This window comes from Nansenia antarctica (genome assembly GCF_963989245.1).
Source record: "Nansenia antarctica genome assembly, chromosome: 6".
Taxonomy (NCBI): Eukaryota; Metazoa; Chordata; class Actinopteri; order Argentiniformes; family Microstomatidae; genus Nansenia; species Nansenia antarctica.
The window spans coordinates 36,197,960-36,263,438 of NC_137676.1; the positions used below are offsets into that span (position 1 = coordinate 36,197,960).

General features: G+C 44.7%; 5 protein-coding genes across 5 annotated transcripts; 1 reads left to right on the forward strand and 4 right to left on the reverse strand.

The window, feature by feature from the left end:
* Nucleotides 1-1,531: 1,531 nt before the first annotated feature.
* On the forward strand, nt 1,532-3,552 carry LOC308160469 (L-rhamnose-binding lectin CSL3-like; the record flags this gene model as incomplete). Its single annotated transcript, XM_080534382.1, has 5 exons — nt 1,532-1,553; nt 2,457-2,592; nt 2,758-2,867; nt 3,212-3,347; nt 3,444-3,552. 5 exons carry the CDS (start codon nt 1,532-1,534, stop codon nt 3,550-3,552), a joined length of 513 nt encoding a protein of 170 aa, XP_080390508.1.
* Nucleotides 3,553-30,174: 26,622 nt separating this feature from the next.
* On the reverse strand, nt 30,175-32,356 carry LOC308160470 (L-rhamnose-binding lectin CSL3-like; the record flags this gene model as incomplete). Its single annotated transcript, XM_080534383.1, has 6 exons — nt 30,175-30,215; nt 30,387-30,496; nt 30,622-30,757; nt 31,080-31,189; nt 31,662-31,797; nt 32,350-32,356. 6 exons carry the CDS (start codon nt 32,354-32,356, stop codon nt 30,175-30,177), a joined length of 540 nt encoding a protein of 179 aa, XP_080390509.1.
* A 2,310-nt stretch (nt 32,357-34,666) lies between these two features.
* On the reverse strand, nt 34,667-40,601 carry atp6ap1a (ATPase H+ transporting accessory protein 1a; the record flags this gene model as incomplete). Its single annotated transcript, XM_080534385.1, has 11 exons — nt 34,667-36,246; nt 36,766-37,003; nt 37,154-37,204; nt 37,488-37,645; nt 37,947-38,102; nt 38,221-38,306; nt 38,479-38,519; nt 39,314-39,507; nt 39,652-39,726; nt 39,824-39,950; nt 40,447-40,601. The coding sequence occupies 11 exons, from the start codon at nt 40,599-40,601 to the stop codon at nt 36,037-36,039; spliced, it is 1,491 nt and encodes a 496-aa protein (XP_080390511.1). The 3' UTR covers nt 34,667-36,036.
* Nucleotides 40,602-40,995: 394 nt separating this feature from the next.
* Nucleotides 40,996-45,476, reverse strand: tafazzin (tafazzin, phospholipid-lysophospholipid transacylase). Its single transcript, XM_080533325.1, has 10 exons — nt 45,199-45,476; nt 44,952-45,080; nt 44,485-44,530; nt 44,301-44,386; nt 44,007-44,087; nt 43,779-43,820; nt 43,456-43,518; nt 43,282-43,334; nt 43,069-43,146; nt 40,996-42,886 (listed from the first exon to the last, which is right to left on the reverse strand). The coding sequence occupies exons 1-10, from the start codon at nt 45,305-45,307 to the stop codon at nt 42,785-42,787; spliced, it is 789 nt and encodes a 262-aa protein (XP_080389451.1). The 5' UTR covers nt 45,308-45,476; the 3' UTR covers nt 40,996-42,784.
* Nucleotides 45,477-46,381: 905 nt separating this feature from the next.
* Nucleotides 46,382-56,120, reverse strand: LOC308160029 (mitochondrial carnitine/acylcarnitine carrier protein-like). The gene is made up of 9 exons (XM_080533880.1): nt 55,764-56,120; nt 54,258-54,347; nt 52,295-52,422; nt 49,903-49,993; nt 49,583-49,700; nt 48,848-48,920; nt 48,371-48,480; nt 47,195-47,316; nt 46,382-47,085 (listed from the first exon to the last, which is right to left on the reverse strand). The coding sequence occupies exons 1-9, from the start codon at nt 55,881-55,883 to the stop codon at nt 47,023-47,025; spliced, it is 915 nt and encodes a 304-aa protein (XP_080390006.1). The 5' UTR covers nt 55,884-56,120; the 3' UTR covers nt 46,382-47,022.
* Nucleotides 56,121-65,479: the final 9,359 nt, after the last annotated feature.

Below are 65,479 nucleotides of genomic sequence, written 5' to 3' on the forward strand. Positions count from 1 at the left end.
TCTAGTGAGTGTGTGAGTGTGAGTGAGTGTGTGTGTGTGTGTGTGTGTGTGTGTGTGTGCGTGTGTGCGTGTGTGCGTGTGTGCGTGTGTGTGTGTGTGTGTGTGTGTGCGTGTGCTGAATACATAAACAAACAAGCTAAAAGACGACAATAGAAAACGTACCATGCTGACGATATTACTAAATGTTTGAAGTAGCTTTTATCTTAGCTGACTCTCTTACCTTCAGGTCGAGTTTGTGTATTCTGGCTTCGCAAAACACCAACAGTAGCAGCCTAACAGCCGCGGAGATTGCGACCACAAACGAAGTTTGACTTCGGTAATAGGTCCAGTTGTAATATCCTCAAGTTGGGAACAAAAGATGCCTCCTTCTAATCCATTTGTTCAATTTGTTTACAGAAAGAAATCCTCCTAAATCCTCGGTTATACGATTTTCCAATTTTCCCTGCCTTTGTATAAACTTGCTTTATAATTAAATTTGGTCTGGGTGGTCCTAATTCCTTTACTGTTAATTTCTCCTGGTTGCTACGACGGCTGAACGGTGTTTCTTTTAAAGATTCAACCGAGTTGTTCAGAACATTACTAGCCGCCATAGCGATGGTAAAGCAGGTGAACGAACGTCCGTATGACATGACGTAAGCACGTACGATTCTTTGTGCATGTCCCAAAACCCCATAGACAAATGACCGAATGGCCTGAAGTTACCAAAATAGATTTTACATGCAAGTCTACGAGAACAGCCTAGTGCAATTTCGCGTAGTGTGAAAGTTGCCCCGAAAGGGGCGGGACTTGAAGCTGATTGGAACATACTCCACAGAACACTAGCTGATTGGACTATGATATACGCCACAGAACACTAGCTGATTGGACTATGATATTCAGAAGCAACACTGTCTAGAAGTCATAGAAAAAAAATCTCTCTCTTCTCCCTTTGGTGGGGCATTGTCCAATTGCCCCTAATGAACCAGCCTCCCCTGCTTGTGGACATTTTAAGTCCGTAGTGAAAGAAACCGACACGTTACTCAAGCCAGCAGCACGATGTTCCTTCAAGCACCTAAAACTGGCCAGGAAAAAATAATTAAAATAATAATAATAAGTAAGCAAACCAAATCTTTGGGGATTTTTGGTGAACTGAACAGATTTTCTGGTTACTTATTAGGTTTGAATAGCGGGGACCAGGTTCATTCCCAATAATTAAGGGAAACCGTTCAATTGTAATTAAATATTTTGAAGGACAGCATGATGTGAACTAGAACTGTTAAAATGTGTCTTCTCTCTTTACTCTTCTCTGCACTGCTATATGCATGATCAATCAACACACAGTCCATGCGCTCTGTATTAGAATTGTTTTTGGAATAAAACATTTATAAAATGGCAGGAAAATATTCAACCCTAGTAGTTTGAATTTGAATGCCTATTACAACATACTGTATATTAAAACATTATAATAAAGACCTCAGAGGAGACCAGCCTGGGTTGTGTTTAGACAGAATCCCGTCCGAGATGGAAAACCCAGAGAGGACCATTTGTAAAAATGGAGAAGAGCAGTGGTCCAAGTGAAGGTTATGATTATGACCAATGACATCAAAGGCAGCACTGAAGTCTAGTAGAACTGCTCTCACAATATTCTGTTGATCAATACCTTTTAGCCAATCATCTGTCATTTGAGTGAGCGCTGTGCAGGTTGAGTGCCCTTTCCTATAAGCGTGCTGGTAGTCACTTGTTAAATTGAGAAATAGCATATCTGGCTAAAATACATTTTTTTCTAACAGTTTTCTAATTACCGGTAACAAGCTGATTGGTCTGCTGTTAGAGCCAGAAAAGGCAGCACACCAGGTTTGTGGGCACATATTATAATCAAGACTAAGATGAAAATGTGGCATATGGGAGTGGCAAGATGGTCCGCTACCATCCTCAATAGCTTTTCATCCAGGTTAACAATACCAGATGGTTTCTCATTTTTTATAGATAATAATAATTTCTTAAGTCACTTTACAGAATTCAAAAGAGCAGTTCATCTTTCATTATTTTGTATAGTATACATGTGTACATATGGCTCACAGTATGGTGTTGGCATTTCCTGCCTCAGTTTACATACTTTGTCAAAGTGATCGTTATAATAACTGGCAATATCTATTGTTGTATGTCTTCTTTTGCTCAGGAAAGGGAAGAGAGATTGACTTTGACTTGTGTGTTTCAGTGCTGGTTGCAGCTTGCTGTTTGCTGGCAAGTGCAGGTAAATATTCAACTCGCGTCTGTGTCTACAATCGTACAAACTGTATGAGTAGTAGATATTAACTTTACATACTATTTTGTTTTTCAGAAGAGACTACCTGTGAACATCAAATCAGTAAACTGGACTGCGGTACACTACTTTTAACTCTCACCGTTCACCCCTCAACTGTAACCCCTCTAATAATGTTATGGAACTGAATTCCTCCACTTTGGTGTTTCTCCAGGGCAGGATGTGATCAAAGTCACCAGTGCTAACTACGGCCGCAGAACCACAACCACCTGCTCTAGAGGACGTCCAACCAGCCAGGTCACCAACACTGACTGTATCCTGCCTAGTACCCTGGCAGAGATGGCCAGCAGGTTAGTAAAACACAATCCCCTGACTACCATTTAACCCCAACACTTCTCCCTGCCCTTTCAATCGAAGCTACAGTACTAATCTCTCTCTCTCTCTCTCTCTCTCTCTCTCTCTCTCTCTCTCTCTCTCTCTCTCTCTCTCTCTCTCTCTCTCTCTCTCTCTCTCAGGTGTGATGGGAAGAATAATTGTTCTGTGCGTGCCTCCAACTCTGTGTTCTCTGATCCATGCATTGGTACTTGTAAATACCTGAAGGTGTACTACACCTGCATCCCCACTAGTAAGTGTGTGTGTGTGTGTGTGTGTGTGTGTGTGTTATATTTTGATCAACTGTCCAACTGTATGAATAGGAAGAGATATTTACTTACATTTTCCATTTCTTTCAGAGACGAGTGTGACATGTGAACATCAGACTAGTGAAATGGACTGCGGTACACACCTCTAGACTCACCATTCACCCCTCAACTCTCACCTCTCTATCCCCTCATTTAGAAGGGGGTCGGTTAATAAAGAGATTCACAATAGAACATGGCTTAACTAGAACTTGCAAACACATCTTTCAATAATGACTCTGTGTACATTATGGAATTGGCATTGAATTCCTCCACTTTGGTGTTTCTCCAGGGCAGGATGTGATCAAAGTCACCAGTGCTAACTACGGCCGCAGAAACAAAAGGACCTGCTCTAGTGGACGTCCAACCAGCCAGCTCATCAACATTCTCTGTATCCTGCCTAGTACCCTGGCAGAGATGGCCAGCAGGTTAGTAAAACACAATCCCCTGACTACCATTTAACCGCAACACTCTTCCCACCTCCACACTCCCCACTACAGTACTGACATGTCTCTCTCTCTCAGGTGTAATGGGAGGAGCCTGTGCAACGTGCATGCCTCCAACTCTGTGTTTTCTGATCCATGCTTTGGTACTTTCAAATACCTGGATGTGTCCTACATCAATGCCCGCTAGTAAGTAGTTTGCTTACATTCAAGCTGCTTACATTCAAGCAGGAGATACTGGTGACCTTCTACCGCGGCGCAGTGGAGAGCATCCTCACCTACGGCATCTGCAACTGGTTCTCCAGCTGCACAACCGCGGAGAGAAATGCGCTACAGAGAGTCGTGAGAACAGCACAGAAGATCACCGGCGCCCCCTCCCCTCTCTGGAAGAGCTGTACAACACACGCTGTCTCAGGAAGGCCTCCAAGATCTCCAGGGACCCAACCCACCCTGGGTACGAACACTTTACCCGGCTGCCCTCGAAAAGGCGGTTCAGGACCTTGGCCGCAAGGACAAACAGACTGAAGAACAGCTTCTACCACAGGGCCGTCCAGGCCCTGAACACAGCAAAGACCTAGGTTCTGGGCCCTGGACAGTCTGGACGGATTGATGGCAGCTGCTGGACTGAAAAAAAAAATCAGGTGTAGTGCTGAGGCACAAATATGTACATTTCAAGCCTGCAAACTGCGACACTTTAAATAAATGTGCAATAACACTATTGTGCAATATGACAACCCTAGTCGTCTATCTGTACAGTATAGTATAGTGGATAGTGTACATAGCCTTTATTTATGTAAACCAGCTCCTTCCCTTCTTGTGATTTTTTTTTTTAAAGTGTTTTTTTTTCTTTCCTAACACCAGGGGAGCCACCCCTCCTAAATTTCGTTGTTTGGTACCTGTACTGTAGCAATGACAATAAAGACCATTCATTCATTCATTCATTCAAGCTATAAATCTATTGGGCCAAATGTGACCTACTCTGACAGGGGGATGGTCGTGGGATGATCGCTCCTTAAAGCAGACTGGGATGTGAAAGATCATTATAATTGGTTCAGAACCATACTGTACTCACCAGAAGTGCTGAAGGGTTGTGTGTTGTCTTGCAGGAGACCCTCTCTCAGGAGTCTAGAGACCAGGGAGAAGTGCCTCTTCATTTCCTGCCTCTTCTCCCTCTTACAGAAATCTCCTGTTCTCCATATGAACAGAGCAGGGGGGCTTAACACAAAGCAGGATCAATGAGTTAGCCAGCTAACATCAAAAATAATATCTAAGATATTCAATATTCATCAAATTGAAATTGGCAAAATAGTGATTCCATACTTCCAACAACCCATATTGAAGCTTAACTTTTGTAAAACACACACATACATATGAATTGAGTGTTGCAGTAGCTCATTGACGGTTTGAACAGTGGTGGCTGGGTTTATAACTTTGTTTAGAATAGAGCATGTAAATAAAGACCAATGCATGTAAAGACAAACAAGTAAAGACATTGAACAAACAAATAAAGCTGAGACGTTCATCTTTTGGGTTCACAGCAGCACCACAACACAGGACCATACAGTCAGGGCCACTCCTAACTGACGTACAACCATAGTATACTTTTTCTATATTTATCTAGACACTGATCATTACTGACCTTTGATGGGGATTCTGTCATCATATTAGTTGGTTTGAAGTGACTACAAGGTGTTTTGGACATATTTTCAGAATGCATGGCTACTCGGTTTCTTGGGAAGCTAAATATGTAACTAAAAACTGTCTGGGCTAATCAACTAGAGCCAAGGTCAGGGCCAGAGCAGGAAAAATGGTAATAAACGATTCAAGAGTGTGAGAGGACATCCTAAGTGCCAGTCTGGGAACAATGCGTGTTGTTCAGTTGGTGCCAAGACCTGCCTTCACTGCAGACCTGCCTTCACTGCAGGTTCTATCTGTACGCAGGGGTGTAGCCAGTTCATTTTCAGGAGGTAGAAACGGGGGGACAACAGTTCAATTGGGGGGGCCAGCCAAAAGCAATCCAAAAAAATGTGGGGGTCAAAAATGAAGGCCGCCACCGACCTCTCTCCAGACTACTAAGTGGAAACATTTGCTTTTCTTAAATAGTACAGTTAGGCTACACAGTGTATTTGTCTTCATAGTGTTTTTGTTGGCTACATTAACTCTTTCACCTTGTAAGCAAGGTGCATAAAAAGACTAATTACAAGATACGTATCTGATAATTAGGAGATCCTATCTCCTAATTACGAGATAGCAGTGGTGTGCCGTCAGGGCCAGCAAGGCCTTCTCTGCTGGCCTAAACATCATCAGAATATACATTTTATTTTAATATATTTTTTCCACAAATATGTATTAATGATTCCCCATAGTCTATTCTCTTCATTTCATAGCTTTCCTCTTGGTTGCGCTGCTTCCAGTCTCCGATTGAGATTTGGAGGGCTGGCCTTTATGTTAGAGCTTTTATTCAATCAAAATGTGTTGCTAGGGGGCTCCAAAATCTGCCCGCCTGCACGATAAACGGTGCCGCGAATACGACCTGTAACTTAACGTTGGAACGAGAAAACCTGTGGCGTACCTAGTAAACCTACGTAGATGCGAGCAAAAGCATGAACGGCGCCTGTCACCAGGGGAGTCTCCGACTCTCCGACACCACCTACTGGTGGCTGGACTTTATTGGAACTAATTGCTAATACCTGTCACCTGTTGTATCTTTGTTTGTGGCTATTTAGGTGTGTCCCTTTTCCCTGTTCCCTTGTCTGTCGATCACTTGTGTTACCCCGTTTGGAATGCTTCAGTATCCTGTGTACGTATTACCACTTCACGTATCCGTTACTCGGAACGTGATTGAGCCTTGACTTTGTTTGAAACCTTGTACCTCCTTTGGAGCCCTTTGCTCAAACTTTAGTTTCCGTGTACTTTATTATTGACCTCAGTTCCTTAGTTATTATTGCATACGTGCTGAGCCCTACTGCTCCCCTTTTTGTTGTTCCGTCTGAAAGTTTATGTTTGTACCTGCGAACTATACGTCTCAGTAAAGAGAGTCTTTATTTTATTATATCTCCGTCTCATTGTTTACTTACACCGCACCTGGACCCGACACTATTGTATACATACAGAACCTTTAGAGAAACGTAACAGATCGACTGACCACTATGGATCCAGCGGATGTAGTACAACTTCGCACCGTACTGGCCACCCAAGGTGCCATGCTGACCCAGCATGAACGTCTCCTCAGGGAGATGACTGAAAATCTCCGCCAGCTGTCCCTCACCGTCCAGAGCCTGGTGGACCGCCAGGACAACGCTGAACTGGTCGCCGCCGCCGCAGCCAACGCCGCAGCAGCCCTACCTCCACTACTGGTCCCTACACCTCCGCCTACACCTCGTGAGCCTCGCCTTCCACCTCCAGAGAGGTACGACGGACGTCCAGAGGGCTGCCGAGAGTTCATCACTCAGTGCACCTTAGTGTTCAACCTACAGCCGACCTCCTTTCCCACCGAGCAGTCCCGGGTGGCCTATATCACCACTCTGCTAACGGGACGTGCCCTGTCCTGGGCGACGGCAGAGTGGGAGAGGGGGACTGCGATATGTGCCAGTTCCCAGCTCTTCATAGCAGAGCTGCGTAAAGTCTTCGATCACACCCGGGTACTCTCTACCTACGAGGCAGGCAGGAGACTCACCGCCTGTCGACAGGGTCATCGCACGGTGGCGGACTATTCCGTGGAGTTCCGCACCCTGGCCAGAGAGACCGGGTGGGAGGAGCGCGCTGTAGTCGTCCTGTATGCTCAGGGGCTCTCGGAGGTCATGAAGGACGAGTTGTCCTTCCGAGAGCTGCCTGAGCAGCTGGACGACTTAGTCGACCTCTCTCGGCGGGTGGATAATAGACGCCGGGAGCGGGACCGCGAGAGAGGCTCGGCTAGGGGCGCGCCCTCCCACCTAACGCCGGGTGTGAAACCACCCAGTGGCTTCATGGAGGAGCCAACCTATGATGAGCCAATGCAGTTAGGAGCGGCACGCCTTTCCCAGACCGAGCGACAGCGGCGTCAGAGAGAGGGGCGCTGTCTGTATTGCGGGCGGGCTGGACACCTAGTCGCTACGTGCCCGGAGAAGCCGGGAAACGGGAGGGCTCGCTAATGTCGGGAGGGGCATTGGTGAGCCATGAATCACCTTCTGCAATGGGCGATCACCGGACTTTTTGGGGGGTAACGTTAGAGGGGGGACGCCGCATACGACAGGTGTGGGCGTTGGTGGACTCGGGGGCGGCGGGGAACCTTATGGACACGGGCTTAGCCCACGAGTGGGGACTAGCTCTCAAGGACCTTCCCGTTCCATTACCGGTCCGCGCCCTGGACGGCCGGCCTCTGGGGACCGGCTTCATTACCCAGTGCACACCACCTATTCGTCTCCAGGTGGAGCGAGAACAGTGGGAGCTGATCCAGTTTTTTATTATTGAGTCTCCTGACTGTCCTCTGGTCCTGGGGCACCCCTGGCTGGCGGTGCACAACCACAACATTAACTGGTCCACGGGGCGAATCACCAACCCTCCCAGAACCCCACTCCATTTCCCAGTCTCGTTGCCAGCCCCATTCCCAGTCCCATCCCACTCCCTAGCTACAGCCCCTAGACCCTTTTCCACGCTAGCGGCGGGGTCTACAGACATTCCAGTGGCTCCGGCCGTAGTGGGCGTTCCCCAGGTCTATTGGGATCTGGGGGAGGTTTTTAGTAAGCAGCGGGCTAGGGAACTACCCCCCCACAGGGCTTACGACTGTGCCATCGACCTCCTGCCCGGCACCACGCCCCCTCGGGGGAGATTGTTCTCCCTCTCCGGACCTGAGACCCTGGCCATGAAGGAGTACATCGACGACGCACTCGCCGCGGGCCACATTCGCCCTTCCACCTCCCCGGCGGGTGCAGGGTTTTTCTTTGTGGCCAAGAAGGACGGGGGGCAGAGGCCGTGCATTGACTATAGGGGGTTAAACAACGTCACGGTGAAAAACAGATACCCCCTTCCGTTGATGACGACGGCCTTTGAGTCCTTGCAGGGGGCCCGGGTCTTCACTAAGCTGGATTTACGAAACGCGTATAACTTAGTGAGGATCCGGGAGGGGGACGAGTGGAAAACAGCTTTTAACACCCCCAGAGGACATTATGAGTACTTAGTAATGCCGTTCGGCCTTGCCAACGCGCCAGCGGTATTTCAAGCGCTTGTTAATGATGTCCTACGAGACCTCCTCGACCACTCGGTGTTCGTCTACCTCGACGACATTTTAATTTTTTCCAAGGACCTAGCCCAACACCGAATACATGTGCGGCAGGTGCTCGAACGCCTTCTCCATCACAAACTTTTTGTTAAAGTAGAAAAGTGCGAGTTCCATGTGGACACTGTCTCCTTTCTGGGCTTCGTGGTGGACAAGGGGAATTTACTGATGGATCCCGGAAAGGTCAGTGCGGTGTTGGACTGGCCACGACCCTCCTCTCTCAAGCACTTACAACGCTTTTTGGGTTTCGCAAACTTTTATAGGAGGTTCATTCGCGGGTTTAGCGCCTTAGCGGCCCCGTTGACAGCCCTCACCCAGACTAGCCTACGCCCCTTTTCTTGGTCCCCGGAGGCGGACACCGCTTTCACGGCATTAAAACAGCGCTTCACCTCAGCGCCCATCCTGGTGCACCCGGACCCGTCCCAACCGTTCGTAGTGGAGGTGGACGCTTCGGACATTGCAGTGGGGGCGGTTCTCTCACAAAGGGTTACTAAAGACAGTAAGACTCACCCCTGTGCCTTTTTTTCTCGCAGGCTGTCCGCGCCGGAGCGCAACTACGACGTGGGGAACCGCGAGTTGCTTGCCATCAAACTCGCGCTGGAGGAATGGAGGCACTGGTTGGAGGGGGCCGTGCACCCTTTTATGGTTTGGACAGACCACAAGAACCTGGCCTATATCCAGGGGGCCAAGCGCCTCAACTCCCGACAGGCCAGGTGGGCGTTATTCTTCACCAGGTTCCAGTTCACGATCTCCTATCGACCGGGCTCTAAGAACACCAAGCCCGATGCACTGTCGAGGCAGTTCGATCCTGTGGACCTGGTGGAGAGTACGGATTCGATCGTCCCCACTGGCCTGGTCGTCGCCCCCGTGTCCTGGGGAATCGACAGGGTAGTGAGAACAGCGCTGAGGCGGGAGCCTGAGCCGGGCGGGGGTCCGCAGGGGAGGCTTTACGTTCCGAGGACTGCGCGCGCACGACTGCTGCAGTGGGCGCACGCCTCCTCCCTCACCAGTCACCCAGGGGCCACCAGGACATTGGACTTCATACGAAGGAGGTTCTGGTGGCCCACAGCGGAGGGGGACACGCGTGCGTTTGTGGCAGCCTGTGCCCTATGCGCGCACAGTAAAGCCTCCCGGCAACGGCCGCCGGGACTCCTACACCCCCTGTCCATCCCCAAACGTCCCTGGTCGCACATAGCCCTCGATTTTATATCGGGTCTACCCCCATCTGATGGGTTCACCGCCATACTCGTGGTGGTAGACCGGTTCTCTAAGGCGGCGCACTTCATCCCCCTCCCCAAACTCCCCACGGCCCAAGAGACGGCGGAGCTAGTGGTCCAGCATGTCTTCCGCGTGCACGGACTACCCCTGGACATGGTATCCGACCGGGGTCCTCAATTCGCCTCCAGGTTCTGGAAGGCATTCGCCACCAGCCTTGGCGCCTCCGTCAGCCTGTCCTCCGGGTTCCACCCCCAATCCAATGGGCAGACAGAGCGCGTCAACCAGGACCTGGAGGGGGTCTTGAGGTGCTACGTCTCCAGCAATCCGGCGACATGGAACCGGCGGCTGGCGTGGGCTGAATACGCCCACAACACCCTCCTCTGCTCCTCCACTGGCCTCTCCCCTTTCCAATGCCAGTACGGGTATCAGCCCCCCCTTTTCCCTGAGCAGGAGGAGGAGGCAGCTGTACCATCGGTCCAAGCCCATGTCAGCCGCTGTCGCCGTACCTGGAGGCGGGTGAGGGCGGCGCTTGTGCGGGCTTCGGACAGGTCCCAACGCCAGGCCAACCGCAGGCGCCGTCCTGCCCCGGTCTTCCGTCCTGGTCAGAGGGTCTGGCTGTCTACCCGGGATCTCCCCCTCCGGGTGGAGTCACGCAAGTTGGCTCCTCGCTTCGTGGGGCCGTTTAAGGTGGTGCGGCGGGTCAATGCCGTGGCCTACAGACTGCTACTCCCACCCTCCATGCGAGTTCACCCCACCTTCCATGTATCACTCCTCAAGCCCGTTGTTTTCTCCCCCATGGCCCCTCCACCCCGCCCCGCCCCCCTGCCCCGTCTCATTGATGGACAACCTGCCTACACGGTCAACAGGATCATCAACTCCCGGAAGGTGGGTAGGGGTGTCCAGTTTCTTGTGGACTGGGAGGGATATGGGCCGGAGGAGCGTACCTGGGTGCCTCGGCGAGACATATTGGACCCTAGTCTTATTTCTGACTTTCGCCTGCTCCATCCCGAGGCACCCGGGTGATCGGCTGGTGCCGCTCGTCGGGGGGGGGCACTGTCACCAGGGGAGTCTCCGACTCTCCGACACCACCTACTGGTGGCTGGACTTTATTGGAACTAATTGCTAATACCTGTCACCTGTTGTATCTTTGTTTGTGGCTATTTAGGTGTGTCCCTTTTCCCTGTTCCCTTGTCAGTCGATCACTTGTGTTACCCCGTTTGGAATGCTTCAGTATCCTGTGTACGTATTACCACTTCACGTATCCGTTACTCGGAACGTGATTGAGCCTTGACTTTGTTTGAAACCTTGTACCTCCTTTGGAGCCCTTTGCTCAAACTTTAGTTTCCGTGTACTTTATTATTGACCTCAGTTCCTTAGTTATTATTGCATACGTGCTGAGCCCTACTGCTCCCCTTTTTGTTGTTCCGTCTGAAAGTTTATGTTTGTACCTGCGAACTATACGTCTCAGTAAAGAGAGTCTTTATTTTATTATATCTCCGTCTCATTGTTTACTTACACCGCACCTGGACCCGACACTATTGTATACATACAGAACCTTTAGAGAAATGTAACAGGCGCCTGCTGTAAGGCTCAATGATGTCAGCACCCAGCACGTCTTTTGATTGGATACGCACTATTGATACGCACTATTGATATTCACTATTGAGATGCGTAACTATGCCGGTAGATGTGAAACTTTTGAAAGTGCGCAGGGAAACGGAGCTCCACAACGAAAGCTTTCGTTGACTGATCGATAATACTGATCGATTGTGTCCTGTTTTTGGGTAAACAATAACTTTCATTTAGGGGACACGATAAAAGCGCCGAGTCCACAAACAGAGGAAACTACGTTGAGCTTCTTTCTTTTCTGGCTGAAAACAACCCAGATTTACCACCTGTCCACAAACAAAGTGTTTACTGGGACGTCAGGCAAAATACAAAACGACCTGATTTTTGCTATTGCTGAAGTGATGGAAGAAGAGATCAAAATGGAGATTAAAAAGGCACCCTTTGTCGCTATTATGGTGGACGAGACGACAGACGTGGGTAATGTAGCGATCTTAAAGATGTTAGTTTAACACTCTTCATTGTAAATGCGGATTTATTGATTAAAAATGCTTCGGAAATATTAATATAACTCTGTTGTACTTGTCTGACTATGTTAAGGTGATGCAACGCCCGGTTATACTGTGTTTCTGTCTAGTTTCTAGAGCCATGGCGTCATAACGATGGTATTAAGAGGTAGAATAATTCAGGTAGGAATGTGTCGGACATCACTGAAGGCCTAGGTGTGAAATGCACCGCCCGCCACTGCGAGATAGTATCTTGAGATTATCCTAATTACGAGATAGGATCCGATCTCCTAATTATAAGATACGTATCTCCTAATTACGAGATAGTATCTCCTAATAATTACGAGATACGTATCCTCCAGGCACTTCGGCTCAGTACAATCAGTGCACGGCTGTGGAAAGGTAATATGTCGGTAAATTATCAGCTTGTTGAGCTTCCAAAGTTTTAAGTTAATGGCTTAAGCTATAAATTAATGGACATTTCGTAATAGATGTAGGTTTATGGCTACGGTTTTACTGTGCTTTTTGTTACCTTAAGGTGCCTAACTTTTAGCTAACTGGCATGGTGGAGTTGCTAGCTAGCTAACTGATAGGATGTGTTTTTCATTGTACATAGGTAAACTCTAGTCTAGACACTATGTATAAACTCATCAGTAAGCATAATCAAGCTGTAATATCTAAGTTGGTGACAACTTCCAGCCAATCTCTGTCTCATGCCATGTTCCTCAGCATGTAACTTGACTGGGGGGCCAGTGTAGAGACTGGGTCAATAGGTCAGTATATTTAGGGACGATCAGACTCGGGTAACTGGGTTGTCTTGACGACCAGCTCCTTGTGGGATATGAGGACTTCTAGTCAACAACTCTATCTAGACTCAATGACGCCCTGTCTGTAGAATGATTTGTATGTTTGCTTGATCATCAACTATCCCCTATAAGAGTCACTGTAAATATCATTCTGGGTGCGTTCTCTGTCTGCATGTGACGGAACACACCCAGCGCTGTGAATAAACTTTATCTTAACTGTCTACCTTGAGCAATCTTTAATTAATTACTTTGGGATCAACCAATCTTGGCCACCGCCCATCATCAGGGAACCATCCAATAACAATTGGCGTCTTCGAACAGGATCAGCTTAAAAAGGTAGGCTAATATCTAACCATATTGACCATATCTTACCAGCTGTACAAAAAACCTGTAAATTTTTTTCCTCAAAAGGAGAAAATGGGATGGATGTGATGATGGGGGATTATAACTAAATTGAAAGTTAAAAGACTAATATTAAACCAAGTTTGAGTACTGCTGTTGATAAAACACATGAAGGTCATTAATTCACATATAGGATAATTACGTTATAAAGGACAGAGCTGCGGAGTCACTCTGGAGGAAGTTATACTGAAACTGGGTGTTGATTAATTCATAGAAGAATTGATTGAACGGAATTGGGCATTCCGTGGGTTTTTATTTAAAGAAGTAATGGTAATACTGTGGACAGGGTTACAGTACAGATTTTATATTGAAGTAATTGACAGGAAATAAGGTGAACTGCAGCACGCTTGAGTCAACAGAGTTAAGAGATTGAGATTATAGTGTTATTTTGTAAAGATATGGATTGTGATATCCTGTAAGGTACAGGACCACGTAATATAAATAAGTAAGAATAGTGAGATATTGACAAAGGATGTGACGATAAATTGGTTGTAGCAAGGAAGCATAGTGAAATTCTGTCAGAAGTAGAATGTTAACTAAGAGGGTTAAATTAATAAGGTATTATTAACACGTAAGTGGTTATGGTATGTCATTTGAGGTGTGATTAAAGATTGTGTTAATGTTAAGCGTAACAGATTTGAGTGACAAGATTGAGAGGTAAACAGGATAATTAAGTTGGACATCGGAGTGTTAAGTATTGATATGATTTATGGTGCGTTGACATGTGAAACGCAGAAATAGGAATGTAAGGTTGTAAAACAGTAATTAAGAAGAGAGAGACAGGATAGAGTACTAGATGAGACGTGGATTTAAACGACCTTGATGAAACGCAATACAACAGACTGAATTAAAGTATACAAGAAGTAATAAACACGAATTGTGTAATTATAAAGCTCTAACGAGACAATCCAATAACACTAACGGAGATGTAACCTGTAAATGTCATGCCTGTGTCAAGTGTTAGGGAAACTTTGAGCAAGGAGGAAAATTCAGCTGCTGAAAGGTACAATATAATAGATTTATTAAAGTGTAAGGTTCAAATACAGCTCTTTCTTTATCAGAAATATTGAATCGTAAATCAGAAGACTAAAAGATAATCTTCTCCCCCCTCTGACGCCTCCTGTTTCCATAGCATTCCAATGTGTGCTGCATGCTCTTGTCTAAAACTCAGCATACAGATAAAAGGCTGCCTAGGGCCACTGTGTCTAGAATAGTTTATCCGTTCAACAACAACATGGGTCTTGTTATTGAAAAACCTGGCCTTCACCACGGTGTCTTTTCTGATGACATAAGGAATGAGCCCTTCTATTCTCACCATTATTTAAGCCATACATACAAGTTGTCACATATATTTTCTTTTCTTGTCTTTACTGTTGTGCAGTTTTGAGATAAAGGAGTGATCCCATGGAGAGAAATGCTACTGCCTTGCCTCTCTCGTTCTCTCTATCTACTGTATCAGTCTGTCTGTCTGTCTGTCTCTCTTTCTTTCTCTATCCCTCAGTTTGTTCATTTCAATCTCTATGTCTGATTTACTTTCTCATACTCATATATTCTCCTCTCTCTCCTGGCGCAAAAACTAATGATAAGTAATCTGACAGCTAGTCATTGGGTAAGCAATACTGTAGTTACCATCATGCAGGCATAGATTTCTTTTTTAATACCAACACTATTACTGTATGGTAATAAGTCGTCTACACAATATTACAGAAACAGCTCTGGAAGTAGAACCTGGAAAAGATATTCTAACTGAATTGAACAGAAGTCCTCTTCCTCCCACATAGGGCTTTCACACCGGCAAAGAACCGTTCCGGTTTGCGTTCGCGAACCAAGTCTGGAACCAGCCCGCGAGTTCAGACCAAAACTCACTTGGTTCGGAGACTGAAAAGTTGGTTCGCAGCAGGAACCAGAAAACAGTGATGAAACAGTCATGTCGTCAGTGGGTGTGTCATATTCTAGGCTGCAAAGACCAGCAAGAAGGAGGGAGACAAAATGTAATCTAATCTAAATCTGTTAGAATCGGTTCTTTTGATTGACTGCTCCAAGGAAGAGGAGAGAGAGGAGAGTTTTCTATTGCACAAGTGGTATATTTATTGGAAGATCACACGTGTAGTACAGAGTAGCACCTTAACCTGAGGCAGTCTCAGAGGAAAAGATGTCTTGGAGTATTCAAATCATCACATATATATTTTCACAAAACTCAGAGCCCTTCCCCTTTTGGCCACTATGATGCAAGAGCTGATGGCCTTCAATTAGAATGTTCTAAAACTATGAATTGAGTGTTGTCTTGTGTTAGACGTGAGAGCGGAAAGGAGTGTTTCTTACAGTTCTTACAGCACCTGGATTCATGGCCATCAGACGCGTTCCCAGACAGTAGCTTACAATTGGTCGTATGTGTTCTTAGGATACAATACTGATAATGTGCATATTAAAACAGGAAAACTGAAGATATGTAACATCATAACTAAGCAGCTGGTGTTAGACGAATGAACAATAGGACCTTTGAAAAATATATATCCTAACAAATCTAATCATTACTTTATCAAAACAATTATCAAAAGTTTCATCATTCTCTCTATCTTCCTCACATGCTCACAACACACACACGCACATTTCGTAAGCTATTTCTATTCCAGCAATGGAGCGAATCCAGCAAAAGTGTCTTTTGTTTTGTTTCATAGAAAATAGTGTTTATTTCAGATACTGTAGTGGAAGATATTATCCTCATTTCCAGTGAGGTAGCTGCCATCTAGTTGTGACATTTTTGTTTATCCCACCCCCTCATCACCCATCGTTGATGACGCGGATGGTTCTGGTTACACGCGGGCTGGTTCGCCAGACAGCACCCAGGTTTGGAGGTTCCCGAACGGGAACCGGAACGGTTCTTTGCCGGTGTGAAAGCTCCATCAGTGGCTTATCTCTTGAACGATTCTCAGGCGTAGTGTGAATCCCCCTGGTAGCCCTCTCCTGATCAGTTCCTCGCTGAGCTGAGGAGAAAACACAGTGTTGGTAGAAGGAGAGCTGAGGAGACAACACAGTGTTGGTAGAAGGAGAGCTGAGGAGCAACATGCTGTTAGCTGAGTATGAAGCTGTCTGATGTCTGACACAGTGACACTGACCTGCTGTAACACCACCTCTCTGATGTAAGCCTCTGACAGTGGAGTCAGAGAGGAGATTTTCACCCCCAGTCCAACTACTACATATCCTGTGGATATACAACAAGCAACATAATTACACATGCACACACACACTCTGTCTATCTGTCTCAGACACTCTCTCTGTCTCACACACACACTTACTAGTGGGGATGCAGGTGTAGGACACCTCCAGGTATTTAAAAGTACCACCGCATGGATCAGAGAACACAGAGTTGGAGGCACGCACAGAACAATTATTCTTCCCATCACACCTGAGAGAGAAAGAGAGAGAGAGAGAGAGAGAGAGAGAGAGAGAGAGAGTCATTAGTACTGTAGGGTAGATAGATAGGGCAGGGAGTAGTGTTGGAGTTAAATGGTCGTCAGGGGATTGTGTTTTACTAACCTGCTGGCCATCTCTGCCAGGGTACTAGGCAGGATACAGTCAGTTTTGGTGACCTGGCTGGTTGGACGTCCAATAGAGCAGGTGGTTGTGTCTCTGCGGCCGTAGTTAGCACTGGTGACTTTGATCACACCCTGCCCTGGAGAAATTCAGTTCCATACTATTAGGGGTTAGAGGGGTTACAGTTGAAGGGTGAATGGTGAGAGTTAAAAGTAGTGTACCGCAGTCCAGTGTACTGATTTGATGTTCACAGGTAGTCTCTGAAAAACAAAATAGTATGTAAAGTTAATATCAGGGTTCCCACACCTTCTGAAACATCAAATTCAAGGACCCAACATGGCATTGTTTGAGACAGATCTAGATGAGAATTTATATAATACTATAGGAACTATCCGCACAGACAACAATTAAAAAGAGAGGCTTGAATGTGTGATCACTAGATGGTCTCTTGCCTTCTCTACCACAGCACAGCAAAATAATATATTGTGAAATATGTGTAAAGTTAAGCAATACTTATTTACTAGTTGACGAGCTAAGTAAAACATTTTTAAATATATATATATACTGTATATATATTTTTTTTAGAGAGAGAGAGAGGGGAATTCAAGCACTTTCAATGACCCATGTCTATTTTCAAAAACCTTTTTCTCAAATTCACAAACTTTCAAGGATTTCAAGGACCCGTGGGAACACTGTAATATCTACTACTCATACAGTTGGTACGATTGTCGACACAGACGCGAGTTGAATATTTACCTGCACTTGCCAGCAAACAGCAAGCTGCAACCAGCACTGAAACACACAAGTCAAAGTCAATCTCTCTTCCCTTTCCTGAGCAAAAGAAGACATACAACAATAGATATTGCCAGTTATTATAACGATCACTTTGACAAAGTATGTAAACTGAGGCAGGAAATGCCAACACCATACTGTGAGCCATTGTACACATGTATACTATACAAAATAATGAAAGATGAACTGCTCTTTTGAATTCTGTAAAGTGACTTTAGAAATTATTATTATCTATCAGAAATGAGAAACCACCTGGTATTGTAAACCTGGATGAAAAGCTATTGAGGATGGTAGCGGACCATCTTGCCACTCCCATATGCCACATTTTCATCTTAGTCTTGATTATTAATTTTAATTAATTTTGCCATTTAGCAGACGCCTTTATCCAAAGCGACTTACAATTACGAATTACAGGGACATTCCCCCTGGAGTAACTGAGGGCTAAGTGCCTTACTCAAGGGCACACTAGTAGTGGTGTGGCTTCAGGCGGGATTCGAACTCACAACCTTCCGATCACAAGTCCAACTCACTATCCACTAGACCACCACTATTATAATATGTGCCCACAAGCCTGGTGTGCTGCCTTTTCTGGCTCTAATAGCAGACCAATCAGCTTGTTACCTGTTATTAGCAAACTGTTAGAAAAATTTGTATTTGGCCAGATATGCTATTTCTCAATTTAACAAGCGACTACCAGCACGCTTATAGGAAAGGGCACTCAACCTGCACAGTGCTCACTCAAATGACAGATGATTGGCTAGAAGGTATTGATCAACAGAATATTGTGAGAGCAGTTCTACTAGACTTCAGTGCTGCCTTTGATGTCATTGATCATAATTGGCTAATTTGGAAACTCAAGTGTTATGGATTTAGTCCATCTGCCTTAGCATGGATAGAAAGCTACCTGACTAATAGAACACAGCAGGTTCTCTTTAACGGAAGCCTCTCAAATGCAAGACATAGTGTGGGATTCCGCAGGGCTCTTCACTTGGACCACTGCCCTTATCGATTTTTACAAATGTTCCTCTCTGGGTTTTCCATCTCGGACGGGATTCTGTCTAAACACAACCCAGACTGGTCTCCTCTGAGGTCTTTATTATAATGTTTTAATATATGTTTTAATAGTAATAGGCATTCAAATTCAAACTACTAAAGGTTGAATATTTTCCCGCCATTTTATAAATGTTTTATTCCGAAAATAATTCACCCAGCAACCTGGTATTCCCGCCAAAACAAGAAGTAATTCTAATACAGAGCGCATGGACTGTGTGATTGATCATGCAGATAGCAGTGCAGAGAAGAGTAAAGAGGGAAGACAGATTTTAACTAGAAGACACACATTTTAACAGTTCCATTTCACATCACACTGTCCTAGGGTTGCCACCCGTACCTTGAAATACGGAATCGTTCCTTATTTGACAGTTAAAAGATGCGTTCCGTTTTGAACCAATACGGAACGCTGTTTGTTCCGTATTTTCAATCCACCCGCATTGCGTGATTGCTCCAATATATCTTACTGTAGCGCTGGGCAATATCCGTTTTTCCTCTATATGCATTGATTCGTGGCGGCCCACACTGCAATCGAGACTGAATCGCTCTGAACAGGCGCGCGGCGCGAGGCGACGCAAAACAGTTTTGTGATTGGTCCGAATTTAGCGGGACATTTGGATTTCAGGAAATCGCCCGTCCCTTTAATCTTTTCTATCGCACACGGCGGCCTGTCAGACGTGAAACAGCGTGCTTCTGGAGAGCAGCACTCCCGTAATGCCAGGATCCAGATGAACCAAGCTGCAGTGACACAGTATGTCGTACCACAGGCATCTCCTGAAGCAGATAAGGTAATGATCGATTTTGAATCCATTCTACCATGTGTGACGGTTGTTGTTGTTGTTGTTGTTAGTAGTCGATGTGGGCAGAATCGTCCCTAGTGTGTGTCACGTGATGCAAGGGGGGGTGGTTGTCATAGCAACGATCAACATAGTGTACAAGTACTGATCGATGTATCATCAATATAAATATAGTGCACAATATTAAAATAATAAAATAAACAACTCTGATGTTATATATATATATATATATATATATATATATATATATATATATATATATATATATATTATTATGTTATATCCTCGACTCATCTGGAAAATGGCATTTTCAATACTAATGGATTAACAGGATACAGACAAATGCTCAGAGAAAAATATATTTAAAAAAATGTATTAATATGTTTTTCTCACATTAAAAATGTTTGTGAAGATTTCTGTTGTTTCACTGTTTGGAAACAGAAACGGGTGTGACTTTCATAACTGTGTCCAAACAACTCTACAATTAATACTGTTGAATTTCATTAACAATTTGTCATCCTCTCCCCCCTCTAGGTTACAGCAGCGGAATTGACGCATGTGTACCACACGGTTAAGCACAACCTCAGCTACAATAGTGCGGACTGTGGACACAAACTCAATCAAACGATTCTGCATGATTCCAAAATCGTAAAGAAAATGTCTCTAGGGAGAACAAAGGCAGAAGCAATGGTCAAAGACGTCCTTGCGCCGAAGGCAGTGGGTGAAGTTCTTAATGTCTTGACATCAGGACCCCTCCCATTCTCCATCCAGACGGATGCATCAAATAAGGGGAACAGGAAGATGTTTCCCCTTGTTGTACAATTCTTTCAGCCAGAAACTGGGGTCACCAACAGAATGCTTGACTTCATAGAAAATGCAGATGAGTCAGCCGCTGGGATTATAGATTCCATACAACAATCACTTGATAAATTTGGCTTATCATTAGATCAAGTGATTGCAAACAATACTAATGTAAATTATGGAATCCACAACTCGGTCTTCACAAACCTGAAGAAAAAGCAAAAGGATCTGCTGCAAGGGAACTGTCATGCCCACATTATGCACAACACAGTGAAACATGCACTGGACCAGCTCACTGTAGATGTCGAAAACATTGTGCTGAAGGTCTATGGGCACTTCTCCGTATCAGCCAAACGAAGAGAATCCCTCAAAGAGTTTTTTGTGTATTTTGTGATGTGGAATTCAGGGAGATTCTACGACATGTCACAACAAGGTGGCTCTCCCTCAATCCAGCCATCACCCGGTTTATGCAAACCTGGACTGCTCTCAAGTCTTACTTCATCAGCCTGGGGGATGAGTGTCCCAGACAGATCAGAGATTTGTTAAATCTCAGTGAAGACTCAACTGGGGAAGACCCTGACATTGTGGAGGTTTACCTCCTGTTCTGCAACAATATCCTCTCCCTCTTTGAGGAAGTTGTTAAGAAGCTGGAAAGCAATTCAACCACCTGTGTTGAGTTATATTTCATCATGGATAACTTCAAGCAAAAACTCACACAAAGACGAGACGACCATTTCTTAGTTTCATAAATTATTATTTGCACAACCATTGTTGCACTATATATGAAAATGGCAAAGCTTTGTTTAATTGTAAGTTATTGAGTTAAGTTATGGTGCATATACTGTATGCTAATGCTTTTTGTTTAATACATTTTGTATTAAGATACGTTCAGTCAGTGTTAATAAAGCACTTGAAACTTTAAGTTTGAATCTAAATGCTTTATTGAAACGATGTTTAACTTATGATTTACTAGCACTGGGGCCCCCACCCCGCCCTTGGGCCCGTGGTGGTCGTGGTCCCGAGGAGCGGGGCCCCTACTGCGAGGGGTGTCCCTTATTTCTCTGACTGAAAGGTGGCAACCCTACACTGTCCTTAAAAATATTTTATTATAATTGAACAGCTTCTCTTAATTATTCATCTCAGGGAATGGGAGTGGGTTTGGGTGAGAAATCTCAGGAACCGAGTCCCGCTATTCAAACCTAATGAGTAACCAGAAAATCTGTGTAAGATCTGTTCAGAGTTCACCAAAAATCCCCAAAACATTTTGTGTGCCTACTCTGTATTAAATGTTTAGTGGCTATTTATCAACAAAGAGAGTTTCAAACACAATGAAACTTACAAAAAAACACTGATGCACCATTTGAGTTTGGCTATATTAAGGCACTTAAGAAGTTCAATGTCCAGGCAAGATCCACGTTTACGTTGATTTATTATCCAGTTCCAAGCAAACAGTCATGTTCAATGGCTGCCTCTCTTGTGCTCTGATAATTAAAAAAAATCCTCTCCTGCTGCATCACCTGACACATGCACACCTGCTACTTTTATCCCAAGTGCTTGGCCTGGTGCCTAGTGCCCCAAGTGGTTCCAAAATAGAATAAACAAATACAAAAAAGAACAAATAATAATAACAAAATAATCAAACTAATGAAATAGCTCCTACAAACTGCATTCAATTAAATGTCCCAAGCCACTTGATTTGAGGCAGACTAACACCGATTTTGAGAAGAAACAGTAAAATGACCTGTGTATTGTGGCAAAACTACTGTGCAGTATTTAATGAAATAAAACATGTATGTCTGCACCCCCACCCCAGAAAAAAAAGAAAACATTTATGATAAAGCTACTTAATTGTTTGTAGTAAGCATGCTCAGTTAGTTGATACTCACAGGTAAAGGTGGCCAGTCTCAGAAACAGCATGGTGGCAGGTATGGCAGGGACAGGTGTGCAGGTGCTAATGGAGGTTCAACGTCCGCCTTGTATTTATGTGATGTTCTGGAATGCGGAAAGGAAACTGGAATGCGGAAAGGGAGCATAAACATTCTCTTACAAACAAGTGATGGCCATGACTGATTGAACCAGTAGAGCCGGCGTCTAATGGTTGCAAAAGGCGCCAGCTCACAGGGGTTCGAATCCCTGGCAGGCTACATGTCAAAGTGTTAGGTTAAAAGTTCTAACTGGAATGTATCCATTTGCCATCAGGAAACAAACCTTCCACATTCCATCAAGACCCGTATTATGAAGATCTTATCTTCTTTGGTTTTCCAACACAAACAGAACAAGATAACAAGCAAAACAAAACCTTACACTTACAGTAGGACTAGAGTTTTATTTTAGTTTGATTTAGATTAGTGTGAATCATTAACTATAGGCTAGAGGTGGCCCAACTAAGGTTGGCACATTTGTATACCCTCAATATTAAATTACATTAGATTCAACTTTGTCATTGCAGAGTACAAGTACCAGACAACAAAATGCAGTTTAGCATCTAACCAGAGGTGCGAATAGTGATCTAAAACATGATATAAAACATTACCATTTTTATTTTTTTATTTTTATTTGTATTTAACCGTTATTTATACAGGTAAGAAACACATTGAGCCCCAAGGGCTCATTTTCAAGTGTGACCTGTTCAGGCATACAACATCCACCACAAACAAATACAATACAAAACCTGGCCTACATAGTCTAAACTAAACAAACAAAAAACTACATTGTCTAAAACTAAAACTAGTCTAAAATAGTCTAAGATAAACTAAACTTTCCGTCAGTATAGACTAAAACTAAACTAAAACTACAGTCTAAAACAAAAACTAGTCTAAAACAGTCTAAGATAATCTAAAACTAAGCTAAAACTACAAAAACCTAAAACTAGACAGCTAAAGATCTAGGGACAGGGAGGGGTCAGTAATGAGCAAAAGGGGGGGTCAACTTAATAGCAAGAACAAATCATGGACTCGCACTGTATGCCTCTCAGCAAGAGCTTGAAACTGGAGAAAGGGATCAGCTGAGACAGTTTCAGACTCTGCTGTAATGAATTCCAAGAGGAAGGGGCTGCAAATGAGAACTTTATAGAATTATTAGAAATTACAAATGCTTTGGTATTCCTATGTTTATTCCTTTTGTTTTCATTGGAACATAAAAAAGCTGAGAAACAGGCAAATCTGATATCATTCCATGCAGAAATTCAAAAATGGACTGATCAAAATGATTACAAAATGGTCAAAAACAGTAAGGAATAATTGTATTTCAAGCATGTAATGCTCCTTTAATTTGTATTTAAATTGTGGCAAGTTACAGGTGTTGGCAATATAAAAACCACACTTGCAACCAGTTAAAATTGAGAAAAGTTGTCTCAACCTGTGCGCACCACACTGAGCATGGAGAAGAGAGAAGAGCAAAGAATTGCCTGAGGATTTGAGAACCCAAATTGTTGAAAAACATGGACAATCTCAAGGCTAAGGCCATCTACAGAGATCGTAATGTTCTTGTGTCCACTGTTAAATTCCCTGGACGTGGACGGAAGAGAAGAAATTGATGAAAGATTGCGACAAAGGACTGTCCGAATGGTGGATAAAAAAAAACTTGATTGACTTCCAAAGAAATTCAAGCTGACCTGCAGACACGTGGTACAATAGTTTCAGCTCACACTATCCATCGCAATCTCAATGAAATGGGTTGCTGTGGTAGGAGACCCAGGAGGACCCCACTGCTGACAGAGACATAAAAAAAGGCAGACTGGCACTTTTCCAAAACTTACCTGGGGAAGCCAAAATCATTCTGGGAGAACATCCTGTGGACAGATGAGACCAAAATAGAGGGTTTTTTTGGTAAAGAAGATCATTGTATTGTTTACAGAAAATGAAATGAGGCCTTCAAGTACACAGTCCAGTCCCTATGGTCAAACATGGTGGAAGTTCACAGATGTTTTGGGGTTGCTTTGCCGGATGCCTTGACTGTGTGCGTAGCATCATGAAATCTGAAGACTACCAAATAATTTTGGGGCGCAATGTCGGGCCCAGTGTCAGAAAGCTGGGCCTCCATCAAAGGTCATGGGTCTTCCAGCAGGACAATGACCCAAAGCAAACTTCAAAAAGCAAACTTCAAAAAGCAAAACCAAAGCAATTGTAATTGCAAACATTTTTCTGGGAGAACTCCGCCCTGACTTTGGCTCTAGTTGATTAGCCCAGACAGTTTTTAGTTACATATTCAGCATCCCAGTGTAGCCATGCATTCTGGAAAATATGTCCAAAACACCTTGTAGACACTCCAAACCAACTAATATGATGACAGAATCCCCCTCTTTAGACCATGTCTGCATTACTTTTTTTTTACCTGTGCAAAAGATTAGCACAGTGGATCAAAGTGACTTTTCAGAAAAAGAACAGTCCCTTCCAGGGTTCTTTGCACCAATCACCATCTCTCATAGGAATCCACAGAAAGGTCAGTAATGATCAGTGTCTAGATGAATATAAATATGTATACTATGGTTGTACGTCAGTTAGGAGAGGCCCTGACTGTATGGTCCTGTGTCATGGTGCTGCTCTGAACCCAAAAGATGAACATCTCAGCTTTGTTTGTTCAATGTCTTTATTTGTCTTTACATGCATCGATCTTTATTTACGTGCTCAATTCTAATCAAAGTTATAAACCCAGCCACCGCAGTTCAAACCGTCGTCTGATTCTGATTAACTGTCAAGATTTGTTGATTATATGTGACAGTCCTGAGGGTAGATCACTAATCTGGGTCAATGAGTTAGGCAGCTACTGTAACATTAAGGTCAGATGTGGGTTTTTTATTTTTTTTATTTTTACAAAAGCTAAACTTGAATGGGTTGTTGGAAGTATGGAATCAAGTATGGAATCATACTTTCATCATACATATTTTTTTATATTTAAGCAATTTGAGCTATTATTTTTTACTATTAGCTGTCTCATTGGTCCTGCTGTGTGATCAGCCCTGCCCATATGGAGAACACAGATCTGAGAGGGAGCAGAGGCAGGAAATGATGAGGCACTTCTCCCTGGTCTCTAGACTCTTGAGAGAGGGCAGTGTTTCCTCTACATGCATTTCATCGTGGCGGGCCGCCACGATGGAATTTCCTCCGCCACCATTCAGATTTCTCAACCCAAAAAAAAAAAAAAGATTTAGGCCGCTTTTCAGACCTTCACAGCGCTAGACACACCCACAAGCGCGAAGCGACGCGCTTGCAAAACTGTTTTGTGATTGGTCGAATACATCTAGGCTGCGTCTAGTCTACAAACTACTTCAAATGTTACAATCCATTACAGATTGATTAGCAACACTGCATCAGCACGACGGTGGGTTATTGCATTCTATGGTTCGTGTTCTTATACCAGTGCTCAGTATACAAGTATTTTAAATGAACATTCGTAATGTAGTCTGATGTTCATGGTCAACTAAATCAGGCTATTTTGTGAAACAATTATGTTTCCGCTACCTTAGAACTACTTAAAGTAATTGCCAGAAATGTTAGCTAGCAATGTTAGCTAGCTATGTGTTCATAAATTCCTGGTTCCATTTTCAGATGAGTTTGTTAAAGTATTTCAAACGAAAAGTACCAGAAGATGAGGAAGATGGTCAGGTAACCACACATAGTGAAAAATATGATGATAAATACGATGTAATAATATGATGAGACGGTATGATATGGCACGTGTGTGGTGGTCTTGCGGCCTGTCTCGTTCCAGCGAGTAAACTCGTATACATTGTGCGCTCTGCGCTGCGGGCTAACGATCTTGTAACTTCGCAAACAATAGCAGCATTTAAAATGTTTTTTTTAAAAGTTTAGTTTATGTTCAACTGGAAAAGGTAGTGAGCACAGAATTTCGTGTTTTGAATCTGCTAAAATTGCCTTTTAAAAAAGCCTGGAGCAGGAGAGAAGAGTGGAGCAGCAGAGAAAAGAGTAGCAGGAGAGAAGGGTGGAGGAGAGAAGAGTGGAGCAGCAGAGAAGAGTGGAGGAGAGAAGAGTGGAGGAGAGAAGAGTGGAGCAGCAGAGAAGAGTGGAGGAGAGAAGAGTGGAGCAGCAGAGAAGAGTGGAGCAGCAGAGAAGCAGGGAGACAAAGGAAAACACAGACTCTCAGGCTGGGACCCTAAATGGGCAGAGAACAGGAAGTTCCCATGGCTGTACAACAGTGACCGTGGTGAGTATACTATTTACACCATATCATGCACTTCAGAATATTTCAGTGCAATATGACCAATAATGCCAATTTACTCTGTCCTTAGGGTTAGGGTTAGGCCGCTTATGTCGGCAACATAAACAGACCCCAAAGGGAGGACCAGCAGGAGCCAATCGGCCATTTATAGAGACAGGCAGCCAACAATATAGGCTTGATCAATTGGACAGGCATGCGAGGACAGAGCACCACAAACAAAGTGTGAAGTGTCATGCTTCAGTGGCACAAGGTGAACTTTCTTCTTTAGATATAGGAAGCTATTTTAATTGATAAAGGACTATCAGGTATAACCAGCTTTTGTTGCAATAACCATTTGTACCTGCTTTGTATAGGTTCTTCAGTTGTGACTGCATTCAACCCAGTCATCAATTTAGAGCATGAGGCCATCATTGGGGGGTTTAAATGCCTCTATTACCTCACCAAGCGAGAGCAGGCACACCACACCAATTATCCTGCTCTCCTTGAACTTGCCGAGTTGCTGGGGTGTGACTACTTCAAAAAGCTGAAGGTAAACAATGATCATGCTTGCTATGTTGTTCTTGTTCTTGTTCGTTGTTCTTGTTCTTGTTCGCAAATTATCTTCAAAATGTAATATTCCAACTATAATCAAATGTATTTTTAGATAGGGAAACAGACCACCTACCGGTCCCATGTCATCATAGATGAAATGTTGGAGATTTTGGCTAAAGTGGTCATGGAGCCAATCCTCCAAAACATCCACTCGTCCTTGGCTATTGGGCTGGAGGTGGATGAGAGCACAGACGTCTCTGTGCAGAAGCAGCTGGATATACACATCAGGTACTATTCAAATCAAAGTACACTGATTGTGTCTGAGTAATACATATATGTTGAGGATGTCTTTTTGTGCTTTTCAGATATATGGACAATGAAGGCCAGCTCCACAGCCAGTTCCTCGATCTGGTGTCAGTGCCTGACGGAAAGGCAGCTACTATAGTGGCTGCCATAAAGGATGTGCTGCACAAAAACAAGGTTCCAACCGAAAGGTTATTTGGATTGGGAACAGATGGAGCTGCTGTAATGACCGGTATGAGACACAACATGAGCAAGTGGAATTACTGTAAATGGGTTTTTATTTTTACTGCATGTTTTAGTTGCTCAGACACTGACCATGAAATGGTATCTGCATGTCTTGATTCGATTATATTTATTTTCCTGTAACAGGGCGGGTGAATGGTGTGGCCAAGCAGCTGCAGGACGACTTCCCCTGGATGCTGCCAGTGGCGTGTGCTGCCCATCGCCTCGCCCTGGCATGTAGGGATGCCTCATCTGCGGTCCCCTACATGGCTACCTTCAGGGACCACTTGCAGCAGCTCCATCTATACTTTCATAACAGCGCCAACAGAACGGCCGTTATGAAAGCTGCAGCACAGACCTTGGGCCTCACTGACTTAAAAATGAAGGTGAGATCACAGAAAAACATAATAAAATACTTTTAACTTTTAACAGTAATGTTGGCCATGATTGTGTACTTCAGATGCACTTCCTGTGTTCTGAATGTCTTCTCTCATGACGGAAATATGTTTCAGCAAGTGAAGGACACACGCTGGCTGTCCCAGCACCTGGCAGTAATGAATTTGCAGCGGAACCTCAGTGCAGTCCTGGGTGCCTTGGCTGATGAGACAGAGTACCATAAGTGCCCAATAGCCAAGGGCCTGTATGGGTTCTGCTGCACCTACCGCTTCGTTGCAGCGGTCTATCTGCAGGCGGATGTTCTGCCACATCTGGCTCGGCTGTCCAAGATGTTCCAGAAAGAAAATGTCAATTTCTTGGCCATCAAAGAGCAGGTATTTCCTAAAGGCAAATCACTTTTAACATGTTGCTCTAGAACTCAATAGAACTACCGGTAATCATAGCCTTACTGGAAAAAAAATTAAGCCTGGCCCTTGTGTGACTACCTTTATGAGGTCCCAGTGACGATGGCGTGCCTGAGGACCATCAGAGATGCAGGAGATGCACAGCCCCCTGGCTCATTCTTGGCCCAGCTCAATAATGAGCTTGATAACCCTGCAGGATTAGGGGCGTTTAATATCACCCATGAGGAGGAGAGGGAGAGGAGACGCAGAGGCCAGCTGGAGCAGACTAGGGAGGCGCTCTGGTCCCGGTTCAGGACGCAGGTACATTTGTTTTGGATGTTACATGTTGATCTAGTCTAGTACTATAAGTGTTAATCTAGTAAGTACTATAATAAGTCTGAGGAAATTAAACAAAATACCAGATAGGCACTAAGGTAGCCATCCCAGTTGTGTTTTGGAGGAAACAACATGACATTCAGTTTTCATTGCAAAACCACTAAAGCTATCCAAACTCCAAAGCTATCCAAACTTGCAGTCTTCCACTAGTATTGTATGTTTATCCTCTATACAGGGCATTTCTGTAAAAGACTCCCAGCACTCAAACTAGTCTGTAATTTGTGCCATGTTTAGGTAATGGAGCCCTATCTGGATGGCCTCCAGGATAGCCTGGACAGAAGGTTCCAGAACCTGGACATCATGGGGGCATTTCATGTTCTGGGACCCCAAGCAGCCAAGGAGGATGATGCCGTCAACATTGCACATCTTACCTCCCTGTCTGCAAAATTCCTGCAGCAGTCTGGAGGAAATGTACCGGTACTGCAAGAATGGCCTTCTTATAAGCAGCATGTGCTGATTGGAGCATTCAAGGTAAAATCTGAAAGTCACAATTAATAGTTCTGCAGAAAGATAATTGAGGACCCCAGAATAATGTTGTCTCACTGTGTTATGTGTTTCAGAACATGGACCAGCTCACTATGATGGGTAAACTGTCATCCCAGCACGATGAATGGGGACAGCTCTACCCATGTCTGAGTCAGCTGGCTGCCATTGCCCTCACAGTTCCCATCTCCAGTGTGAACTGTGAGAGGGACTTTTCCACAATGAATAGGGTAATTTACTAAGTAATCTAAATCTGATATTGTTTGATTTCTCTCACCTTCCCACATACCACTTATCTTATTTTTGTCATTGTTTCTATTTGCAGGTGAAGACTGACCTGAGAAACAGACTGCAGGGGGACCATCTGGCCGCCTGCATGATACTGAGCATCAACGGGCCGCCTCTGTTCCCTTATGACAGAGCCTTAGAGCTCTTCTTCGAAAAGAAAAGAAAAATAAAGTGCTCTCAGCCAGGCTGCACACTTTGCCACTAAGGCCCCCCCCCTCCAAAAAAAGCATGACCCTCCCCTGTTTTTCCACCTAAGAAAAATCCACCTCTACCAGAAAACTGCATTACTTACTTTACTCATGTACAATTATTGTGATTATGTACCTTGCTGCAATGCTAATGTTGAAAACATTAGGACACAGGAATTGCACACTACCTGACTACTTGAGAAATACCTGAACACTTTCATTTTCATCTTGTTGAACTTTGCACAGCATGTTACACTATTGATTGCACTTTAATTCTGCTGTAGTGCGACTACCATCACTTATCACTTTATTCCTTATCATTACTTAATTTACTTATTTACTTGTGATTATTGTGATGATGGTATTGTTGTGATTATGTACCTTGCTGCAAAGCTAATGTTGAAGAACCACAGCCAAAGATTTGTATTATTGTGTACTGTAAAATAAATTCAGATTCAAGATTTTTTTGTATCATTAAAATAATAATAGTTACAACAACCATAAAGCCTCCATAATGATAATGAAAAGAATGGGAGACGATTTTTTTATTGACAACGGAATTACATGCTGGAAAAACATGCAGACACAGACAATAAGAGACACACGGGAGAAGTACAGGAAAACATTTTATTTTTTTGGGCCATCCTCGAGTTTTGGCTGAAATTACGTCGTTGTTTTGAGCGCGCGTGCGCGTTTCATGCGCGTGCGCGCGGTCAGCACTACCCGCCACCATTGTAAAAAGCCCTGGAGGACCTGTCTCCTGCAAGACAACACAACCGTTGAGCACTTCTGAGGGGTATTCCATCAATGTTGCTAAAGGAAAATCCAGGCTCATTTTGATTTTTTTTTAAGTTTCACAAGACTTATCAAAAAGAAGCCTGGAATATCTCTTCCTACTCATGCATTCTTACCAACTGTAACACACACTTACTAGTGGGGCTGCAGGTGTAGGACACCTCCAGGTATTTAAAAGTACCACCGCATGGATCAGAGAACACAGAGTTGGAGGCACGCACAGAACAATTATTCTTCCCATTACACCTGAGAGAGAGAGAGAGAGAGAGAGAGAGAGAGAGAGAGAATGTCATTAGTACTGGGGGGTAGATAGATAGGGCTGGGAGAAGTGTTGGGGTTAAATGGTAGTCTGGGGATTGTGTTTTACTAACCTGCTGGCCATCTCTGCCAGGGTACTAGGCAGGAAACAGTCAGTCTTGGTGACCTGGCTGGTTGGACGTCCACTTGAGCAGGTGGTTGTGTCTCTGCGGCCGTAGTTAGCACTGGTGACTTTGACCACATCCTGCCCTGGAGAAACACCACCAAAGTGGAGGAATTCAATGCCAATTCCATAATGTACACAGAGTCATTATTGAAAGATGTGTTTGCAAGTTCTAGTGAAGCCATGTTCTATTGTGAATCTCTTTATTAACCGTCTCCCTTCTAAATGAGGGGTTGGACAGGTGAGAGTTGAGGGTGAATGGTGAGTTTAGAGGTGTGTACCGCAGTCCAGTTCGCTAGTCTGATGTTCACAGGTCACACTCGCCTCTGAAAGAAATGAAAAATTTAAGTAAATCTCTTCCTACTCATACAGTTGGACAGTTGGTAAAAATGTAACATACACACTTACGAGGGGGGATGCAGGTGTAGGACACCTCCAGGTATTTAAAAGTTCCAAAGCATGGATCAGAGAACACAGAGTTGGAGGCATGCACCGAACACTTATTCTTCCCATCACACCTGAGAGAGAGAGAGAGAGAGAGAGAGAGAGAGAGAGAGAGAGAGAGAGAGAGAGAGAGAGAGAGAGAGAGAGAGAGAGAGAGAGAGAGAGAGAGAGAGAGAGAGAATGTCATTAGTACTGGGGGGTAGACAGATAGGGCTGGGAGGAGTGTTGCATTTATTTATTTATTTGGGGCCCGCCATCACCCCCTCTTCTTCAGGGGACCAATCATCTGCCATCATGACAACATACAAACAAAGAGACAAGAGAAAGACAAGTTATCAGTGATAACAACAACAATACACACAAGACACACTCAATATGCTTGTACCCACACAGTCAAATGTGGATACATGGGGTCAGTATGTACAGAGGTAGGTGAAGGGCATTTGTAAGACAGTAGTTGTATTTATTAAAACATTTTAACAATTAGTTTAAGGTTATCAGGAGTGTTGGGGTTAAATGGTAGTCAGGGGATTGTGTTTTACTAACCTGCTGGCCATCTCTGCCAGGGTACTAGGCAGGATACAGTCAGTCTTGGTGACCTGGCTGGTTGGACGTCCTCTAGAGCAGGTGGTTGTGTCTCTGCGGCCGTAGTTAGCACTGGTGACTTTGATCACATCCTGCCCTGGAGAAACACCAAAGTGGAGGAATTCAGTTCCATAACATTATTAGAGGGGTTACAGTTGAGGGATGAATGGTGAAAGTTAAAAGTAGCATACCGCAGTCCAGTGTACCGGTTTGATGTTCACAGGTAGTCTCTGAAAAACAAAATAGTATGTAAAGTTAATATCGACTACTCATACAGTTTGTACAATTGTAGACACGGACACAAGTTGACTATTTACCTGCACTTGACAGCAAAAAGCAAGCTGCAACGAGCACTGAAAAACACAATTCAAAGTCAATCCCTTTCCTGAGCAGAACAGACAGACAACAAACTACGGGCCGGTTTCAGAGACAAGGCTTAAGCCTAGTCCTGGACTAAATCACACTTTCAATGTAAAATCTCCATTGAAGATGTTTTTTAGTCTAGGATTAGGCTTAAGCCTTGTCTGTGAAACCGGCCCGTACGAGTTTTAATTAAGTGACCATAAACTGAGTTTGTTTAGGTGCAGGACACCGATGTGCATAACATCTCATGCAGTTCTACAGTGCTTAATAGATTCTGGGAACTTACAATGCATCTTTGTGGTCATTGTTCAGGCAAATTACATACTGATTCCTATATTTGGTACACAATTCAAACATCCTAATTTAATGCATCAAAATAATTTCAGTCTTTACTGGTCCATGACTTGTTTTTAAAGTAAGGAACCAAATAACACGTTGCTATTTGGTAAACATCCCTGCAATTGCATACAATCTGGACAGTCCAAAGACATGAACAATATATTGCCATTTCCAGTAATGACTTAATTATGCTTAAAATAAATATGCTCAGTAAACAAAGTAGTGCATCACAGCCAAACAAATGAATTTAATTAAATGTATTGTAGCATTACAGTACAACCTGTTCATGTCATAAAATAATGAATGAAATGTGAAATGTCTTGGTAATTGTTTGCAGTAAGTGTGTTCAGTCGATACTCACAGGTAACAGCAGCCAGTCTTAGAAGCAGCATGGTGACAGGTTCTAACAGTCTCTCTCCAACTACAGCTTGTATTTATGTGATGTTGTGAAGGCCCACCTGGCCACGCCCCTCCTTCCCCACACCTAGCCACACCCCTCCTTCCCCACACCTAGCCACACCTGGCCACGCCCCTCCTTCCCCACACCTAGCCACACCTGATCCCACTTTCCCTGATTGACATTCCTCTGCTGCCCTCACTGTTTATCAGCCTGCCTTTCTTGTTCAGTAGTCCTTGGTGCTGAATGTGGTAACTAGCTAACCTACCCACAGTAGTGATGGGGGAAACGAAGCTTTCGACGCATTGACACATATTATATATATCAATATTATATTATGATATTACGTGATCTGGCCGTTATCGGGCTGGTCCGAATTCGTCCAGGTCCGTCTGTGCTTTCTGGGCTTCTTTACATGGCAATCTTCAAAACATTTCATGAACACAATAGGCCTAATTATTAGGTAATAGTAACCCTTGGGTGTAACAATCATTGTCAAACAAAACAAAAGAATGAGTGTGTTACTGTATACCTGCCTTTTTATACCTAGGTGTTGTTCAGAGCTTCCTCAGAAATAAACTGCCCCAAAAACTCACATTTCTTATCACGGGATATCCCATGACCCTGTGAATATTATAATTTGAAAGGGAAACACAATGCCAAAACCAGATTCTGTAAATAAGAGATGTGAATGACAGCATACACAGAGGAATAAGATCTTAATCAAGATGGTTCCCATAAGCAGGCTTAAAAGGACTGTATTCTATGCTAGAGCTGCTCATTCAGAAGAAGGAAACCACACCACACAATGTTTGTGATTCTGTGACACACTGACTCATAAAACGGACCGAATTGCTTTAATTCACAATTCCTGTGTTAGTAGGGTCATCACACATTTTTCATAATATGACCCCTTTAAAGTTACATGGAAATTGCACTCATTTCTTTATAATTTAGTTTTCCTACTACACGCATGACTCCCTCTAACCCAACATGGAATTGGTTATGTCAGATAAAAAAGACTGGTTCTGATTAAGTAAAGATTTCATGGTAAAACCAAAAAAATCTATGATTGCACAAGGGATTCACATACTTTCAAGCAGCACTGTATATATACTGTATACTATTTGCTAGTTGTAGTTTATGTCTTAAGCATATTTACATATATTTACCATTAATAAAACTGTCCCTCTGCATTCACACTATTTAAACTAACTGGTCTCACAGCAGCTGGCTTTTAACTAGGAATCTTACAATTGTTTATTTTCTTTGAGCAGGGGGTTGCCTGCTGTTGGAGAAGTCTGGTCAAACATGGGCCTCGTCATGAATCCCACTTCACTGGTAGGGATATATTAATAACTTCACTTTATAAACACATTTGTAACCTATTTGCCTGGGGAAGTAGGCGGTTGATACAAGGCCCCGCCCCCCCCTGGGGTAGCCATGGCGATGATGAAAGGCTAATAGTCGGACATTAGCAGTAGCATTAACAGGTGGCTGGCTAGTGGAGTTTGGAACATATGGGGGCTTGTCCTTTCAGATTTGTATCCAGGCTGCATTTTCTGGTGGTGCTGTGAGTGTTTTTGCAGACGTGATAGTGTTGTTTGTCCACACACAGATATTTATCTGCACTTGCCTATTTTTGCTTTTTTGTCTCTGGTAGATGCCTCTAAAAATTGTGCATGCAGAAACACCACAGCTAACGTCTGACACTGCAAGTCCACTTCATTTATATTATTACTACGGAGGATGTTGTTGTTTGAAACTAAAGACAGCACAGCTCCTTTAAACTAATAAAGCTGAGGCATTCGTTATTCTTCACAAACCGTTTATTGGGTTCACAGCAGCAACACGACACAGGACCATACCGTCAGGGCTTCTTATCACTGACAGATCAAATCAATAAATAACAACAAAAACTCAACTTAATTCTCCTTTTTCACATTGATAGTACACATAATGGGCTGGGTTCAGTCAGCACACAGCCAAATGGATATGAGTGCATGACATCACACACATGGTCTCCCTTTGATCTGCTGACCACAGGTCTAGGATCAGAATACTTTTCCACCAATCCTAACCTTCCCTAAGAGGGGTTTAAAGTCTGACCCCCTTATCAGTGGCTAAAATTAACTTCGACCTCCCTTTGATCCACAGAATGCAGTTTGATTATGGATGCTTCGATCCCTTTCGTAACATTGAATCCTTTAGTAACATTTGACCTTTCAGTTAGTAACTCCCTGTAACATCGAAAAAACAGAAGACACAACAATCTACTCACATCCAACTACACTACTGTTAACACAAACAAAAACACAATTTATACACAGTTCACCAATAAATAACATTTCATCATATTTCATCATATTTCATCTATTTGTCCTCGTATTTACATATCTCTCGATATGGGGGAAATATTGACCAACATCCTACAGAATTAGCAGAATCTTACACAAAGCTTACCAAATGAAGAGGAATGAGAACAATAACTCACATTCTGGTTGTGAATGGGTGAATGGAATGCTTCTCTTCTGTAAACATAAAAATCTAATTTACTTCTGTTCGTACGTCTGCGACAGTTAAATCCCTTATGACGTATGACTAAGCTGTCTGGTTCCTATGGAAACCGCTGGTTCTCCCTCCACTACCAGTGCCAACAAGGGGTGTTGTTTCTACGGTTATTACAGGGGGGTATTCCATTAATGTTGCTAAAGGAAAATTATTATTTTTGTATAAATCTTGTGAGATTTACCAGAATAAGCCTGGATTTTCCTTTAGCGACGTTGATGGAATACCCCCCTGGAATTACCTCATTCTGAGTAAAACCGAAATAAAACGCAGCCGTAGCATTAGAACTCTACCACCTGATCAATGCTGCTCTACACCAGGGGAGGCAGAAATCGGAGGTATGATGGAGGGAAAAAGATCAGAGAACGGTTCATTGTAATGCAAGGAATGGAGTCAGGAATGGTATCAAACAAGCACACACATTCCTGATTCCGTTCCATGCATTACAATGAGCCAGTGCCCTGATGTTTACCGCCATCAGTGTCCACTGCTCTACACATAGATGGGGGTAGATGGAATGTCAAGACAGCATGAGGGAGAGGAGGGGATGGATGGAGCAGGTATATTAAGTAGTGTGTGTGTGTGTGTGTGTGTGTGTGTGTGTGTGTGTGTGTGTGTGTATGTGTATGTGTGTGCGTATGTGTGTATGTATGTATGTATGTACATCAGTTAATCTGTCTGGGGTACAGAGATCGCAGGACCCTTGGGATCATCGAAGCGGTCCATGGTGCGTAGCTGCATGATCATGTGCAGGCCGTAGGTGAGCACTAGGACCATGAGGAGGCTGGTGACCAGGCCCATCCAGATGCCCGGGGTGAAGAAGCCTGCACAGTCACTGGCGTATGAGAAGTCACTGTCAGTCACGTTAAAACCCTGAATCTAGATGGAGAAAGAGAGAAAATGAATGAGAGAGAGAGAGAGAGAGAGAGAGAGAGAGAGAGAGAGAGAGAGAGAGAGAGAGAGAGAGAGAGATCGCGTCTGTCCTCTTTCACCCCACCCCTTTATAGACTAATAAATATCCCCCAACCCCGGGGTAGTGGTGGTCTAGTGGATAGTGAGTTGGACTGGTGATCGGAAGGTTGTGAGTTCAAATCCTGCCTGAAACACCACCACTAGTGTCCCCTTGAGTAAAGGCACTTAGCCTTAGCACCTCAGTTACTCCAGGGGAGAATGTCCCTGTAATTGTAAATCGCTTTGGATTTAAAGCGTCTGCTAAATGGCAAATGCTAATTCTAATTCCACCCCAACAACCACTGAATTAGCAAAGCCACCGTCTGGACTAACTCATGGGAGTGTCAAAGCCATCGTGACATCAGAGTCGCTGCCTACGTGGATTTAAACGATGGCGGCAACCTGGCAACATCCGTGTACCGGAGGACACTCGTCATTAAGGTTCACCTGGAAGTCGTCGAAGGAGACTCTCCACTGGTTGGCGGGGTCCTTGGGGGAGCGGGGCGTGAGGACGGGGTAGCGGAAGTTGGTGACCGACTCGCAGCGGTAGGAGTACTCGGCCGGGGCATAGACGTCGCGGCTGCCGTTGAAAAAGGCCTTGGTGCCGTCGTACTCCAGCTCCACCGTGTCCAGGGTGAACCAGCGACGGGCTGACACCTTGTAGAGCCTCTGACTCATTGCAAAGCTGGGGAGAGACGGAGACGGACGCACACACACACACACACACACACACACAGTTGATTAAATGAAGGAATCATGGTTGGTTCAGTGGTATTTTCAAGGGTCTAATGGGGTGTAAGTGTGTGGGTGTGTGTGTGTGTGTGTGTGTACTCACATGAGTTTGAAGGAACGATGGCCGAGGACATTCTCATAATTCAAGACCAGCCTGAGAGGAAAGCAAGAAAGAAAGGAGAAAAAGAGAAAGAACAAGAGAGCGAGAGAGAGAGAGAGAGAGAGAGAGAGAGAGAGAGAGAGAGAGAGAGAGAGAGAGAGAGAGAGAGAGAGAGAGATGACATAAAGGCATCGGACCGTCTCATCCTTTGGGATCGAGGCGTAAAGCTGAGAATCGACACAGACAGACGATGGAGAAGGAGGGGGGGAATACATCAAAAACATTTGACCACGTTCGTAGCGAACAGTCCTCTCCCTGACCACCCGCCCCTCCTGACCTTGAGAGTGACTGGTCGCAGACGGAGCCTTCGAGCCTGGGGGTCACGCCCTCTCCGAAGGTGGAGGGGGTGAGGTCGTGCCTCTCCCAGCGGCCCTCCCTGAGGATGCTCACCGTCAGGTTCCTGGCCCACAGCAGGATGCAGCTGGAGCCCCCCTCCTACAGGCCACAGAGCCGCTCAGTCAGCCACGGGTCTCACACACACACACACACATCTCAAAACACCTCCGATTCGCATCACATACAATACAAAGAGCCTTTGGGGGGGTGGGGGGTACGTGGGGTAGGGTTACCTCAAACAAAAGTCACGTAATACCATCGTCTGATACGAAACTATATGAATCACCACCACTCATAACCCCCCCCCCCCTCTCTCTCTCTCTCTCTCTCTCTCTCTCTCTGAGAAATCAATGAATCTACATCTGTTCCGAGTCCCTGAAACGTGGAGAACTGGTTCTACCTTGAACTCCACTGGGGGGTACACCCCGGCCTTCTCCTGGACCCTGTCCCTCTCCCTGCCCCGCTCCCGGCTGTTCCTGTCCGAGCCCCGGCCCCGAGCCTGCAGCAGGGAGCGCCCGCCTCCCACGCCCGCCTCCAGAGACAGAGATGACACCTCCTAGAGAGAGACAAGAGACACGCGGGGTTAGGACACACACGCACACACACACACACACACACACACACACACGCACTGCAGACAGAGCGTGATGAGGCGTTCGCTCTCTCTCACTTACATGTGAGGGGCGCAGGGCAGTGTAGATGGCGGTGTATGGGACAGACTGGCTCCTCATGACGCTCAAAACCTGTCCAATCACCTCATCTGAAATAAATGAAGACACACAGACACACAGACACACACACACGTAAGGTACAAACCAAGTTGTTTTCCAGTTACCTGCACCTGCATGCTCAAATAAGGGCAGAGACGAATTAAGAAGGGGATTTTTTTTTTTTTGTCACAGCACAGCCACCGTACAGTGGAGCTTACTCACCATTCCCACTGAGAACCTCCTTGGCTGACATCAGATCAGCCCTGCGGGAGACCACACCCACAATCAGAGAAGCTACATGGATCAGGCCACGCCCACACAACCAGAGCCATGTCAGCTTGTTTGGTTCGACTGCTGTCATTCATCTCTATTTGCTTTCATTTGACATGCATGCTTTAAGAAAGTACTATACAAATCAATGTATTATCATTATTATTATTATTATTATTATTATTCGAGACCAAATCACAATCAAACAAGACTTATGGTGCACTCATGACCAAGTCAGAAACTCGAAATTCCCAAACGTGATCTCAGACTTCCGAGTACGTTGCGTTCAAGTGATTTGAGGTCAGCATCTCCAAACAACATGAACCCTAACCCTAACCCTAACCCACGTTGGCCAGTTATAACCGCTTTAACTTTTAGTTTTGTGAGTGTTCAAACTCTCCAAAAAGAAAAAACAAACTGCAGTGGGCATTGAAATCACCGTAGAAAAACAATGTTGTTATATTTCCACTTCACTTTAGTGTAAGCTTCTGAAAAACACTGCCATGCTCGCGGATACTTTCTGGTTGACATGACGTCAGAAAACTATAGGTCGGTCCCTCAAGAGCTCGTTTCCCCACTTGTAGTTACGAAAGGGATTTTCCCCACTCAAAGAGTTTGTATTTCCAAACCATTTCTGACTTGTCTTGAACAACCTATTATAGATAGACCACACCCACAGTCTGAGAGCTAAGCAGGTACGTTAACACAATCAACTGTACAGGAAACGAAGAATATCACTGCACGTTAATGTGTGTGACTGTGTGTGTGTGTGTGTGTGTGTGTGTACCCAGTGCTGTAGGGCAGTCTGAACACCAGTAGAGCAGGTATGGAGGCATTAAGTCGTAGTTGGCTGAGCGTCTCAGGGTCCATGTAGAGAGGCGAGGTTTCCAATTGGTCCTGGAGCTGACCAATGAAAGCACTGGAGGCAGTCCAGGACACTGCAGGCAACACCAGGGGGGAGGGAGAGGAGAGCAGAGCCCTCTACAGGACCAGAGAGAGAACAACAACATAGAAGCAGTTAGTAGCCTAGATGAGGTGAATTTATCCCTGCTGCAATGTTAGATACTTTCTGCATTTGGAAAAATGTAACTGTATTAGTCCAAGGTCTAATGGGGTTAGGGTTACCTCAAGGTTTGGGAAAGCATTGTCCTGCTTGTTACCAAAAGCCCCTCCGTAGATGGTGAAGTCCTCAATGCTCATCTGGTAGGGTCAGACAGAGCAAGATTAAAATCACATAAAACTACAGCCTCTGGAAGCAGAACTTCTCTGTCAGTAGGATGGTGAACCTCAAGCGTACTTTGTCCTGTAGAAAGAGCAGCACGTTCCGCGGGGCCGAGCCCAGGGCTGTGTCCAGGTAGGAGGCCAGCTGCACACTCCCGACGATGTGACCGGCCATGGGAGGAGACTGGGACGGGAGGGCGGACCTGGTGGATTCAACAGAGGAGAACAGCGATGGAAACGGGACACATAGAAACCTGTCCTGTACGTACTGTACTAATACCCCGTCAATAATCTTGTACCCGGATCACAGGTTAATTATTCATTATGCGATTGATGATGATGATGATGATGATGTGGTGGTGGCTACAGAGCTAATATCTACTCCATCTGGGCCGTGGTGTCAACAGTGAGCTGTCTGTCAGTAGTGCTAGAGATGTCAGCGTAGGCTAGCTGGCTGTGCAACACGACTGGCTGAATAAATAGCTGTGCCGCACATAAGGCTACATACAGTCTGTGATCCATATGATCAAATGGTTGGCTATTCCTGGCTACGCAGATTGAATTGATATAGTAGTACATCGCAATTGAATCGAGGAAAGGTAAGCGTGCGAGTGGTAGGAACAAGATGTCAGCTCTGCACAGTGCAGCTAGACTAGCCTGCTTGGCAAGCAACCAGACCGCAGATCCACCCACACCTACCCTTCGCTCGTCCATAACATCAGCGGCACCTGTTCGTCGCAGCTCCCGGAGGAGAACACGGTGAATAAAAGGGCCAAACACACGGATACCCGTTGGAGGGCTGGCATCCTTGATCCTCGGCGGAGAGATGCTGGCATCCCTGCTGCTGCTGCCATCTTGGATAATTCTGACAAGTGACGTTACCGATGGATCGAGTCACGTGACCGGAGCTGAATCCTTCTCCAGCTGGTTGAGCTCGTGCCCGTCCGGCGACCACTGCTCGTGCCCGTCCGGGGACCACTGCTCGTGCCCGTCCAGGGACCACTGCTCCAACATTCGGCCGGAGGTGTGCATCTTTCACAATTGTAGTACAGATTGTGTGCTTCCAATTACAGTTTCTCCTCCCAAGCCATTCAGTAGTGAATTTCCCTGTCCATTGGTCATGATAACCTTTTTTATCCAATCCAAAGCATGTGTTTACAATGGAGTCAACACAGTAGGCCTACACATTTTACATTTCCAAAAATCTTTATTAGTGTACACATGGCAGTGTATCACTCACAGTGAGGTGATATATTTATCATATAATAAACTTCAACTACAGATCATTATTTACTGTAGCCTTGCTTCAGTCGCTTATCAGACATGGATCAAAAGCAGATGATTTCTGTAATAAAATACATTATATACAACATGAAAGTAGGGATGGCATTTCGGTGAGAAGACAGTGTTGGAGACAATAACTCCATTTCAATTGAGTCAATTCAAGAATTGAAAACTGCTGTTGAAAAGGAATTGACTGAACTGAAATGGAGTTGACATCAACCCTGGTGAGACAGACAAAGACAGTCACTTCATTACTGTCAAGCTGCCAAACAAAGGAAGCACATTTCACAATTCTACTAAACGGCGGTATAAAGATGTATTTAATTTTGAAACTTGCAGCAGTGTAAATGCAACATTTTGTCAGTGCATCATTTTTGGTCTGTTTCTAAAGTAAAAGAAAAATGACGTCCTGACAAAACGTTCACGATGCACCACGGAAGTCACTGGAGGTTGCCATCTTTAGGCACGTTCGCCCTGATTATCTGTAACTACTCAAAGGCTCATGGTGGACAGGACAGAGTGGTCTAAAGGCATCTTCCCTTTATTATTCATAGTGATGAATCCCTCCAGGTGAGACTGGCTGGAGACGGACTAGAAGGAGACTGGTGAGTTGTGGAGCCGCTGGGTGGAGGTGGCCTGTTGGCACAGTGGAGGAAGCCTCTCTGGGACCAGTTCACTAGACCAGCTCATCTAACTGGTTAGTGGTCTCTCTCTCTCTCTCTCTCTCTCTCTCTCTCTCTCTCTCTCTCTCTCTCTCTCTCTCTCTCTCTCTCTCTCTCTCTCTCTCTCTCTCTCTCTCTCTCTCTCTCTCTCTCTCTCTCTCTCTCTCTCTCTCTCTCTCTCTCTCTCTCTCTCTCTCTCTCTCTCTCTCTCTCTCTCTCTCTCTCTCTCTCTCTCTCTCTCTCTCTCTCTCTCTCTCTCTCTCTCTCTCTCTCTCTCTCAACCAGTTTATAATAAATGCCCTAAATCAAAATTAACCATTGCAAAACCAAACAGATTCTCACATTGATTTTCGCCAGTTCTCTCCTGTATAGAGAGTAACGCTTTAGGAGATCAGTCAACCAACACATACTGCAATACTAAACTAGCACAAAATGTCTGTAGCATTCATTAAATAGATCATTGTTGGAGACGGTTCCATGCAGCACGTGGTGGTCTGGTTATTCATACATTATCACAACACGTCATTTGTACACAGACGACACAGGCAACAGAGTTCTGTGGTTTCTACCCTCACGAACCCAGCTAGAAGGGCTTAGGGACAGACACAGAGGACGAGGCATGCCTTTTATACAGATCTGTTCCAAAAGAAAACTTATTCCATTAGTTCAACCAATCGGGGGCTACCCAATCACGCTCCAGGTACACATGAAGATGGCGTCCGACAAATGTTTAAATGTAAACCTTTTTGAATGTAACGTTTCCTCAACGTTTCCCCCCCAGTGTCCCCAGAGGGCCAGCTCAGAGTGGTCACCGTGGTGAGGTAAATCTGTGGTCCAACAGAAAGCAGGGTGGAGAGGAGTCCTCCTGTCAATTCCATGGGTGTGTGTGTGTGTGTGTGTGTGTGTTGGTCTACAAGTAAATATCTATATGTACGGGTATGTTTAGTCTGTGGAGATTTTGTGTGTGTAGTCAAAGTGCGTGTGTGTGTTTATGGTAATTGTCTATATGGTCTGCATCCAGTTGCTACCCTGAGGTTAGGGTATGACTCTCCTCTCCAGGGAGGAGTGTAGGCCGGGGTGAAGCCTGGGACTCAGGTTTGGGTCTGTACCTGCTGGTGGAGGGCCTCGGCCTGGGTCTTCAGGGCGCGAAACTCCCCCTGGATGAAATCAGTCAGGACCTTCCTCATCTCCATCTAAGAGAGTCAGGGGTAGCGAAAGGATGCGCGCGCACGCACACACGCACACACACGCACACGCATACACACACACACTTAGGGATGACTACCTGGTCAGCGGATATTGTATCCAAATTCCTACACTTGTGGAAAATGGGCAGGGTGTGTGTGTGTGTGTGTTTGTGTGTGTGTATTCTCACCTGACTCTTGTTCTCGGCTCGGAGTGACTCCACCAGGTGTCTGACACTGAACGGTTTCCCCACAAGGACCGTGATCCTCTGACAACACACATGTTACAGTCAGTTCCAGGTATATTACAGGGTTCCAATCCTAACAGAAAACGTGTATTTCTGTATGCGTAATACAGGGTTAGGGGTGTGTGTGTGTGTGTGTGTGTGTGTGTGTGTGCTCACCTTGCCGGTTCGGGGGATGTAAGGCTTCTCATTGGGCAGAACATCACACATACCTGAGACAGAAGTCACACTTACATCAGTAACATGTTTACTGGTGTTTGTGTTGCATATTTTATGTTTATTGTGTGTGTGGGTGGGTGTGTGTGTGTGTGTGTGAGAGAGAGAAAGACTCACCAACATGCCAAAGGGGTAGTATGATAGGGTTTAGGGTGCACTCTGCTATCAGTCGACCCACACCTAGACAGACACAGACACACACACACACACACACCAGTAAACAACTCATTCTGACCCTCTAAGGTGTGTAAGACAGACACACAACCTCGGTCAAACGCCTACCTTAAAAACGGATCCCTAACTCTGAGACAAAAACATCAAACTAAGTACAGGTACAGTCCTCTGGCCCCTAAAGCAGGTTTACAACCAAGGCACAGACTGGAACACACACACACACACACACACACACACACACACACACACACCACAACATGACTTACCCCACTTTAACCGTATAAACTCCTCAGTCATGTTGACTTTACCTGAGGGGGTGAAGAAGAGAGAGGCCTGTTTAGTCCAAGGAGTTTGTCACTATAACGAATCATATGAGAGAGACAGTGTCAAAGATAGAGAGGGACGCAGACAAATGGATGGACAGACAGAGACAAGATGGAGAGAGAGCGCAAACAAGTATGACCGACAGAGGGAGTGAGGAAGAGAAGTCCTACCCTCTGGGAAGATATGAACCCACTCTCCTCTATTCAGCTTCTCCAGAATGAAGTCCATGCCTTTCTGATACACACCATCACCTAAAGGAATACATACACACACACACACACACACACACACACACACACACACACACAAACACACAAACAAACACAGACGTCTTGTCATCCTAATGCCAGCTGAAAAAAAGCACAGGCTCTCATCCTCATTAAGCGTCCTTGGGTTTTTTGAAAGGCGCTATAGAAATTAAAGTTATTATTATTATTATTATCCACAGCCACACACACACTCACCTCGGTACACAGGAACACACTTGCCCCGGCTGAAGAATTGAGAGTGGAACTCTTTGGTGAAACAGATGTCTGACGCTGCTGGGGTCCTGTCCAATCAAAGGCAAGAGAGGTCACAACGTCCAATCAGACAAATGAACATCTAAATGTTTCACTGGGATTGGTCATTGAGAGAAGAGTCACTCACCAGCGCATCTTATTAAAGCTCCAGATGTGTTTCAGTTTCAGTACCCCTGTAACAAAGAGAGGGGAGACACACAGACCACATCAGACTGTTGTCTCATAAACATAATGTGTTTATGTGTGTTAATAATAATACATCATACTTACAGTGACGGAAATAAGTATTCAACACATCAACCATGTTTAAATTCAACATATTTCCATTGCAGCTATTCAGATGTAATTTAAATTCCACTTTATTGCACATAGCTTTTTTTATGGATTGGAGTGTTACAATGTATTTCACTGTGTAGTTTTATTGAGTTAATACCAATGTCTAGTCTAAATTTCATGTGAATAGCGGCAATGGAAATAATAAGTTAATTTAAAAAACTGTTCGTGTTGAATACGTATTTCCCCCACTGTATAGTATAGCACTTCTCAGCACAAGAGTGACAAGACACAAAGATGCTTTACAAAAAGTGTTGTTACCCCAAATGTGAGGGTCATCCATGCAGGACTCATGATTGGCCACTGTAATCAGGGGCGTGTCTGGGGAGCGTTGGTCTACCAGGTCCAATAGAACCTTGTGGTTATGAACCATCAGATGGTTCATATACTCTACAGAGAGAGAGAGAGGTCACATACTGTAGTCTACAGCAAGAATTCACACACTACACAATGCATGGATCAGTGTGCATTAAGTTTGTAAATGTAACTGTGTGTGTGTGTGACTCACTGGTCCAGAGGTAGGAGTATGACCCCACCATGCCCATGACCACAGTGCTGGAGATCCTCCAGGCCAGCGTGGGGCACTGTGGGAAAGGCCATTTCACCTCCAGGGGCATCGCAGCACACTACAGTCTGCATCCACACACATCCACCTAGCATACAGTACCTAACTTATTATTAACACCACCTTGAGAAACATGTCTCACTCACTCACACACACACACACTCTTTCTTTCTAGCCCAGCATTGCCCTTTTTTATGTTTTATCCCTGCATAATGGTTGCCTATACACTATACACTTTGAGAAACTTTGCACAATAGTACACATGCTATACCTTGGGTGCTTGCTTTATGTGAGAGCACCCATCTCCACCAGCACGCACGCACACGCGCACACACACGCACGCAGGCAGGCACACACACACACACACACACACACACACACTTCATTCATCTTTACCTAGCTAGCTCATGCTAATGTTAGAGGAGAAATGAGCTGGGACAGTGACATTAGCACCAACTAGCTGGTTTTGAAGAGAAGCCTAACTTGTGGCTTACATGTGGAGTGGATCTCTTTCCCAGCCCCCAAAGTTTGTGTTGACATCTGGAGTTTCCAGCCAGGAGAAACAGATGTTTCAACTAACTTACTACCTGTCAACTGAACACATAGTTCTTCAAAGCCTTTTACCCCATACATCTCAATAATTGACATATACCTCATAATCGTAGCTATTGCATTTAAACGTTAGTCACAACATTTGGAAGCGTATAGAACAGAGATATGTTCTCCTCACCTTCCTCTGGTCAGCTGACAGGCAGTCAGGTCTCTGAACTCGGAAAGGATTACTTAGCGCTATGAATTGTGGAAGTTGTAGGTCATAGCAACTTTCACAAAGTATAGCATAATGGGCAGATTTGTTGAGCCACACGTTGTTTGGTGTTCACTATATATATGTTTATAAAATATATCGATCAATAATAAATATCTATGATTTATTTCGGCGTCAAGTTCTGCATTTTGCATCCGTTTCTCCACTTCCGGTCTTAGAACAGCTGAACTATGGGTAATGATGGAAGTAGGTCAAAGGTGATTGCTGCTTCTGTCCTTTGAAACCAACACATGACATTTGGCAAATCAGACTTTATTCAAACAAACATATTACACCTGTTCAGATCATGATCATATCCTCAGTACATTTTAATGATTGTCAAAAAGAAAGAATCAAATGAGAAAAAGAGTGATGAATTCATTATCACATTTAAGGTACATCAACACATGAGAAATCCCTTATCAGACAAATCAATATATTTTACAAAAGCTTCAACATTCAGAGAAAAAGCTCTGTTCTGGCATCAATGAGACATAACAATTAAGTTTGAACCCCTCTTTTAAAAAAGAGCTGAAAGTACAAACAATAAAGCACTGAAACGTTATCAGCGGATTAAAATGTACAACCATATCCTCAAAATAAAACGTGTTAGACAAGTAGAGTACACATTCACATTGTTGTTCACAGAGAATGACATGAAAAAAAAAAGAAGCACGACGGTGGCCGCTGGCCTGAGCTAGATGACACTTTTCCTGCTACGACTGGTGGATTGATGATTCACTTACTTAGTCAAATGTATTGATTGTAAGTTTGCTTTGGAATAAGGCGTCTGCTAAATGCCAATATAAAATGTAAATGAAATTCTGAGCTTCTGAGAATTAGGGTTTAAGATTAACCAATAAAAGGAGACGCTCCATCCTTAGACTGAAGGACAAAAGTCCCCACAGCCAATGGCAGCTTATTACTGTCTAACAACAGTTCATTATGATGGTGAGGAGAGGTCACCAGCTGGGAGCTAGCCAGTTCAAACCCTTTAACGCCACCTCAAATCCTAGGAAACAGGCCTGGGAGGGAGAGGGAGAGAGAGAGAGAGAGAGATGTAATGGGGAGAGAAATAAGAGCTTATGACTAGTAAACATATCTAAACATGTATTTGAAGGGACAGTGAATTACCGCGTTGGCAGGGAAGGCTCGGAGGAAGACGGCAGTGATGCCTTTGTAGAGTGCCCTGGTGCCCTCCTCACGAACTGTCACCCTCAGGACGTCAACCAGGCCCTTGTACCGCCCGTCTGCAGCTACACACACACACACACACACACACACACACACACACACACACACACAGACACACACAGACACACACACACACACACACACACACAGGGAGAAGCATAATGAATACTACAAGTAATAACACAATTGTCCCAGCTGTCACAGGGTCATCACAAGTGCGCGAGCGTGTTCGCACTCACATTCTCTCGCTTCACGCCTCTTCCCAAACCATCTCACTCTAAAAGAGACGCTCACCGTGAAAAGTCGAATGTCGTACGGGTCGTTGCTTTGAAGGACATCATTCAAACAACAATCGAAAGTACTTGAGAGACAGTGTCCGACAGTGCCTCTGGGCGACATGACCAATGTTTACCACTAGAGGGAAGAGTAGAGCCGCCCTCTCCATTCTACTTTAGTCACTGTGCTGACCTGCCATGAAACTTGACTGCTGCTAGTCTCATTAGACACACGGCTGGACGACTGGGCCACCTGTAACATATCCTCTAGCCACAGCCCACTGGGGTAAGCTAGGGCCACTGTGTCCACACACACACACAGGAACAGACACAAACAGGCCCGGTTCCATTTCAACCCCTCGTACCTCACCACGAGGGACCCTCGCCCTTTCCCTGAGCCCTTTACTCCTTCACTACTCCGAGAGGTTATAGATATATGGTGGAAGCTCTACCTGGAGCAATTACACCTCATCAGTACTAATCTATGAATCGTGATGGGCGGTAGGGGATATAGGAAGGACCCAGGGACCAGAATGGAACTGGGCCGCAGAGAGTTTATTATTAGAGATTCTCCTATTCATCATCATCCTTATACCCTTACAGTATGTATACGTTTCCCCAACCCATGTCCCCTAACTCCTCCTAGGATCTGTGATCCTCACTCCTGGTCCTGGAGAGACCCAGTACTGCAGGCTTTGGTCCCAGCTCCCCACGGACCCGCCTGGTTCAGCTCATCCAGGTGTCTTGATGACAAAGCTGATTCTGGCATCTCTCCAGAAGAGATGAGGATCAGGGATGAGTGTCAGTGTCCTGCATGAACACAGCAACGACGGACGCTGACCTGTCTGGAAGTTGGACTTGAGGACGTCGGGCGGAAGGGCGATCACCCAGTTGAGGATGCCCGCGGTGCCGCCCGCCAGGAGGATCTTGGGGGTGCTGAGCTGTGACGGGCTGGAACACACACACACACACACACACACACACACACACACACAGAGAAACACACACGCATGCATGCACACAGACACAGACACAGACACACACACACACACACACACACACACAGAAACAGACGCATGCATGCACGCACAGACATACACAGACACACACAGAGTCAGAAGTCAGGCATAAGTAATGGTGACAGCGAAGACAAAAAGCCTTAACCCCTCAACTCCAGTCCCTATGCAGATCTGAATCCATGTTGGATAGGTATAAGCACTATGAGGGAAATCCATCCTCCTTTCATATATCTACACACAGTGTCTAGACTCTAGGGTATATATTCCCCCCAGGGGGAATAAAGGATAGGGTGACTGACCTTTCACCCTCGCGCGTCAGGAAGACCTTCAGGTACTCGTAGGTCAGGTAGTACAGGCCCATAGACGGCACATCTGAGAGATAGGTCATATAATAATAATAATAATAATAATAATAATAATAATAATAATAATAATAATAATAATATTAATAATAATAATAGATTTTTATTTAAAAGTGCTTTTTCTCAAACTCAAGGACACTGTACAGAAAAAAGAAGCAGGTGAATAAACAAAAAACACAACAAACAAAAACAGAATAGGGATAAAGAAGATGATTTCAATGGAAAAAGACAGGTGTAAGAGCTCAGGCAGCTATATAGGTCAGAGATCAGACAGAAACACTTCTCAGACAAGAGATTTACAGATGTTGGGGTCTAAAATATCATGTTACATACAATATATGACTGTGGAACCCCATCGTGCAGCCAAATGTCATCAGATAACTTTTTCTTTGGGGGGGGTTCTAATATTATGTTGTGAGTGAAAGACACAGAGGGCTACAGAGAAGTGAGTTAGACACAGAGACTAATGTTTAACTTTGAAACCTGACTCTTATCATTACCATTGAACCCAAGGGGCATTACGGATTTAATGACTCTCTCTCTGTCTCTCTCTCTCTCTCTCTCTCTCTCTCTCTCTCTCACACACACACACACACACACATACACACACACACACACACACACACACACACACACAATCACACACACACATAGCAGGGTAAAGTCTGCTACCTCTGATGAGAGTGAGTAAGGTTCCTTTGTAGACGCTACGGATCCCCTGCTCCTTGTAGAGCCGTAGAGCACAGTCAACAGGCCCTGCGTACTTCACCTGGCCTCCACTGGCCTGCACCTGCAATACACACACACACACACACACACACACACACACACACACACACACACACACACACACATAGGTCAAAATCATCTGAAGATCACAACTGAATTCATAAAGGCAGTGTGTGTGTGTGTGTGTGTGTGTGTGTGTGTGATTTAGATGTATCAGTAAGAAGGCTCCATTCATAAGTCATGGTACACTGTGTGGTCCTTGCCTGCAGAAGACACTTGATCCTTTCTCCTGGAGCTACGATCACCGTGGTGAACAGCCCTGCGAGACAACCAGCCAGATAAGTCTGGAAACACCTGACACAATAGAACAGAGACAAACGCATCAAATACTATCAAACAGAACAGAGGAACAACAGAATAGAATACAACTTTATTATACATCCAGAGATGGAAAAACTGAGGCGGACTAAACTACATGACAGATCATTCATCCTATATACACGTTCATACAATAGGGGTAACATAGAGAGAGAGAGGGAGAGAGAGAGGGAGAGAAAGAGAGAGAGAGAGAGGGTGAATCCCAATTCACCCCTCCGGCTCCGTTTTCACCCCTTCGGCTCAATTTTGTGCGTTCACGTGTAGGGGTAGTGGCGTCCCAATTCATTACTCATTTAGGGTTAGGGCGAGGGTTAGGGTTATCCATGGCTCCATTTGGAGAAAATCTTGACCCTCGTTCCATTCGGAGCCATGAGACTCCCTTCCGGCATGCATTGCGAATCATCTACAGAAATGTTATTTTCGCTCTCGTAAATACGGAAGCGAGCCTGAAATGTCATTTACTTTTTCTGTAATTACTTGTAATTAAAGACTTGAAAAATTATGATAACCATACCATTAGTTTAATGTAATTTCAATGCATTATAGACCTTTTCTTTACAACAAGCATAACAAAAAAAGATCGCTATTATGCCGCTATTGTGCCTATGCAGGAGCGCCCCATGGAAGCGTCAAGCACAGCCTTCCCATAAGGAGCGCGATTCACATCGAGATGTACATTCCTGTTTAGAAATAAAAGATTACCTGTGGCGTTTGACAGTGGATGATGATAGACATATTTAATGTGAAGTTATCTATCTAACGTTAGGCTGATGTGTGCATGATAGACGCGCATGACCTATTTCCATGTTTTATTTACAGCTATGGCACGTATTAAACCAAAACAACCCGCAATCCTATCCGAGCAGTTGTTATTATGTAATATTGTTGATGGGTTATATAATTTAATGTTATTTCAATGCATTATAGACCTTTTCTTTATAACAAGCATAACAAAAGAAATCGCTTTTATGTCGAGGTGCTATGTCTAACGTTACAGGCTGATTTGTGGCCGACAGTCGTGCATATGACATATTTCCATGTCTGATGGCATATGACACCTACTAATGTCTTTTCAATGCATTATAGACCTTTTCTTTACAACAAGCATAACAAAAGAAATCGCTGTTATGCCGAGGTGCTGTGCCTATGCTTAACATAGAAAGTTCCACAGTCCAGCGCGCTCAGGACAGCGGGCAGGACACCGGAGCCAGCAGGACACCGGAGCACTCATATCTGCACGTTTGTCACAGGCTGACAGTCACCGTGTTCCGCTGCCCCGACGTCAGTCCCATGGAAGTGTCATGCACAGCCTTCCCCATTTCAGAGATGTACAATCATGTTTATTTAGAAATAATTGATTACCTGTGGTGTTTGACAGCATGATAGGCGCGAATTTCCCCCCCATTGGTGGTATATGACGCTATAGTTGTTATTATACCAAAACAACCGGCAATCTAATCCGAGCAGTTGTTATTATGTACTATTATCGATGGATGTGCCATTTTTGATGGAGGGCAGTGAGCGGGAGACTCATCAAGGACATGTAGTTAACTAATGCAGTGGACATCGTCTGTTTCTCCAGCGTTCCTGTCACATCGGATTTCGTAACGTCATACAAATAAATCTGTAAGTCATGCATTTTTCCATGTTTCCCTTTGATGGCATATGACGCCGTAAATGTAACTAAAGTTCAGCCGCGAAGTTGTTGCACTGTTGTCCTATATCAGTGCAGACCGGCAGCATAGGAGCACAGGTTTCATACAGGTTAGAGCGCCGTTATTCTGTCATGGTCTGATAATGAAGCATTGTTCTTTTTTATTTGATGACTTGTTTGATCGATTGATAGCGTTCAAGTTCATTCAAGTTGTGAATGAATCGCGATGACGCGAATGACGTTTCAGTCGTGAAGGGTTGTCCCATTTCTTAGGGGAACCACTATGGCTTGTGGCTCTGTTCGGAGGCCTTGGCTCCAAAGCGAGTGACTCCAAAACGAGCCGAAGTGGTAGAAAAGAGAATCGGGATTGGGCCAGAGAGAGGGAGGATGGGGAGGGAGGAGGCAGGAACAGGGGGAGGAAGAATGAGGGTTAGGGTTAGGGGGGTGTGTGTGGTAGTCAGGGGGTGGGGAAGATAAAAGCGAATGACAGCAGAGAGGAGGGCTACTGATGGACAGTTATATATAGACCTAATATGCTGACTATTCTAAACACACACAGACACACGCACAAACATACACACACACACACACACACACACACACACGTGCATGGTGGTACTGACGTGAGTGGTTTGGTGGGGTCAGTCTGTTGCAGTTGTACTCCCAGACCGAATCCAAAGAAGCTGATCGCCATCATAGGAGCAGCACCAGCCAGTGGAGCCCCCATCCCCTTGTAGAGCCCCCGGAGACCCTACACACACACACACACACACACACACACACACACACACACACACACATACACACACACACACACACACACACACACACACACACACACACATTTTAATCATTTATTTCTGTCCACATAGAAACAAGTATACAAGGACACAAATACTGAAGGCACAGATGGGATGCATTCACAAACAGACATGGACAATGTCTTTCACATACAACAGGACAAGACTCACGGGTACAAGTAACACCGTCTCCGCCATATTTGGCGGCTGCCAATAATCGCAGAGACAGAGCAATACTTGCTGAGCCTTTTTGCTTCTCCCTTGGACATTCCCAGTAGACGTAGTCCTCTGACAACCAATCTGTGCACATGTCCAAGACTGCCAAATATAAAGACTAATAGCGTACACCTATAGCCTAGCTCTGAGATGGTGTCTACAAGCTGCTGGTATTTCATGACCTTAGTCATGAAGGCTTCCTCTAGGCTTGTGTGCACACACACACACACACACACACACACACACACACACACACACACACACACAGATTATGTCCTGTAACGGCCTTGACAAGAAGCGATTGCACATTACATTACATTTGTCCACACAGCATTTCAGTGACAATTACACAATATCTCTGTGTATGGTGGTGCCATATCACCCAGCTTCAAAGGTCATAAAAAATCATGTTTTGGAGGCGAACCAATCATTTGAAACCAAGTGGAGACGGTAAACTCACTCCTCATGTTCAAATACCCGCCCACACTGTCCAACTGCTGGCTTTTCGATAGCATAGCTGGTTAACATCAGGGGATTTGAGGAGACAAGTGAATGAATGAATGGACTTTATTGTCATTGCTACAGTACAGGTACCAAACAACGAAATTTAGGAGGGGTGGCTCCCCTGGTGTTAGGAAAGGGGAAAAAAAAAAAAAAAAAAACTTTTAGAAAAAGAATAAAATCCCAAGAAGGTAAGGAGCTGGTTTACATAAATAAAGGCTATGTACACAATCCACTGTACTATACTGCACAGATAGTCAACTAGGGTTGTCATATTGCACAATAGTATTTTTTCACGTTATTTAAAGTGTCACAGTTTGCAGGCTTGAAATGTACATGTTTGTGCCTCAGCACTACACCTGATTTTTTCAGTCCAGCAGCTGCCATACAATCCGTCCAGACTGTCCAGGGCCCAGAACTTAGGTCTTTGCTGTGTTCAGGGCCTGGACGGCCCTGTGGTAGAAGCAGTTCTTCAGTCTGTTTGTCTTAGCGGCCGGGGTCCTGTACCTCCTTTTCGAGGGCAGCCTGATAAAGTGTACGTGCCCAGGGTGGGTCGGGTCCCTGGAGATCTTGGAGGCCTTCCTGAGACAGCGTGTGTTGTACAGCTCTTCCAGAGAGGGGAGGGGGGCGCCGGTGATCTTCTGTGCTGTTCTCACGACTCTCTGTAGCGCATTTTTCTCCGCTGTTGTGCAGCTGTAGAACCAGTTGCAGATGCCGTAGGTGAGGATGCTCTCCACTGCGCCGCGGTAGAAGGCCACCAGTATCTCCTGCTTGTTGTGTTCTTTCCTGAGGCATCTCAGGGTGTATAGCCGCTGTTGTGCCCTCTTGATGGTGCCTTTTGTGTTGTCCTTCCAGGTCAGGTCATCCCGCATGTGATGTCCCAGGAATCGGAGGGTCACTAGTTTTGGCAAGTCAGAGGTCATCGGTTCGAGACTCAGTTGGAGCAACTCTAAATCGCAGGGCTACTGTTTGCAACAACTTGACGTCTGATTATCAAATCAAGAATAGGTGTGTGTGTGCATGTGTGTGCGTGTGTGTGTGTGAGAAGTGTGTGACAGTGTGTGTTCACCTCTTTGGAGACGGTCTTGCGGAAGCAGTCGAATGTCCCAGTGTAGAGTACATACTGGCTGGAGGCTCTAGGCTGGGTCTGCAGTCGGACCTAGATGGACAATTACATCACCAGTGAGAGAAGAATAGAATATAGTACTCTAGTACTTACACTCAGAAATGGGCTTAGTGTATGTGTGTGTGTGTGTGTGTGTGTGTGTGTGTGTGTGTGTGTATGTGTGTGTGTGTGTGTGTGTGTGTGTGTTTGTGCTGAGACAGGAGTGTGCGTTTAGGGATGGGAGCCTCCCAATAAAAGCCTGTGTTTCTAGACCTCAGATACTGTAAGACGGTTGTGCGCGTGCGGGGGGGGGGGGGGGGGGGGGCTGCTCTATCTCTGTCAGTGTTGAACACCAGATTAGATACCGACACCTAGTCTCTCTGCCTGTGGTAGACGACACAAGAATGACAGTGCTTTTTCGGCTGTATTTACGTAGGAGGCAGACAACAGTTAGCGGGCATGGAATGGCATTTAGGTTTAAGCTATAAATAGAGAAACTGTCGCCATTGCCTAGCACCACCACCTTCAACTCACCACCGACAACAAACCTTAGAGACTTACTCTCTCTATTTCTCACTTTCTCTCACTCTGTCTCTCTCTGTCTCACTTTTCTCTCTCTCCCACCCTCCCACCCTCCCTCCCTGTGTGTGTGTGTGTGTGTGTGTGTGTGTGTGTGTGTGTGTGTGTGTGTGTGTGTGTGTGTGTGTGCGTGCGTGTGTGCGTGTGTGTGTGTGTGTGTGTGTGTTTGAGAGAAAAAAACCATGCTGTTGTTGGCAGCAAGAGCCTGCTGCTGGGGACTAATGGTCTAACTCTGGTGTCACCAGACACTGGTGTGCTGACCCTTCCTTCTTTCTAAGAACGTCATCCTCACTCTGCCTCCTTCCCTCCCTCTCTCCTTCTCTCTATGCCATGTCTAGTATTTCTCTCACTCTCCCTGTGGGGACACTGATCAGTCTCTCTCTCTCTCTCTCTCTCTCTCTCTCTCTCACTGTGTGTGTGACTCCCTGAGTCACTCACCCGTCCAAGGCGCGCAGCAGGTAACGAGGGACATCGGTCGCTGGGAAAGATCCCACGCAGTGCAAACAAACAAACAAACAACTAAACAAACACACGGCTAAACCGTTTGTGGAGACACTCAACAGCGCGCGCGCATACACACACACACATACACACACACACACACACACACACACACACACACACACACATACACACACACACACCATACGGACCGTCTGTGTCAGACCATTGGCTAGATCAGTAGGTTAAACGGGTCTACCGACGTTCAGCCCACTAATCTCTCCAGAAGCTTATTATCGCCCCCGGCTTCCAAGCGGTTCCGGTCTACCATCCTTGCCTGACCCTAAACCGCCATTACCCTAGTGGGTTCAACAGGTGGAATACCTATATCCAACACCATTTTAACACAATTAAATATTCGTACTAGGCAGCTAAAACGTTTTGTATCACCTTGATGGTGTCGAGCGGGTGTCCCGCTAACAGAAGGCAGGCGCCACCGGCTCCTCCCGCTACGAAGTTCTTCAGCCCAGAGACACGTTGTTGTTTCTCCGTGAACTCCCGGTCTCCCATCCTCTCTCTCTGCCTCGCCGTACGGGACAGCAGCACACGCTGTCGTTGACTCCCAACTGTCCAAACAGTTGCGCTGTCGTTGACTGACTCCCAACTGTCCAAACAGACATGCACACAAACTAACAAACAAACACAACACAACACCTCCTGAAGGGCACACTGCTCTTCGCCCGATTAGCACACCCGCGGTTACGCGGCTCCGCAGCCAAACACGAAACTCTCGTACTGTACTTTTTATACCCCCATTGAACCGAAACCGCGAGTCTCTCTCTGGGTATAAGCTACTCCTGCATGTCCCGTGTCCCCCTCGGCCTGGGAGGAGCCGCAGAGACCTCTAGCGTCCACTGCCTCCGCTACAAGCAGGTTAAGTTAGCTGGCTGTGGGAGTTCGTCTACTCGGGAGAAGTCCACCGGTCCACCTCCCGGATAGGCCTACACTAGCCTATACATTCATTAGATCTAGAAGTACCAATTTCCCAAGACCTGATATCGCTACCTAGAATCTTTCACTTGGAAATGTGAGACTATACTCACTGACAGTCATTCACCTCCACGTGGTCGCTGTCCGTGGTCCTGCATTCCCGACGCCTGATCGAGATGACTTTCTCTAGACGTGACGGCCACCCCCCTTTTATACAGATCAGCTAATCTTCATGTCTATGATAATGTCTTCTTTTGAACTACTTTGCTTAGATTTCTTTTGTACAGAACATAATTATAGTCAGGAATTACATTAGCACCAATGACAACCACTATACATAAAATAAAACAAAAACAAACAAAAAGGATGGCACCAATGTTTAATCGAAGTAGACATACAAGTACACAGCAAAATCACCAGTGTTAAATTAACTCTGAGTGTTAAATTTAACACTAGAAAAGTGTTTATATGCGCCCACTCTTTTTAGTGTTGAATTAACACTTTTGAAAGTCTGGGTTCACAAGGTCTGTAGTACGCCAGGTCATCTACACAGATCACTGTGAAAACATCAGTTTTCTCCTCAATACCAAATGCATTTAAGTGATCATCAAAAAAAATGGTTGAGACTTCACAAATTAAAAGATAGGCATTGTCATCTCTAACTATTATACTGTCAATCCTGTTGAACAAAGGCATCTCATTTTCAACTGCAGAACATGCAAACATCCCAACCTGATACTCCGTGCCATAGCTTTTGACCCAGGAAGTGGTGGAAACAGACGACACATCAAAAGTTTCATTCAGCGCCTCACTGCCCTCTAAACTGCTGACCAAGACTTCAGTAATGGGACCAAACTGGAATCTTTTAAAATAAAAGTTCTCAAAATGAAAAGCTAACTGCCTCTGGTGTTTCTTAACCAGTGTTTTTGCAATGTTTTTAAAGTTTTTTACAGACTTTTTGAAGAAGTTGTGCTTTCCTTCAAATCTCATGCACCACATGTGTATGAGTGGCCCAATTTTCCTAATACAGCTTGGGTAATGGATCATTAGGTGATGTTTTGGAATCAAATTGCGCTCTGGAAAGAGAGATTTAAAAAGCTTGTGATGATCAAAAATGTGATGTTTCAAATAGCAAGTCATACCATGGGTTACAGTAGGTGAAAACACAATGTTGACAATTTGAATTAAGAGGAGTAACAAGTTCCAACAGCTATCATTCCTATCAACCAAATCTCCAAATATCAATGGGGTATTCCGTAAGAGGCACCATGACTGGACGGCATTAAGGCCAAGATCTTTGCTTTTGTCATCCAGTTTAAGCCCACTTGGCCTGTTTTTTCTCTGTGTATATCCATAATTGAAGCTCATAATTCTCTCAGACAATGCACTCAAGGATATGGAATTCTTCATCAAATACTGAAACAGAAGCTTTAGCCCATACTGCACCACTCCTTGTAGCAGATCATGCATTATATCTACAGCGTAGTTGTCTGAAGTATGGAACAACTGGAGGGAATTAAGCGAACAGGCTCGTTTGACACCAAATGTTGAGGTCAAAGCAGGATTTAGTTGAATGGCAAGGAGGTGTTCTGCATGAAGGTCTTTTGAACGTAGAGTTAAACCTGGATGATCTTCACTATAAACTGACTGCAACTCTCTCTTATCAGTTAAACAAAATCTACAGCAATAACAGAGCTGCCAAGTCTCACGCAATCGCCGTGAGACTCACGCATTTCAACCAGTTCTCACGCTCTCACGCCGCACCTCTATTTCTCACGGCGAGAAATAACAATTGTTTTACGGGACTTTTATTTTTGAAATTCCTTGAAAGAAAGCTACCGGACATGAGTTTCGTGGCATCTTTCTGCACGCGAGTTAACTTGAGTCTGCAGTCGAATCGGGAGGCGAGCGCTGATGGAAGAACCTGTGTTCACGCGAGCTGCAAGAACGTAGCAAGCAGTGTTGCCAGATTGGGCTACTTTTGGTCACACTGGATGGGTGGATTCGGCAACTTTTAGACTGGTTGGGCTGGAGATTGTCAATTCCGTCTGGCAACCGTGGTAGCAAAATATGTGCATACATTACAGCATCGTATCTGGTAGCCTACTGGACTGGGTTGCACCAATTTGGCGTAAGTCATGCATTTAGTAGTTACTAAACCCCTAGTTGTTACTAGCTAGTTTCAAACTAGTTGTTTACTAATTTCGGTTGCACCAATCTTAGCTAGTAAATACTCAGTTTTGGTAACTGTTTTTTGTTTCTCTACTGTAGTTTTCTTGTAGTCATGGAAACCAGGAAGTGCGGAGCAAGAAGCAGCATTAAACAAAACACCACTAGATGGCCTAGGCGAAAGACTCTAAAGATAAAACAACTATGCCTCCTAGTGTCAGAAGAAGGACTCAAATAATACATGGAAACTGTTCCATTACAACATAACTACACATAATTAGATGATCAAACAAAACCCTTGCTTTTGAACAACACGTCCCAAAACGAAAGTAACCAAGTAGCTAATGTCTCCCATATCAGTAGCCTACAGCAAACGAGAATAGTGAATCCAATCTAGTATTTAGTGATCGTGAAACTGTTCTTTATTATATCGAGTGGGTACTTTAAAACTTCGAATTGTGTGCTGTGAAAAAAAACGAAAACCAGATATTGTTGACACTTGACACAATAACTTTCACTTTAATTTTCGAGTCTGCGAGTGGTTGACCCCTAGACTGGCTTGTCACCCCTTAGGCTACGCTGCTGCTACAACATCAGGATCAGACGCAGGGTGAGACTTTCAAAAGAAACCTTTTTAATGGCTTCTGTGTCGTTCTGTGTGCTTTAAACTGCCATGGGTTGCTTGCGATAGACAGTCAGACGCGTAGTGGCTACATACATCAGTGGCCAGTGTTTCTATACCTGTCGGATACTATAAACGGGAGCGTTGAGAGGTATGTATATGTAGGCCTACTTGAAATCAACTTCATCATAAAGGTTTCTGGACTATGTGTATTAGCAATGAAATGACAGAGGGGTGATCTGGTGTATTGAAATACAGTGGCGGCTGGTGCTAAACATTTTGGGTGGGGCACAGGTTATGGGGGCATGCTCCACGGGGAAGAATATCAACTTTAAAATCTGGATTTACAGTCGATTTTAGCATGAGAATAGCTCTACCCCCCTGTACAGACCTCGCCATCCCCTCTACCCCCCTGTACAGACCTCTTCATCCCCTCTACCCACCTCTACAGACCTCTTCATCCCCTCTACCCCCCTGTACAGACCTCTTCATCCCCTCTACCCACCTCTACAGACCTCTTCATCACCTCTACCCACCTCTACATCTCCTCTACCCACCTCTACAGACCTCTCCAAGGCCCATAAAGTTATCTAGGAAACAGTGGCGGCTGGTGCAACATTTTTTGGGTGGGGCACAGCAGTGTGGCGGGGGGGGTCCTCTTTTCGCGTGCACGATTTTTTTCTCTCGCGTGCACGCGCATAAAACACGCACTGGCGCTCAAAACAAAGACGTAATTTCACTTTACCCACACAATACCCACTTAAACATGTGTGAGGATACGTAACGGCGTTTTGTGACAGAACTTTCACTTTCATTCATGAAATTCACCCCGTCTGTGTTACTGTTTACACAAGTACAATCACAGTGTGACAGTCAGATGGAGCATTCGGTAAACAACAACAGCAAGGTAATGCATCAGCTGAGTTAAAGAAAACCAACTCTTACCTTTGATGACAGAACATGATTACTCTTCCTGCAACGAATGGTGGATTGCTGATTCACATGCTTGGTATTCAAATGTATTGATTGTAAGTCGCTTTGGAATAAGGCGTCTGCTAAATGCCAAAAATGTAAATGTAAATGTAAATGTTACAGAGGAGTACCAAGCCCAAGACTTGGAGGAACACTACCGGGGCAAGGTGTTCTTTACCTTTCTTGACATACTCTCGCATGAGCTACACCGTAGATTCAAGGGGAAGGATGACACGCCTACTGGGTCAATCCTAACAGGTCTTCACTGCCTTACCATGGTAGCTGTTCGTCCTGTTTGTCCTGTTGCGTTTCCCGTAGTTGTCTTTCCGGGTTCAGAGCACGCTGGCGTCCGCGTTGGGACTGCCGCTTCTGTTCCCGGTCCTGTCTCCTGTCTTTTTGTATCCTGTCTTTTTGTATCCCGTCCTGTCTCTTTTTGTATCCTGTCCTCTTGTATCCTGTCTTATCCTTTTTGTATCCTGTCCCGCCGACCTCCGCTGCCTTCCACCCCGCCATCTCCTGCCTCTCACCGCCTTCACCACCGGACTGCAATACTCACCGCCTTCACTATCGGACTGCAGTACTCACCGCCTTCACTATCGGACTGCAGTACTTACCGCCTTCACTACCGGACTGCAGTACTCACCACCTCACCGTTCCTGTCCCCCGGCTCTGTGTTGCCGACCGACCCGCTGCGCGCCGCTCTCAGATATCGCTAGCCTGGCCGTGCTGTGCTACTACCCTCGTCCCGGGAGGTAGCTACCGCTCCCTCCCCGGTTCGGGGGTTGCCATCTCCGCAGGTGAGTGTCGGTCCTTCCCAGCCTTCACTCACTGCTGCGCGATTTGGTCGCTGGCATGGCACGGCTAGGCTGGCCGGCCGCGCGGGTTCGGTCCCAGGCTGGCAACGGCAACGGCGGCACCGCCTGTCGTTTTGCCCTGGACTCCCGGCCATCCCACCTGCCCCCACCTCCCCCTGCCCTTCTCTCGTCTCACCTACACTCTGCCGCCGCCACATCCATCGAGGCTCCCAGCAACACCAACACCGGACTCTACACCACCCCCCCCCTCCCCGTTCGCTGACTCTGTGTTCCATGTTACTCGTTGTTGTTACTTGTTGTTTTTGTGTCTCCCATATATGTGTATCCTATATTGTCAGCGTCTTTGAGCCATGGAAAAGCGCTATATAAATTCAATAAATTATTATTATTATTATTATTACCATCTCAAGTCACTGGAAGGGCATGACAAATGACAGAGCTGCTCTATCTGTCAGAGATGTGTGCCAGTTTTATGATGCAGAAGAAGAGAATGTTGTCACCGAACTGAAGGTATTCCACTCTTCATATGCTCTCCCCTCCAACAATGTCACAGCTGCGCTTAAGTGCCTTAAAGACAATAATGTGGAATCAGTTTTCCAAAATCGAACTATGCTCCTCAAAACTTATGCTACTATCCCTGTGACAACTGCTTCAGTAGAGCGATCATTCTCAAAACTGAAGCTGATCAAAACCCAGCTCAAAACCGATGTGGGGAAAAAAGGCTCTCTGATCTCATGCTGCTTTCAATTGAGAGGGATATCCCAATTGATCGTAATGAAGTCATAGACATATATAAACACATGGCCCAAAGAAGAATTCTGCTATGACTCCACTACCCACCATCTCCCTTCCGTTGCAGCAATGGCATCTGTCCATGCTTCTCCTGCAGCAAGCGCCCAACCAATATGCACCTTTGTTTGGACATGCAGAGTGATTTTCAAATGAGACACTCATGACAATATTTTTAATTTCCAGTTACAGTAACAGTCATGTAATCTAATGTTGGGTCTTAAAATCATATTTTTTCATATAATTGTCTTGTTTCTTTTGTGTAGTTTGTAGCTTAATCATATTTCTTTATTTCTTGATCTGTTGAAGATATTCCTGTCCATAGGTAGGTAACTTGAGCCTAGGCTGGGGGGATGGGCTGTTTATTATGGTGGGAGGCTAGGGGGATGGGAGAGCCTCGGTTAATTGTTTTGTTTGTGAAGCATTAGTTGAAATGCAGGTGCAAATGACTGAGTGGCAGACATTGTATATGGTTTTCTAGTTCTGATTTGTTTTGACAATTTTCAAGGTTTGGTTTTATTGTGTGCTTGATTGTATTTTCAATGTTCTAATATTTCAAAGTTTGCTATTATTGCAATTCTCTATGCTCTCAGTTTGACAATAAATCTGAGTCAAACTTCATTTTCTATGTATATTTTTCTTTGAGTGGGTAAATGTACAGAGGTGAATGGGTTAATTTTCAAAACAAGTGAGAAAACTGTTGAATTTGGATGGAATTTATACCTATAGTGATGTGTCAGTGAAGTATAATTAGTTTTACAAAAGAAAATAAGATGAGAAAGGTCAAATGGCACTGATGGTGCCAAAATGTCTCCAAATGGCACAATTTGGTTGTCCGCCTAAACATACCTGTACTAAAACAGGTACAAAGTTGCACTGGCTCACATTACTAGCATCTAATTTGGCATAAGTACTCATCAGACCATGGAGTACTGATTCCTAGATGATTTGGGCTACCAGCTCAGGTTTCCAAGCTGATATTCACTCTAAAAGCTGTCGTTTGTTTAGGCGGAGAGTGAATTTGAGATTTTTCACAATGTTCTAGCTCTATTTACTCTGACACAGTATATATATTTTGATTTTGACACTTTGATTCTGCCACCCCACAGGTGTTAGCTTTCATTTGATAGCAAGATCATTATGAAAGCCCTTGTGAGCAGAAAACCTAAAAAAAAATAGAATGGATATAAACAGGTTAACATATAGCATGCAAATAACCAAAAACATTATTTGGAGGTGTTTGTGAAATAAACATTTTAAAGGTGTATTGTTCCCTATGAGTTTTTATCATAGAGGTGTATACTTTTAATCTGGATTGCCTAGACTACATAATGTTAATCTTAATCCATACATGACGCATCATAGCTTTTTCCTCGCTGATGGGGTCCCATGTCGTGCAGTAGGTGCCCTTTTTTTCTTTTCGCCCCTGCCCTTCAAACAGCCTGAGTCCGCCACTGCATGGACCCCCTGCAATTTGCATACAGATCCAACCGCTCAGCAGACGATGCAGTCAACTTGGCGCTCCACTATATTCTGCAACACCTGGACAATCGGAACACCTATGCCAGAGTCCTGTTTGTGGATTATAGTTCAGCCTTCAATACCATCATTCCCAACCTCCTCCACAATAAACTGGCCCAGCTGAATATCCACCCCTTCATCTGTCAGTGGATTACTGACTTCCTCCCCAACAGAAGGCAGTATGTCATGATGGGCCCTCACCTGTCTCAGCCCCGCACAGTTAACACTGGTGCTCCTCAGGGCTGTGTGCTCTCTACCATCTCCAACAAACTAAAATGGGATAACAACATCACCGATTTAGTAAAAAAAAAAAAAAGGCCAGCAGCTCCCCCTCACCACACCTGTTTTGCGGAGACTTACGTTGATGACAAAAAGAATCAGCTTTTTTTGCTATATTGGGCATTTAGCAAGGAGTCCCAGCCAGTGGGGTAAAAGGGTTGGAGTCCCTAGAGTTTATGGGTTGATCTTGACAATTGACCATTTTATCTTTTGTAAAGTTTATTCTTGTTCATACATTGTCTTGTGCTTGATAACTTTGATAGGCAAGTTTTTCCTGGACCCTGAGACAGTGTACCATTTAGACACCCTTCCACAACAGGATATTCAACATTTTTGAAGAAGAGAACAACATAAAAACATTGCAGTTTTTGCTTATGCATCAGATTATTTACCAATGTTTTAAGCTCCATGAGCTCTGGAACTATAATGACTGATTATTCATTTGTGCTCATTAATATACCGTTTGGTATTTCAGTATCTGTTTTCTAATCAAGATTTGATTTAGTAAAGACCTTGATTAAAATGTATTTTAAAGTCATTCTGGTAGTTTTATCCCCCCCCTTTGTCTGCAAAACTCTAAGCCAATAGACCTACACAATACAGTTACAATAGACCTACACAATACAGTTACAATAGACCTACACAATACACTTCAGCCAGTCAATAGACCTACACAATACACAATACAGCTCAGCCAGTCAATAGACCTACACAATACACTTCAGCCAGTCTAAATTGAGTAAACGGTCAAATGTACTACACTTATATAGCGTCTTATTCCAAAGTGATTTACAATGTTTCACCCAAAACACATTCACCCATTCACACACCAATGGCGGCAAGCTACCATGCAAGGCAACGGCCCGCTCATTGGGAGAAAGTTCTTCCTCCGTCAGCTGAAGAGACTCCACATCAGTCGTCACATCCTGGTCCAGTTCTACAGGGCCGTCATAGAGAGCATCCTAACATCTTTCATCACTGTCTGGTGCAACTCTGCGTCTGCCCGATCCAAGGCCAAGCTACAAAGAGTCGTACAGACAGCTGAGCGGATCATCGGCTGCCCCCTGCCTCCCATCACAGACCACCATAGCTCGAGATCACTGAAGAGAGCACGCAAGATTGTGGCTGACCCCTCATATCCAGCTCACAGCTTGTTTGAATTACTCCCTTCTGGACAGTGGTACAGGGCCACCAGGTCAAAAACATCACACCACTTGAACAGTTTCTCCCCCAAAGCCATAGCCCTCCTCAATAACTCCTGATCATTGCACCTTGCACTTTACATGTTCTTGCACTAAGTTGTACAGTATATTTATTCACTCATATTGGTACTGTATATTTTGTCTTGAGTATTGTTATATTGTCGTCTTGCTGTTGTATGTAGTGTAGCTTGTTCAGCATGGAGAATACCAAGTCATGTTCCTAGTGCACTGCACATGGCGAATACAGTTGAATTGAATTGAATGTTGCTTATTTCTATGTAGTTTAAAGGAATCAATTAAAAGGGAGAACTTTTTTTCAGAAAATCCGAATCCGAATTATTTTCATTGCCACGTATACTTGCACATACAGGACACTGACTTGGAGAGGTAAGTGCAGAGGAAGTAAAAAAACAACAATAAGCTAAAATAATAGTAAAAAGTAAAATAAATAGTAAAAAGACATGGCAAAAAGAGCAATAGAACAATAATGATGTAGGCTGTAAATTAGGGTTAGGGTTAGGGTACTAACTAACTAATATAAATTACACTGTTGTATGTGTGTATGTGTGTGCGTGTGCGGCTACATATTATGTCCAAAACCCGCACTAAACCCTGGGAGCACATCACCCCCCCCCTCTGCACAACTTCACTGACTCCCCATGAAACATACAGTAGAATCTCTTTCAAAATCCTCCTCCTCATCTTTAAGGCACTCCATGGCCTGACTCCTGCCTACCTACCTGACCTACTCCAACCCTACGCCCCTGCACGTGGTCTCCAATCCTCCGATGCTGATCTCCTCATCAT

What these genes read in the sequence shown, in the direction of transcription:
- tafazzin (XM_080533325.1), bottom strand. Translation starts at nt 45,307, where the DNA reads ATGCCCCTGGAGGTGAAATGGCCTTTCCCACAGTGCCCCACGCTGGCC. An exon ending in GGATGACCCTCACATTTGGG is followed by an intron (nt 44,531 to 44,951) that starts GTAACAACACTT and finishes TCTTTGTTACAG; the next exon opens with GGGTACTGAAACTGAAACAC. An exon ending in GAGCCGAGAACAAGAGTCAG is followed by an intron (nt 42,887 to 43,068) that starts GTGAGAATACAC and finishes TGACTCTCTTAG; the next exon opens with ATGGAGATGAGGAAGGTCCT.
- LOC308160029 (XM_080533880.1), bottom strand. Translation starts at nt 55,883, where the DNA reads ATGGGAGACCGGGAGTTCACGGAGAAACAACAACGTGTCTCTGGGCTG. An exon ending in GACCCCACCAAACCACTCAC is followed by an intron (nt 49,994 to 52,294) that starts GTCAGTACCACC and finishes CTATTGTGTCAG; the next exon opens with GTGTTTCCAGACTTATCTGG. An exon ending in CTGACGCGCGAGGGTGAAAG is followed by an intron (nt 48,481 to 48,847) that starts GTCAGTCACCCT and finishes TGTGTGTTCCAG; the next exon opens with CCCGTCACAGCTCAGCACCC.